General features: G+C 33.8%; 1 protein-coding gene across 1 annotated transcript; it reads left to right on the top strand.

The window, feature by feature from the left end:
• The first annotated feature begins 37,431 nt into the window (after window positions 1-37,431).
• On the top strand, window positions 37,432-40,606 carry LOC100915370 (ubiquitin-conjugating enzyme E2 G1). The gene has a single exon (XM_031955531.1). It carries the CDS (start codon window positions 37,866-37,868, stop codon window positions 38,376-38,378), a length of 513 nt encoding a protein of 170 aa, XP_031811391.1. The 5' UTR covers window positions 37,432-37,865; the 3' UTR covers window positions 38,379-40,606.
• Window positions 40,607-72,089: the final 31,483 nt, after the last annotated feature.

Raw genomic sequence — 72,089 nt, 5'->3', positions numbered from 1 at the left:
GCTATGAGCATTTTTGCACATGTGAGTCCTCTTCTCTCAACAACTTAATATTTTAGAAAAACAAATAATATATAATGGGGATAAAAAGAAAATTTCTCTGAGGAACTACTTCAGAAAGACTTTTTTTTTTAAATTATAGGCACAAAGGATATTTTTTATTCTGTGAAATAGTTCACAGCCTAATTCAGATAAGACTAAGCAAATCTGAATCATATGTGATTAATCAAGACACTTCAGTGGCCCAGACCTTTAGAGGAAAGAGGGAGGGAGAGAAGTAAGGTTGGGTGTGGGGAATTAGCAAAAAATGAAGGAAGAATTCTGAAGGAGATAGCGAGGGACCAAGGTGGGACTTGATGGAGATCAAACTTTTATGAGATTGAGCAGGGGGGATGGTTTTAGATATGCTAATCAAGATAGTTTCAAAAGCAGGCCTAACTCTATGTGTGACAATGGGAAATGGATGAGGGGATTAAAATTCTGACTATGGACTGGGACTGTGTAGTTTCTGTTATATATCATTCCCTTCTCTTTCAAATGTTAAAAAAAATCTTTTGAAAAGTGGGTGGAGGTCATCCCCATAAACAAGCAAATGCTCAGAAGATGAGCCACTCTGTAAAGAGCTGGACAGGCCAAAATGAGGTTTAATATCTTATAGTAACCTATGTTACCTTCAAGCAAAGGCTTTCACTCTGACTTTAAAAGAAATTTGATAAGGGAGGTGGGGCAGGGTTTCCAGAGGTTGCACCTGAGGTATGCCTGTAATCAAGTTGCCTACTTAAAAACCAAACATCCACTTAAATCTGAGATGTCAAATCTATGCCCTGTTTGCCTGGAAGACTAGGTCTGTTTGTAGATTATTTACAGTGATTCAGAATTTCTCTGCTAACACTCACCTGGCTGCACTGGAACTTATCATTACTTTCTCCAACAGATGGAACCCAGATCTTGTCTTCTGGAACTACTTCAAGCTGGGATTGGGCATAGAGTTGTCCAATCTCGCAGGTCTTTGTTCAAGAGATTAAGTCCTTTAGTAGGTGTTCAGAACTTGGTTGATGCCAGATGCAGTGGGTAGTGAATCTTTACTTTGAATGAGGATTGAGCAAACATTTAGAGAGACATATCCTGGTGCTTAGAAAAGACAAATCTAGCCAGGAGTTTGGGCAAAAAGGGAGCAGGAAAAAGATGATTAGAAATAGGACCCACACAAACAGAGTAGCAGAGATTCCCATGAAAAACATTGTTTTGGGGAGGTAAGGTAATATTTAACTTAAACGTATTTTATAAAAAGGGAGATCCTACCAGACTGTTTTTTAGTTCACAAAAAGACTTCAGCAACAATGTGTCTGAGGTTGTAATTGAATTCAGATCTTCCTCACTCTACTTTGCCCACCACCTGCAGAGAAATGTATCTAGAAATCAGCTGCATAGAAATGATAACTGAACCCATGGGAGCTGATGTGTTCATAGTGAGAAAAGTTAACGATAAAAGGATATAGGATGGAGCCTTTGGAGATATTCAGACATAGTGGCTGTAATATGGATAACAACCTAGCAATAACAAGAACAAAAACTGAGTTGGAGCAGTCAGGGGCACAGTCCTTTTAGTAGGGTGAAAAGTAAGACAGAGGGTATCACAAAAACCAAGAGAGCATTCAGTAGGAATAAGTGGTCATTGATGGCAAATACTACGGATCAGCCAAGAAGGAACAAGATAAGAATGAAGAAGAGAGCTCACTGGATTTGGTGAAGGTTGCTGTGCTACCAAATTACTTCATAAGATAGGAAATGGAAAAGGGTAAGAAAGCTCAGGATCAGATTCTGAAGAAGACTCCAAATATTTGGCTGATAAGGGATAGCAACTTCTTCTGCTATTCCATCATGTCCATCACTGTTTTCATCTTTCTGGGTGAAACTGTCAAGATTCCAAGTTCCTTGTATATGATGAAAAGTCATCTGACTACCCACTTCCACCCAGTGTTCTTTGTTGTAATCTGTCCCAGGACAATTGAGCCTCTTCCATCCCACTGTGATCTTGAATTATATCAGGGGCAATGACACTGTGTTTCTATATTTACTCAGCTTTTGGCTTTCCCTTCTGAGATTGCCAAGAAAAGGGACAATTAAATTCTTGTGTGGGGAATTTAATTTTTTTTTTTTAAATTATTGCTTTAACTGCTGGCTAAATAACTGTCATCACCATGCTTTGGATGCACAAGAATTTGATTGTTCATTGGCTTTCATCCTTAAACTGTCATTAAAGCTATTTTTGCTGTATCATTTTTAATGACATGGTGAAATTTTTTCCTAAGCAAAACTGCCACTTGAATAAAGTCTATCCTCTGTCTTTTCTACATGAAGATGATGCTGGACCCATGTGCTTGGAGGTGCTTTACCCCAAGTAGTAGTGATGGGTTTGTACTAAATCATTCACACCTTCTCATATAGCCAAGGAAATATATTTGTGAAACATCTGTCTGGGGCAAGGAGTACTTTTTATAGTTTATGATGTGATACTTTTCTGAATGTAGTTAATGTACAAGAATAGCTCATATATTTATTTTATTATCTATATAGACAACTTAAGAAACCCAACTCAGATTCAAAAGAATGGGCACTTAAATTCAAATCAACAAATACTTAACAGGGACAAAATATTGAACTATGTGCTAAGGGGAAAAAAGGTAAAAAAAAAAAAAAAAAAAAAAAAAAGTGAAATAGCCCTGGCTCTCAAGGAACTTACTTTCTACTGGGGAGATATAACATCTAGATTTTTCCTTAAATTTTAGTTCCACAATACCATCATTTCAAACTATAGATCACAAAGAAATCTCAAACTTTGTATGTCTGAAATAGAACTCATTATCTTCCCCTTCTTCCTCACCAAAAACCTCCTCCTTTCTCTATTTTCCTATTACTGATAAGAGCACTGTCATCTTGCAAATCAAGGATTATGCTTTACATCTAGTTGGCCTACAACTTTGATGTCTTCCTCATCTTCTGATTTGTGCTGACCCTACTGATGAATTTTGCTATCATTTTTTTCTAGTTCTATAAAATAATGTTTTGGTGCTACATATACAGTTGAGAGTTACCTGAATAAAGATGACAATTGAATTCATGAGAACTGTTAAGAGAGGGAACACAATAGAACTTAATACAGAACATTGAAGATATGCACAATTAATCAGTGAGAGTATGAATGTGACCTAGCAAAGAAATGGAAAAGGAATCAAATGACCAATATAGTGCAACACTCATGAAGATCCATTGCATCAAGGAAGCCCCTAAAGATATTGAACTTAACAGCCTAATATCTCTATGAGGGCTTATCTGAGTACCTTCAGGTATGGCATAGATAAAATATATAATGCTTTCTTCCAGTCCAGTGGCTCTCTTTTTTTTCCTTTTGCTATTGTAATTAGTGACTAAATAGATTCTAAATTTACTTGGTCATTGAGAATATTTGCTTTTAAAGGAAAGCATCAGTTTAAAGTCTTCATCAGTTTAAAGTCAAAAAGTAAATAAATAAATAAAATAAACTTTTTGTGGCTTGTACAACAGACAAATTATCTTGCTGGGATTGAAGCTCTTTAATTTGACTTCTCATAGAGTAATGTTGCGCAGCACATGACTGGATTGTATGGATCATAGAATATGAGACTATCAGTTATATACAATTACTTGGGCAAATACTTTCATACCCTGTGCCTCAGGTTCCCAACTCAAATATGAAGTGGTCCACTTTGAATATTAATGAATAGGATACACAGTAATGAAATAATTGAAAGAAAAGAGCTGAGCTTGGATATTTACTCTTTAAAATTGCTCATTAAATAAAATATTAATTAGATAAAACTCATACATTCTCCAAACTTCATTATTTTTTTGAAGATATTGCCATCCTTCCACTTTTATACATCTGCAACTTCTAAATGATCTTTTCTTCTTTTTTTCTTTTTGCTTACTGTCTCTGCCTAATCATTCATAAACTCCTATCAATTCTATCTCAACAATATATCTACACACAGATCCTTATTTCAGCCTTATCACTTCTCATTTAAATTATTATATAATTTTCTAATGACTCCCTCTGTTTTCAGATGTTTCCTCTTCCAGTGTATCTTCCACCCAGCTGCCAAAATGATACCACTAATGTAGTTCTAAGCATGCCGGTCCTTGCTAAAGAATCATCAAATGGTTCCCTATTTCTCTTTAGCTAAAATATATATACTCCCCAAGCTAGCCTTCAAGTCTGGCTCCAACCTTACTTTGCAGATTTCCATTGCATTATTCTTCATCATTTACTCTACATTCTAGCCAAACAACCCCACTTGCTCTTTCCTGAATTAATATTCCATCTATCTACCTCTGTGCTTTGGCACACACAATCCTGCATCTCACAAGTGCACTTCTCTCCCCCTTTTTCAAGATTCAACTCTTTCAGGATCAAGCTTTTCCTGATCCTCTTAGCTATTAATGCACACTTTCTCTTCAAATTATCTTGTGCTTACCTCTCTTTATAAATGTCCTTTCCCTCTTCACCCCCCAAAAAAGAAGATAAGCTTCCTGTGGAACATGTATTGCAATGAAGTTCAAAATGCACATGCATCTTAAAAATTAAAATGTACTATAAAACATTTCCTTTCACTTGTCTGCATTTTCAATGATTTGTAGATACAAAAAAAATTCATTTTCTTCATCAATATTATTTCTAAAATTGGATATATATCAGGCATAAGCAAAAAAAAAGTAGAAATATGTGTTCTTTTTCATCAAACATTCTAGTTAAATGACATATACCATATATGTATTAAAATTAAAGGATATATTATTAGACTTCAACAAAATATCTTACTTATTGATATATGTGTATATACAAGCATTCATATTTATACAAAATAACATGAAAATCTGCCAAAAATAACATATTTTTAAAAGAAACTGGTATCTTTCCTGCTAGCATCCTCCCCAAATGGGAACTAGTTTTCCAGGTCAATAAGTCCCTTAAATGTCATGCATTGCAATATATTTGGCAGATGACACTTGTCAAAAGGCTTTGTGATCAATTCAGATAAACATCTGACATGAGGATTGAAAGAATCTGAATCAAATTAATCCATACAATAAAGCCTCGATTTAACCCAATGACACAAGAAGGAACACCTTTCATGGAACAGTTCTTGCTATACCTATCACAATATTCCCTAGGCTTTCTTGGTCATTAAACCTGTATAGTTAGAAAACATATCTTCTTAGGAAAATATTAGTCAGGCTTGTAATTTGCCAATTGGGCAGAAAATTATACATCTAGAAATGGAGACTACTTTAGGAAAGGTTTACAATTTCATAACCAAGGGAATTTGGTGAGTTCAGAAAATTATCTAGATAATTCAAGAGAAAAAATGCTAAGCTGAAATGCATACATATATGAGCACTCACTCCCTGATCCCTAAGCCCCCACCCCCAAAAAAGAAAAAAATACTTTCAGGAGTGTGTGTGTGTGTGGGGGGGGGGGTGAAATTCCATAGATTTTCTCTCATATAGCATATCAGCAAACCTTCTCAAAACAAATGGAGGATTCTTAGAGTTATTTTGGTAACAGAGAGATCCAGTGTGGGGACCTTATTTACTGTGTGTTCTAGAAAAGCCAGATATACTGTTGGAATAAACAAGATATTGCCTGAATAATATGCAAAAGGGTTTTAGTTGGTAACTGGTAAATATATACAGCCTTCATTTGCTGAATCTACCAATCTGGTATACTAATGAATTTACATTTTTCTTTTACAGTGAATAACTAGAGAGGAGGCTTGTAGTTGTTGTTGTTGTTGTTGTTGTTTTACATATAAAGTACTCCCTAGGTTAGCTTCTCCCAGTCCTTCTGTGAACACATACAAAGTTAGACTTTTTTTTTGCATAGAAGACTTGTGATTTCATAAGACCTCCCTTGGGGGGGGGGGGGGTGGAAATCTCTCTTCTCCTCCCTCCCCCCCTTTATTTACTTAGTCTCTAAAATCCTGTACAAGAGCATATTTCAGTCAAAGTTAAACCATTAAAATCTACTGTCACTACAGGGAGAATAGGTCACTAGAAGAATGGGACAAAGGGAATGGGTAAATTTTGATGAGCATGAGAAATAAAGAAGCTAGGAGTATGAAATGATCAGGCTCATTTTAAAAACTTTTTACAGCTTTAAAAACTAATGGATTTTCAGGTAAAGGATTAGTTGAAGGGATATGATAAGCTTTTTAAAATTTCTAATCAATGGTAGTAGAAAGAAAAATAGGATCAGAAGACGTGGATTCTGAGCCCAGATCTACCACTAGCTCTTCATGTGAATGTGAAACAGTAATTTTAGATCTCATAATCTGTTTGTTCATCTTTAAAATGGGAATAATAAAAAGACTCAAATTGCAAAATATAATGTTTATGATGATTAAATAAACAACATTAGAAGATAAACAAGTATTTATATCTTACAAAATTGTAGACAAATAGAAAGCTTCATTATCTCAGTGGTACAATGGGATAAAACACCTTTCCTCTTACAATAAAGCACTGAAAGTATATTTTAAAAGTGATAACAAAGCAGTCAATATTTTGTATGTGTGGAGAAATTCTATAGTAAAGCAGGGTTAATAGTATTTCTACTACTCCCATAAGATTCTTTGTACCTTGGCACTTGAATTTATTAAATATTTCAGTGCCTGTAAAGCCTATCTTAACTTTTTAAATGCCTTTGTTTTCAACGTCCCATTTTTTTGTGCACAAATAAGATGTGGAATAATAATGAATTATCATTAATTACATCCAGATCACTCTCAATTAGTTTCTTACTCTCATCTGAGATTTCCTGGCTTTTTGTTTTGGATAACTTCTCCACATTTTCAGAATGTGTCTTTATTTCTGAGAAGTGGGATTTGATAATGCAGAAATTTTGGAACCAAAAAAAAAATATGCTATATAATTTTTTTAAAAAGTTTTTCAATGAAAGGATCCTCCAGAGAGAATTCGTGTTGCCTCTTGGTGGTCTTATCAAAGGTGTCTGAGAGAGTGGAGGTAGTGATAATGGAGCGAGGATAGAGCTGGTAGCTGGGGGTTCTTAGATGACAGGTTGTGGAATCCAGAACCCTGACACTTGTGAAGTACTCTGTCAGGGACATTAAGTATCCAAAAGTGATAAAGCTTCAATTTGCTAGTCCATTAGACTAATTACTGCAATAATTAAGTAACTACTTGATTAGAACTAATGGGTACCTAATTATCCAGGAGAAAAGTATCAGGTGGCAATTATCAGGTGGCAATTAATAGACTGGAGTTAATGTCTTAGCACTGTCTTTGTATGAATTCATAAGCAAGGTAAAGAAAACAAACAATAACTTATTAATATTTATTGGTGCCACAGTGTTTTTCAGCTTGTTTCATTTACACAGAACCAATTAGTGGAAAGACGGTTAGTGTTGCAGGATAAAAAGTGAATAAAGCAGGAGTTAGATTTTTAAAGGTACAGGATCTCATTAGCAATAATGACTGGCATTTAACCGGAATCAACCTGTGATTTTAGCTTTGTTGATGCAAATCTATTGATAAAGAAACTCCAAAAGAAAAAAAAAGCCAGTACTCCTGAATAAAATCCATGGGAAAATATTCCTATTTTGTTTGTTTTGTTTTGCTTTGTTTTTTAAGGCAATGACCTCTGAACATTTTCCTTCCTTACTTCTTCCCTCACCTTTTATCTCTTTTCTTCCTTCCCTCCTCTCCTTCCTTCCCTCCTTCCTTCCCTCCTTCCTTCCCTCCTTCCTTCCCTCCTTCCTTCCTTCCTTCCCTCCTTCCTTCCTTCCTTCCCTCCTTCCTTCCTCTCTCCTTCCCTCCCTCCTTCCCTCCTTCCTTCCCTCCTTCCCTCCTTCCTTCCTTCCTTCCCTCCTTCCTTCCTTCCTTCCTTCCTTCCTTCCTTCCTTCCTTCCTTCCCTCCTTCCTTCCCTCTTTCCTTCCTTCCCTCCTTCCTTCCTTCCTTCCCTCCTTCCTTCCCTCCTTCCCTCCTTCCTTCCCTCCTTCCTTCCTTCCTTCCCTTCCTTCCTTCCCTCCTTCCCTCCTTCCTTCCCTCCTTCCTTCCCTCCTTCCCTCCCTCCTTCCCTCCTTCCTTCCCTCCTTCCTTCCCTCCTTCCTTCCCTCCTTCCCTCCCTTCCCTCCCTCCTTCCCTCCCTCCTTCTCCTCCTTCCCCTCCCTTCTTCCCTCCTTCCTTCCCTCCTTCCTTCCCTCCTTCCTTCCTTCCTTCCCTCCTTCCTTCCTTCCTTCCCTCTTTCCTTCCCTCTCTCCTTCCCTCCCTCCTTCCTCCTTCCTTCCCTCCTTCCTTCCTTCCTTCCCTCTTTCCTTCCTCTCTCCTTCCCTCCCTCCTTCCCTCCTTCCTTCCCTCCTTCCTTCCTTCCTTCCTTCCCTCCTTCCTTCCCTCCTTCCTTCCCTCCTTCCCTCCTTCCTTCCCTCCTTCCTTCCCTCCTTCCTTCCCTCCTTCCCTCCTTCCTTCCCTCCTTCCCTCCTTCCCTCCCTCCTTCCCTCCCTCCTTCCCTCCTTCCCTCCCTTCTTCCCTCCTTCCTTCCCTCCTTCCCTCCCTTCTTCCCTCCTTCCTTCCCTCCTTCCCTCCCTCCTTCCCTCCTTCCTCCTCCTTCCCTCCTTCCTTCCCTCCTTCCTTCCTCCTTCCCTCCCTCCTTCCCTCCTTCCTTCCCTCCTTCCTTCCTTCCTTCCTTCCTTCCTTCCTTCCTTCCTTCCTTCCTTCCTTCCTTCTTTCCTTCCTTTTTTCTTTCCTTCCTTCCTTCCTTTTTCTCTCTCCATTCTATCATATTGGTTCCAGCTTTGTAACTATCCAGCTCTGTGATACATTACCAAATCCTCTTTTTACAGCTAAACACTACACAAAAGGAAGTGAAAAAAAAAAAAAAAAAAAAAGACTACCCAACCAAAAAAAGGAACTATTTCTGTAAACAGCTGTGTGTAAAATAGGTGCTAAATAAATGATTCCTGGATTCAAGTGTATAGGATGTAACAGTCTAAGATTTATCTTAGGATGGAAGTCTTTTTTTTTTTTTTTTAATCTATCCCATTACCATTAAACACTGCTTCAGCCCTGCTTCTGTTTTACATATAATATCTGCTATATGATCAAGGTGGTGGAACAAGATTCCATCTAAACATTTTTATCTATGGACAGAAATAAAAATACCTTATTGCTGAAAGCAATTCCAAATATGATAGCATTAGATGGAAAAATATCTGACAGAGTTTGAAACCCATCACTCAAGTGTAGGCAAAAAAAAGCAGATCAGCTGTTTATTTATTTATTGTTTGATTGGTGAAAACATATGCTGCATGTTTGTAAAGCTGCTGGGCACACACAGAAGAAGTAAAATGGCAGGATCATATGAGCATCAAATATCAACTCTTCCAGCAAACATTTAAAATCAATGACTTTTGATTTTCATAAGGCTTTTAAGTAATTAGACGGAGAAAACAAGAAATAAATGCATTTTTTTTCTTTTTTCCAATGTCCATGAAATGTGTGTACTAGAGACAAAAACTAAAATACTGAGCAAAGGTGGAGGATAAACTTTAATATGTTAATGTTTTAAGTTATATAATTAACCCTATCATATTATAACCCTTCATCTTCCTTTATTCTCTTGCCCTGCTGAGCATAAATAATTGAAATGGATTTTAATCACATTTTAGGGGGGAAAAACAATTTCCATGTTTTAGAATGTGTTCAATGATGAATGGAGATAAATCTAAAATTTATAGAAAGGGAAAATTTGCATAAACTGCAATAGCTAAATGTATAGCATATTAAGCAACAATTGTTGCAAAGGGCATGAAAAATTCAACTTTTTGTTTCATGAGTGGAACCTCAATTCTATCATGATTAAGATAATATATCACTTGTTCCTCTCTTATTAAAGGCATAATTGTTGTTCGAAGTAGAAGTGGCATTAACTCTAATCTAATTTTATATATGTACAAATGTGAAGAGAGGTGAATATGGAGACTGATGCTTTGAGTGATCCATAGGCATTTTATTAATGTTTGAATAATAACCGCCTGGAGGGCCTGTTATAAATTAAAGGGACGAATTGAGATATAAATTTTTATGAGGACTAGTTATACATTTCCATTATGTGTTTAAAAATGAAAGAATTACTGTGAACACTGCAGAACTCACATTTATTTGAGGTGATTTGGATGAGAGGGACTGTGCAATGAGGGAAGTGGCTTGGCAGCTCTAAGAAAGATGTATCTGTCCCTTTGAACAGATACATCATATGTCATGCATGAACTCTTCTACAGGAGACTTTCCTTTACCATGGAATCAGCGCGATTATTTATATGACAATAGCAAGCGATGATATATCAGCAAGTTTTAGGCTATTTAAGTAGGTTTCTTATTGTTAAATCATAGAAGATTTAGCCATTACCTTGCTGCTAATGTAATAAAGGAAGTCAGTGATCTTTGCAATGCAATTTACATTCCTTTCCCAGCTCCTGTGGCACTTCATATAGACATCAAAAGTAATCTATGAGCTTTTGTGGGTATCAATTTGATAATTCAACAAATATTTATTAAGCATTACTATAAGTTAAGACATTGGACTTGATGCTGGATATACAAAGAGATGTCCACTTAGAGCTACATGCTGGTGATTGGCAAGTGATTTTCTTTCTTCATGTCTATGGTATGATAGCAATACAGGATATTAGAGCTGCAAAAGACCCTAGATAAAATCTAGTGCTCCCCTACACTACCTCATTTCATATATGAGGAAACTGAGGACTAGAAAGAAGTGATTTTCGCAGTCACAAAATGAAAAGCAGAGCTGATCAAATGAAATCCATTTGATTCTCAGTCCATTTCCTTCCCCCTCCCTCCATGTTACTGTGAATGACATTCACCAGAATTGTCCTTAGCTTTGAAGATAAATATCTATCATGAATCAGTTTATTTGGGGAGAAATGTAGGAATGTTCTCTACTACAGCTTTAATCTAAACCCTCAGAGGAGATACAAAACAATCTTAAAATTATGATAATAATACTTTTTTGTCTTTTGATTTGGTTGCTTTATGATTTTACTTGTAGTCCTTAGGTGAGATAATCTCACATTTAGATTAATCCAGAAAAGTAGTAGATATGTTGTATTTTAAACTTGGATACATTTGGGTATTCTGGATGCTTTGAACAAAAAGACAATAGTTATTGTACTGTATATTGATTAGGATAGAAATTAGATTTATGATTTCATTGTTATAAGGAACTCTTAGATGAATGAATTTCTTCTATCAATGCAAGACATTGTGCCTTCTCTACAATTTGTAGTCTTCAAGAGTGGCCAAGGGCACTGAAAGGATGATTTGTTTAGGGTCTCACAATCAGTATGTCTTGAGGTGAGATTTGGATCCAGTTCTTCCTCATTGCAAGGTATTCTTCTAGATACTTAACTATGTTGTCCCTCATAAATAGGCTTCATTTATGGAGTAAAAGAAGCCCCATGTTATCATCAGTACTGTTTAGATGATGAGAATCACAAATAGAAAAGAAGGCTGAGAGGATTTCATGGCTCTTCAATTATTCTGAGATTCTAAATCTGTTTTGAGCCATGGACCCCTTGGCAGTTTGGTAAGTCCTACAAAACCTTTTTTGATAATGATATTTTAAGACCAGGAATAGTAATACATGCCTTTATCTGATGAGGATGAGGCTGGTGGGTGGCTTGAATTTTGGGATTCTGAATGACAGTAGTACAAAATCCAATTCAGTGTCCATTAAGGAACTTGGTACAGCAGAAGACCCCCAAACTGTTTAAATCAGGGTGAACTGGCCCAAGTGGGGAAAATAGGACAGTTTGATAATAGCTTCTGTGTTGAACCGAGCATTGGGAATAATGGTCACTTCACATTCAACCTGAGTGAGATAGTGAAATCTGATCCCTCCAAATAATAATAAAATTTAATAATAATAACAACAATGTTATAAATAGATAAAATACATGGTTAGAAAGAAAATAAATTATATTGAAAAACAGATATCAGAGCACTAAGAAACAAATAAATAAAGAAATTCATGAATACTAGGTTAAGAATCCCTTTATTATAAGGGAAAGATATTCCACTGTGTATCTTTAGAAAGTTGAAAATCCCTTTAATGGATTTAACTGGATTTTAAATATTATTTCTAATGTATGCTATTTCTTCATTAATATGCACATGATATTTTGTCTTTTCTTATCCTCACAGAAAACTAACTTGGGAAAATAAGAGAACTATTAATCTGGTAAGCAAAAAAGACCTTAAGTCTTTCTACTATTACATATCTCGTGTATCTCATGTTTAGCAGGTGAAAATAGGGAAAGAACAATTCTTTGTACACAATCCTATAATGGTTATGAAGGAGAATGTTCTATTAGCAGCAAAACTACATCTCTGATTTAAAAACAAAAACAAAATACAAGCGGAGAGTGTTTCAGAAAATAAAACGAATGGATTCTTATGCAGATTATTTTAGATTATGTCCCATCAAAGTGACAGTAGCAAATAGCAGTCCTGGTTTGGAAGAGAGCGGAAGGACCTTTAACAGTTTAATACTGCTGTACATATACTAGTAACAATGGACTGAAATGTGTGGGCCAAGGCCATAATTTCTGAAGTGTCAGCTCTTCATCAACATCACCACCTAGACACTATGGCACCACTCCATGACAAAAAGGTTTAAAGTTGCTTGTCATCCTTGCATGATGACTGGACTGTCGAAAGTACAGTATATCAGGAGCAGCACCCATTTACCAACCTTTGCAGACATCGATTGCTTTAGGATAGTCTCATAAACCAACTGTTCTGGCATCACAGCTGTGGAGGAGACTACCTCTGCATTCTAGCTGCCAAAGAAGTTAAAGTATTACACATGGTATTGAGTGAATTCTTTGGGACTGGGCGGGTAACCTCACTGTCAGCTGGTTAGCTTATCTAATTATTTTAGAGTGCTGGATTTGAGGTCAAGGGACTTAGATACAAAAACCAATTCACTTACTAGGGGATCCTCGGGAAACTGATTACTACATTTCATCCTCAGTTTCCTCAGTTTAAAAGAACAACACAATTTCTAAGGGTGCTTCTAGATCTAAAGACATTTCCTTAGGAATGACATGAACATCTTAAAAGAAAAACTGATTTCCTGGGTGCCTTGAAAAGTTGTGAGTTTTTCAAGGGCTAGAATTATTGCCCATTGAGATTTGAGTGAGTTTTTAATTTTTTTATCTTCCTCTCACCGGGATTTTATAGATGTCTAAGTTGACATGAGTAAAAAAAGTCCATGAGCAGAAAAGATATGATATAACCTCTAGAAATAAAAAATAATAAATAAAAGGAGTTGGAGTTCCCTTTGACTTGGGTCAGAAGTTCAGCTTGGTTCTAATTTTGGCTAAACCATTTGTCCATCCCTCGTGAATACCTTTAGCTCCCTAAGTCCCTGCACCATTCTGTTTGTGATCAGTTATAGCTTTCTCATTTCTTGATAACATTGGTTTTATTATGAAATGTCCTAGACCTGGCACAGAATTTCAAATATGGCTTGTCGCTTCTCTTATATACTAACTGAACAAATTCTCTGGGTTCTTTCTTATTCAGTCCTTATAGACAGACTGCCCTGGGTATGTGCTTTATTATTTAACTCTTCTTGCTGTGGCAGAGATATACAAGGATTTTCACATCATTTATTTGTTTGTTTGTTTGTTTGTGACTGTGTGACTATACGTGCTTTAAAAAAATTCAATCTAGACTTTTCTCCTCCTTTCTATAACAGCTCTATCTAAAACCATCAATAAATAAACAGGAAGAATGGGATAAATTATAAGGAAAGAGTCAGAAGAGAAAATGAATATAAAGTAAGAAAATGAATATTGAGTTGTGGATTTTTGATTTTTCTGTCTGTCAGAACCATTTAACAATCTCAAGGTAAAGACATCCAACAAAAATTATTTTGATCATGATTTAAAAGACCCTAAATTCAGAGAGTGGAACTTAAGAAAGTATAATTGTCTAGTTAACAAAATTATTTTAGGCATGGTGACTAAGGTTGAAGTTAAGTGCATAAATGGAAACCCAAAAAGAATGATTTGAGAGAATAAAAGGAGTTGTCCTTTACCTATGAAAATGATATAAAATTTAAAATACCCTTTAGTGTGTTTTTCCTGACAATAATATTTTTTTTTTGGTACAGGGACAAGATGGCTTTCTCATACAAAATGCTGATTTGAAAATCCTTCTCATGAAAAGGATTTTTACTGAGACAACTACCCTCTCTTGATGTCCTTTGCAAACGGGACATCATGAGGATGCCTGGGTCAGAGCTACCCCTTTAACTGTGAATATGATTCTTATTAGCTATTGAACTAACTGGCCTGGACAAATACAGTGAGAGGCTCCACTGCTATAATGCATTGAACAGAAGGCTTGTTGTTGTCTAAAAGAGGTAACGCACCTCCCTAAGCACCTAACTTACTACTAGGGAGTGAATTGGGCACTAGGGAAAATCAAGCTCACTATTTCTTAGGTGTCCTCCATTTAAGCTCAAGAGCATTTTTACTTGAATAGATCATTTAATCTCTTTGTACCACAGCATCCTCCCCTGTGAAATGGAGGTCATACTACTAGCATATTTCATAGAGTTATTGGGAAGACTATCGGGTTAGGCATTATAAAGCATTTTACAAATATGAAGTGCTTTATATAGACTAAATAATGCTTGAAAGTATGAAATGTTCTACACTTAGGAAAGTATTATTATTATGGCTTTTGTATTTCCCCGGGCATTTATCTTCCCCTCCTTTCTAGAGCCTTCTTTCACATAATCCTGTAGAGACATATAGTTCTTCTCCTTTACCAGTGTCTAGAGATCTAAAGACTCTCTATTGCACTAGAGAAAACCACTAGAAAGCTTACCTCTTTATCCCATTGCAAACTGTTTCAAACTATAGTATTTCTTCAGACATTAAAGTAGGCATCAAAATGATTGGCAGGAAAGTAGTGGATTGAAGTGAGAAGTGAGATAATGAAGCAGTACCAAAAATTACTTTGCAGTTTTCACTTCTGGGGCATTTTTGATTATTAGAAGGTCAAAAAATATAACTAGCAATTCTTTAACGTATAGCAAAAACTGATTGAGATGAGAGAGAAGTTGTAGAGGACTTTCTGACAGAGCAAGGTGAGAGGAGTTAGCATTAGACAGGACTGTCTGAACAGAATTGTAGTTACACCATCAGCGAGAGAGCCCACTTTTCTGAGCATTCAGCCTGAAGCATCTGTTGAAATTTAGATAAGGATTCAGACCCCAGGAAAAAGGAGCAATGGCTATGGAACTGGATAAGAGAGTATCATCATTCTTCACATTTCAGTCTGGCAGAGAATTATGAAGAACAGGAATCGAGGCCTTTGTACTACCTTGAAGATGAAGTATTCCCCTTCCAATGTTGATGACTTGGGACAGAACTCCATTGTTCCATTATAGTTACAATTTTACATAAAATAATATTATAAAAGAAATATGCTATATTTTTACAGAGTTCAATGTATTAAAAAAGAAGTATCACTAAGTGAAAGAATGCTAAATTTGTGAGTCAGAAGATCTAGATTCTAGTTATGGATTTTAGCTGTTAATTCTTTTCCTCTCATTTAGAACAAATCTTTTAACCTTTTTATACTTTTGTTTCCTCCTTTGTAAAATGAGAGAGAAATTAGATTATGTGATTTCTCAGACTCCTTCTAGAATTAAAGTTTTTTTTATAATTTTACCCCATTTACTCATATCTACATGCCTTTAAATATTAATCACCCAACCAAATACACCAAATATTAAACACAAATCAGAAAAATATCAACACTGCCAGAATTCACATTTCTAGCTCTCCATCTTCAACAGAAGGATTTATTTACAAAGTTGATTTTTAAAATATTTTTTGCCTATTTGAAAATACAAGGATAATAAATAAAAAGCAATTACTTTGCAATATATAATACTTGGGCTTATTTACCATCAATATATTTAAAGGCTTTTCTTTTTAATTTAAGGAATATTCAAGATAAAAAGACACAATTTGGTTATTGTTCAGATAACTAGAGCTGCACTAATCTGAATAAAATAAACAAAACAAACAAAAAAACAGTTGTAGTCAATAATTAAATTAAAGATGGGTTTGAGCCCTAAATGATCTGATTTGGCTTCTTTCATTGAATACTGGGTTCATATGACAATTTCTAAATTTTCAACACTGGCTAAAATAGTTAATTTTAGGACTTTTGGAGATTGCTAAATTTTTTGAAAATATTCTCACTAGATAGAAGTATACTTTTCTTACTGAAATAAGGACATTATTCTATAAATAAATAAGGTATTCAGTACTCAGTGCCTTAGTATACTCAGTACTTGGCATAGTACCTTATTTACTTATGAAGACTTGTCTTTAACTCTTTAAGTTTCTAATAAAGCTTATAAGTTGATCAAAAATCACTTTAGAAATGCTGTGTTGGGATCACTTTGAATGCTGTGTTGTCATGGAAAATATTAACTGAACTTGGGTTCCTCCTGTGTAAAATTCAAACATAATTCAGAAATTCCAATGCTTATATTTTCTCATGGTCACTAGTGGTTTGAAATCAGGATAGTTACTTAAAAGGAATGCATACTTAAGCTTTTAAAAAATTATGATAATAGCTTTTTATGTTTCCAAATATATGTAGAGATAGTTTTCAACATTCATCTTTACAAAATTTTGTGTTCCAAATTTTTTCTTCCCCAGCACCCCACCTTTACCTTCCCCTGGACAACAAACAATCCAATACAGATTAAACATGTGCAATTCTCCTAAACATATTTCCATAATCATCATGCTATGCAAGAAAAATCAGATCAAAGAGGGGGAAAAAACAAGCAAACAAACAACAAAAGCACATTTAAGCTTAAAGACAGAAGTATAAAGCTCTACCATGTATACATGTGCTAACTTTCCCCCTGCTCAGATATTAACTTTTATTTGGTCTATAATCTGTGACATAGAGGAACTATAGACAATTCCTTTTCTTTAAAAATATCCATTCAGTCCAACTTATAGCACAAGGGGAAAATTGCTCCATTTATACAGACTGATTTTGTTTTCCAAGTCTCTAATTCGAAACTGAGGAATGCAAGACTACATACATCAGGTGTTACTAGTGAAATAGCAGCAGCAGCAGCAGCAAATCATAGACATTTGTCATTCCTTAGAGCTGTCTGACAGTTCTGACAATTCATTAGGCTGGGCTGAAAAGAGGTTTAGAAAGCAAAGGAGGGATCACAGGTAGTAGAGTTGCTTTTGCATGATCCAGTAATGGTTGATTTGTATCATTTTTGGTGATGGATATACTGCTCAGATTAAACTCAGCAGGATTCTCTACCCCCTACCCCACTCAGTATCCCACCTGACTCAAAACACACACACACACACACACACACACACACACACACACGCCTTTATTTTTCCCTAATTTTTTCTTTCTATATTTTCACTAATGACCCCAAGGACATTAAAAATAGTCCATGACATCACCACAAAAGTCATCCCCTGATGTATATATTTCAAGTCATACAGATGAGGGAAATTCTCACTTCCAAGAATATCAGCTACTGTTGTACAGAGAGGTCAGTGGGATTCAAAAGGACTGAGATTACACCTTGTTTTTTAGTTTTCATGTGGATTCTTCAGAGAGAAGGAGAAGAGAAAGAAGGAAATGAAGAAAAGAAAGAAGGAAAAAAGCAGTTATTAAGCACCTTCTGAGTGCTGGTCAGTGTGCTAAATTACAAATATCACCACATTTGTTTCTCAAAACAATCCTGTGAGGTAGATGTTATTATTGTCTATTTTACAGTTGAGGAAAATTAGGGAAACAAAAATTAAGTGACTTTCCCAGAGTCATACACCTAGTAATGTCTGAGTTTGGATTTGAACCTGAATCTTTCTGACTTGGGTCCTATTGCTCTATCCATCATCTAGCCACCACTTATATGTCTTCTTCACTCTCTCAACTAAATATAAGCTTTTCACTCTTTATACTTATTTCCCCAGCACTTGACCTGACACAGTAGATGCTTAATAAATGTTTATTGATAGGGAAAACAAAGAAGGAAGGAAGAAAAGTTAGAAGGAAGGAAGGGTCTAGGATCACATATTTATGTTATATTCTGACAACTATACTGAGTGAGTGATAAATGTGAATATATCTCCATGTGAGGGGGATAGTACCATCTCGAAAACAATTCCAGATCTTTATACTGGTTCTTAATAATGATAATTGACAAGAAAGCTAATCAATTTAAACTGAAAGAGATATTAATAATCACCTGTTCTAATTCTCTTTATATTAAAGATGAGGAAATAGATCTAATGATATGAAGTCACAAAGACATATGAAGTCACAAAGACACACAAGTAGTAAATAGCAAAGCCAAGATATGAAATCAAGTTTTTGACTGGTGTTTTTTCTTTATGAAAGGATAAAGACAGGTTTGGGATCTTTGAAACTTGTTCAGGTTATTTGTTCAAGAAGAAAGGGAAAAGAAAGTACAGAGGATAAATAGTTTCTCTTGAAATACCTATTATAATCCTTTGGTCAAGGTCACTCAACATTTCAAGATATGTAGATAATAGTATCAACTTTATATGGTGTCCTTGCTCTTGAATTTTGTCCCTATGAGAGCAGTTGATTTAGCTACCTGCCTAACAAAATGGCTGCAGATTTATTTTGCAATAGAAATATAAGCTCTTTGACAGTTGGTTGTATATTTGTTCCTCTATAAAAAAAAAAAAATTAAGAATTAAATCTAGATATTTTCCTCACTCTCACTCTCACCTCTTGTTTCTGCCCGATTTCTTGATTTTGGGAGGAGCAGGGAAGCACCTGACAACAATCCTGATCATCAGGGACAATATGTGAATATTTTTTTATCTCCATATGAGGGGGATAAAGCCATCTTGAAATCAACTCCAGATCTTTCATTCTGATGACCATTATAACAGTAGTTGACCACAAACAAATTAAATTCAAATATGTATGAGTGACAGTTGCATATCTAATATTATACGGTACTCAGTATGGAAGACACAAATCAAATGGAGGCTACAATGCAAAGATATTATAATAAAGTAGGGATGGCATTGTTAGAAAGTACATGACAGTGTAATACAAACTGAATATGTAAGTATTGGGGGATAAGGAGAAAGAGAGATGAGGATAGGCTAGGATGAGTCCTGTAAGATCTCATGGCCGAGGTATATGTTGACCTAGAGAGGATTCTGACAATGAAAAAGTAAAGGAAAGAATTGAAACTTCGGAATTACCAGCCTTTTCTTTTTTCCTTAATTGATAATCAGCAATGTTCCTTTATCACATGTCACCTTCCTAAACTCAAGAGTTGTGTTCATTCATTTATTCACTGCATTCATTTATTCATTTATTTACTTATTTGTTTGTTTGCTTTAGTGAGGTTATGCATTAGAGTCCAGTTCCCAATATTTTCTCAGAAGAAAGAGCTTCTATATATTGAATGGGAAAGAATGTGTGAAGAATTTGTTTCAACTCTGCAAACAAACAGAAGAAAGAAAATCAATGAGAGCTGCACTTTGCACCCACCATCCAAGAGTGTGCCCCTTTAAAGTCAGTTTCACTGTGAGAAAAGATACCAACTATGGGAACATGTCATCTTGTTACCATCGTAATTGAAGTCATTCTGTCATGTATGACAATTCATCAGATATTCTGCCAGTCAGTATGTCATGACATAATGTGTAATGAGAGTACTCATAAGCCCAAAGGGAAAACCTCTTTATTTTTATGATTTTATATTTTTATGTTCCTTTTTCTTGTATCAGAATATAGGAAGTGGGATTTTTTTAAGGAACTCTGCAGGAAATTTTTACCAGCCCAATATGAAACTAATAAACATTTATCCAAGTAAACTTTTTATTTTTCAAAAATATTAACATGTATCCTATTAATTCTTGTTTTAAATTATCATCATGATATTGTCATTTATATCAACAGGTGTTCAATTCACTGGACAAATGAAAAGAATAAAGAGAAATGGAAGGAGTATATGAAAACTTGAACTAATGAAGAGAAAGGCTAATTAAAAATCTAGATGTTAAAATCGTTAAAGCTAAAATATGGAGACATGCAAAAGAGGAAGCCATTTTTGAGTCTTGTATCAAAAAAAAAAATTAAGCAATTTTCACAGATGGAAAAACTGTCATATTCTTACTATGTCATTTTCCCCCTGTGAAAAGTGAAAATTTTCAACATTTTTTTTCATTTTTGCCTCAGGCAATTTCCTGGATAGTCATGATCTTGCTCATTGAGATAGTATATTTTCTCAATATGATTCACCAGGAAAGCAAGAATTTATCTTCCTGTGAAAAATGGGTGAAATTTAACTCGACAAGCCAACCACTTCCAAAAAAAATTAGAAGCTAAAAGTAAAGAAATATCAGGTGGTGGGAAGTTTTCCTTTTTCATCACACACACATACACACACACACACACACACACACACATACAATATTCATATTCTTGCATAACACAAATTTTTGTATCTCCTATTTTGAGAGGAAAATCCTTTTGTTCTACTTAGTACTTTTTTTCTTTAATAAAAACAGATGTCAACTTGAAGATATGAAACCATTGCATAGTTTATTAAAAAAAAATTTGCTGATAGTTATGTTAAATATACAAAATAGGATTAACCCAGAATGACTTAGATTTAAAAGGATCTTTAAATAACCTCTTGAACTTTACTTACCCCCTTTAACCATCTCTCTGGAAAGAAAGGAAAGAAAAAAACATAAAAGTATTTTTTAAAAAAGCTTGACTATTTTATGTTGAATTATTCAAAGGTTCGAGTAATTGGAATTAAGTTCAAGTTTCATCTCTTCAAAATTGAACACTATTTGAAAATTAAAAAATCCAAATACATCAATCTGTTGTTTCTTCTTCAGGATGTCATCAGGCATGTCCATTGGCAAGCTGCATAAGCAATAGTGTCACAGCATAGGACAACCTAGAAGCTGACAGGTATTTCCAGGCACAGCACTGATGGGGTCAAATCCCCCTAAACCTGGCTTGTTTGCTGATCTTTTAATCGGATTCAACTTGACTGTGGCTATAACACAAAGCTTCCTGACAGTATGTGACAGCATGTGACAGCAAAATATTTTGATTTTTCACCATTTGATGAGATTTCAGATCTACTGCAACTCCATAAAAATCACCACATTGTTTTATGAGGGAAAATGAACATGCATACTATTAATGGTTTTGGATGTTGGAATTGTCTTTCTTAATTTTCAGCTTGAATTGAAAGCTGGAGAATAGATCTTGGGACTGAAGTGTAGCAAGCCATGAAGAACTTCAGTGACCCCAGAAGACAGTGCTAAAATATAGTAAAGCCAACTGGGCTAGATAGGGACCCTCAGGATAATACCTAAGGTTGCCAGGGGCACCAAAGGAATGTGTAATAATATCTTCTGTCTTCACCCATCCAAATTTCTTTTCAGTTGTTTTAGGGAAGCATTCATAGAGAAAGAAAAAAACAAAAACAAAAACAAAAAAACAAGAAATCACAAGAAATATTATCCACTTTTTTTCAATGACTGTATTTTAAAATTCTTTTCTAGTATCTTTAGAGTATGTATCTTAAAGAATGCTATTAACAAAGATAAGAGAAAGTTAATAGAGGAATGAAGAAAAACATTGAAACCATTTTTTAAAAAAGCAAACATATAAGAACCCCTAAAGTTTTCCACTGAGAGTTCTTTAGTGAGTCATTTATAAAATAAAACTTTAATACCTACATTAAACTGTGTTTTCCACTAAAAATTAGTTTAAAACCCCTTTGTTGTTGATATTCAAGATTGTTTGGAAACAAAACAGGATTATTACAGAAGTATTAGCTTTTGTACCAGAATTCATTCTTGCTCTAAGAGGTAAATATAACTTTTAGGTTTACATACTGAGACAAAATGCTATAGAGAGACACTATATGAAAATAAAATAATGTCAATTATTGGTGCATATCTGCCTAGAAAAAGAGAATTGAGTAAAATAATTAAGAAGTTATTTGATTCTCTGCTTATTCTCTATATCTATTTCTTTAGGTAGACTTGTTGAGATAAATAAGACTCTTTATATGGAATAAACATCTTAAATATCAATGCATCATTTTCCTTGGACACCAAAATTTCTCCTTCTTTGAGTATTAGCTTTCCTTTGTCTACACTGTATAAAAGAGGGAGTCCATGAATGGATTTCAGGGGAATCTATACACTCAAAAAGGAACATTCCCCGCCCCCCCCCCCCAACACACACACACATTCACTAACTTCTAACTGAAATTTAACTTTTCTTTCAATTATGATTTAAAAATAAAATATTCTGAGATCATAAACTTCATCAGACTGCCAAAAAAATCTAACATGCACACATACACACACCTACACACACACACACACACACACACACAAATAGAAAGTTTTAAGAATCTCTGATACATACAATAAGTAATCCTTTAAAACTTGGGGCAAGGGAAAACATATTATATGATTAAAAATTACAAAGGAGTATGTAGAATAAAATGACCAAGTTTTTAAAAATAGTTTAAATCTATTACCATGATCCCAGCAAAAAAGTTTACTGAGGCTTTAATCACCCCAAGTATTGTGACTTCAGGTTTATTTTTTACATCCTATGTGGTCTACTAATTGGCTACTGATCTATAACCTTGAAAACTAAAAGGTATTGTTGTTGTTGGGTTTTTTTTTTTTGGGGGGGGTGCAATTGTCGGCATGGTAAATATATAGTTTGCTAAAAGCCAGCAGTGAGTCCTATAAATATGAAATAATATTGTTGAAATTGAAGGAAAAGAAACAATGGAAAATAGCTACTGGCACTTTATATTTGTATAACATAATATACAGATTATTGTATATTATAATATATATATATATACACATATATATATTCATATGCTTGAAGAAGACATCAAGCCTAAAAAAATTATATTTGCAAAGAAGCAAACCATAGGGCACATGAGGGACATAGAAGCAGTGTTGTATTGAATCGAGAGCTATTGTATTGAAGGGGGGAAATGTGAGTTCTGTCCTTGGTTCCAGTAGTAATTTACAATGTGACTTTGGACAAATAGCTTGTCCTCTTTCTGTCTCCATAGTCTCCTCTATAATATGAGAAGAATAGACCTGGCCTTCTACCTGCCCAAAAGAGATGATGTGAGAATTAATTTGGTGTGAAATGTCTGAGCTGCTTGAAGGAAGTGTTAAGATATGAACATAATGAAAACAAATGTAAAGTTATTGTCCTAATGACTTATCTAGAGAGCCCATGAAGGCCTTATCCATTCAGCCAGTAGGGAGCTATTTTCCCCTTGTCTTCCTTAGTGGTGAGTTGCAGTCTTAAAAAGACATAACCTATTTTGAAGTTTCTGTAATACAGGCAAAAGAGATATAAAGTGCTGACCAATTGTCCAGTTAATTTGATCAGCATAGATAGCCAATCTGGTTTTCTAGGAACATTCTTTGCCTCCAAAACACTCAGATGATATTTAATAACAATTCCCTGCCTAGAGAGAAAAAACAACAAATGGATGAATATTGCTGATGGTCCAGTCTAAGATAATAGGATGGACAAACTAAAAAGCTAGCCACAAGTCGTACATCATAGACAAACCTTGAAGATGGACAGTGAGCTCAGCCCAGAATTGAATATGATGAGGAAAGTAGGCTGATTGTCTCTGTGTAATTAGACAGTGCCTTTAGTAGCTCTAAGTTTTTTTCTTAAAATGAAGACTTGTCTTCTTAACATAAATATTTTTTCTGGTGACTGTCTGGCTAAGAGTCATGGAATCTATAGTCAGCAAAGAATTAAAGTTCTATGTCATCCAAAGGATAATGGAAAAGGGGCATTGTAAGACCATGAGTAGGCTACCACATATTAACAGTGATTAATAGCCCAGGAAAATTAGCATAAAGGATGTGATCAGATGGATATAGATGAATAAAGAGTTAAGTATCTCCATAACATCAAGAGAGATCTTTAAAAAAGGGCACCAGCATTTGGGGTCTATCATTGTAGAGAATTTATGAGATGATATGGACACAAATCACATGAGATAGAAAAATATGAATGGATTGTAGAAGATATTTCCATACAATAGATCCATTAAAATGTTGAAGTAACAATTATATGGATAACTATCTCAAAATTTTACTTCATTTTAGCAATATATATATACTAATGTAAAGGGAGATAAATAATTGAGACCCCACCATCACTAACTAAAATAGTCCAGATCGTGTTTATATTTTATAAGTGTTTCCTTATACTCATATAGATTGTAATTCTACTATATGCCTTGGCTGTCCTCATATATAATATATCATATATGATGTATGACTATGGGAGGAAAAAAGGTAAGAAAACATATATAAATATATCTTTTCATATATATAAGTATATAGATACACATAATCACTTGCCTTTATGAATTTAAAGCTTAGAAAACAGGAAATCTAGGTAAATATAAAATAAAATTGTGTCATCATTTAATAAACATTTATCAACTATTTACTATATACTAAACTTGCAATTTCTAGGTAATACAACAATGAATAAAACATCTCCTGTCCTAAAGATCTCAGAGTTTAGTTGGGATAACACATAAATGCAAAAAAAGTAAATAAAAGTATAAGACCCAACATAATTCATAAGGATATGTGTTTAAAAATGAATGAACTTGTATAACCAACAAAAATAACAAATAATACAATAAAAATACAAGAAATAACTAACAGTTTAATATAACAACTCAAGTTTCAAATAGTATGCCTCTATGTCTTTGGATAAGACAATGAAAGAAACAAAACTTTAGGAAGGTATTCTCATAGATGGCAACAGTTAAAGTCAAAAGAGACCAGATAAAGAGAGGAGCATGAAGAAACTCTTGGAATGGTCCAATCATGAAGCAATAAAATCCTAAATAATACTGATGTCAGTAGAAATTAAAAAGAAGAGACAAAATAATAAGTATGTATATAGAAGTAGAATTAATTGTTTCAGAATGTGCTGGTTTTCCTACATTGGAGGAGGAATTTGTGTGGAGGCCATTTGTTTAAGATGTAGGGAATGTTCTTCTTCAGACACATATTAGACTCGATGACTTGATGACTACAAAGATTATAAAGAATACTAGGTTTGAAGCCAGAGGAGACCTGGTTTTGAGTTCTCTCTCTGAAATATACTAGTTATGTAATACCAAATAAGTCAATTAACTGCTTTTCTTCATTTATAAAAAGAAAAGAATGTCTTACCTTTCTCGCAGTATTAGGAATATGGAGTTTCATGAACCTTAAAAGTTCTGTCTAGGATAGAGTCAAAAGGACCTGAGCTCAAATCTGGTTTCAGACATTTATTAGCTAAGTGACCCTGATTGCCTTAAAAATTAGTTTTATCTCTATACAATTATATGGTTTTTTCAGCTCATACTTTGTAAAGAACAAACATGATTGGATGACTGAATAGGAACAAATGGTTGGAGAAAAGTAGGAGATTGAAAACTTAAAAGATGACTGACAGTATACAAGGGTGTTGGGATTGATAACTCATTAAGTTCCTTCCAACTTTCAATCTAGGATTCAATAAACAAAATTAATGGAATAATGATATTTTTACCAGAAATAGAAAAGTTGAGAAGAGAAAATGGTTTGGGGATAAAGGTTATGACTGGTTTTAACCATGTTGAGTTATACGTAAAGTAGAACATGTAAAAGAAAGTGCCCAAGAGCAAGTTAGAACTGTATAATTAGAAGTTAAAAGTGAAAAGTTTGAGAATATACATTTAGTAATAATTCAGATATAAATAACTACTGTAAAACTTGAGTAATAACCACATTTAGAAAGGGAAATGAGGAAAAGACATCATTAAGGGAAAAAAGGACAACCAGAATATCAAAGAAATTCAGATGATATTTAATAATGAGAATTAAGGGATGAAAGATACAAAATGCAAGAGGGATGGCTAATTGTTAAATGGTACAAAAAAAGGTCATGGAAAAGATCCTTGAATTCAGCAGGTCAATGGTGATCTCTGAGAGAGTAGGGTTAGTAGAATAGAATCAAATTATAGGACAGAATAAGGGATGCAAAAATAAAAGCTATTGTTGTAAGGCATTTATTTGTAGATATTGTAAAGGAAAGTAGTAGGTCAGTAATTACTATGTCCGCAACAATGTTCCATGAGTTTGTTTTCCTACACTGCCGTCCAACATTTATCTTTTGCCTTTTTTGTCATCTTTCCTTTGACAGGTAAAATGTAGAATCTGAGAATTGCTTTATTTTGTATTTCTCTGTGATTTGGAACATGGACTCATATGGTTATGGTAGGTAGCCTAGTTTTCTTCTCTTAAGAACTTGTTCCTATCCTTAAACCATTTATTAAGTAGGGACTAATTCTTATCCTTATAAATTTTAATCAATTTCCTAAATATCTTGGAAATGCAATTCTTATAAGAGAAACTTCTTACTGATATTTTTTCTAATTTTTCCCCATTTAATCTTAGTTTTATTGTATTTGTTTTTTTTTTTAACTTTTAAATTTGATTTAATTACAGTTATCCATTTTCTTTTCTATCCCTTGTTTGGTCATGTTCTTTCCTTCTATTGATAAATCTGATAGGCATTTTATTTTCATACTTTTAAAAACTTGCTTAAGTTTTTATCTTTTATATGCAAATTATTTATCTATTCGGAACTTATCTTACTATGAATTTTGAGATAGTAGTCTGCATCTAATTTCTTCCATATTTCAATCCAATTTTCCCAATTTTTGTCAAATAGTGAATCATTGTCCCAGGAGCTGGTATCTGAATTTATCAGATACTAGTGTACTAGATACATTTGCTTCTGTAGGTTGTATAGTTAATTTGTTCTATTATTTGATCTTTCTACTTTTAAAACAGTGCCAAATTATTTATTTTTCCTTTGTAATTAGATATCTACATTTGCTTCCACCTGAGGGCTTAAGAAGTTTTCTGAGATGAAACTTGATCTTCAATTTAAGCTCTTAAAGCATTGCCAAAAAGAAAGAGAATTCAACTAGAAATCAGGAGACTTGGATTCTAAATCCTGGAACTTCTACTTACTCATTGTAAGTCACATACACTTTCTGGGCTTCATATTATAATTCATAGAATGGAAATAATTATATTTGTCCCACCTATCCCGGATTTGGGGAATGTTGAAATCATGGGGCAGCACAATGTAGTGGAAAGATCACTAGATTTGGGGTCATATGGGATTTAAATTCATCTCTAATATTTTCTTGCTATGAGATCAAGGACAAATAATTTAACATCTCTGACTACCAGTTTCTTCATATGAAAAGTGCGAATAACATGTTTTGTAGTTCTATCTACAGAGAACAGTGGGAGTCAAATGAGATATTATATGTAAGATACTTAACTGTAAAACACGATGCAAATGTCAGCTTTTATTAATATATAACAGTACTTTGTGAAACACAAAGCTAGATATTATTACTATTTTTGCCAGTAGTATGCATGATATGCTTTTTATTAACACACTTATCAAGACATTGATTCATAATTTCCTAGACCATTTAACCAAATTCTTGGACCCTATCAGCTTAGATCTTTTATTTAGGTCCCTGATTCTTTTAACAATAATTTACTAGGTTGGATTCAAAGTTCCTGTCTGACTTCCTTGGTCACTAGCCTCTTACATACATGGACTGATTGTATTGACTGGCTCTTATCTATCAACTTTAGCAGTCACTGTTATAGGCTAACTTCATTTGCCTAGCTGCTAGTCCTATCTAGTCTATCCAGATTTAGTCAAGACTTTCCTTACTTGCCCTACCCTCTTATTAAATATCAATATGAAACATATAAAATATGTCAATCTCAATAAAAGATAATTAAAATATAAATGATTATATGCAGCAGATTTTACCAAATAAATATGTACTTAAAGTTCTGTAATGGTTAATCACTAGAATAAGAAGTTATAAGCTCTTTAGGAATTCAAGAAAAAAATTTAAACTGCTAGAAACTAAAAAAAAACTCATTCAGGTATGACTTTCTATATTTAAATATCCAGCAGTCATTTAATAGTTCTCCCTCCTCAAGCCTCTCCCTATGCCATTTCATTTTCCACACAACAGCTTTTTCAAAACTCAGATCTCTTCATTTTACTTACTCAATAAAAATATTTATAGCAGCTCTTTTAATGGTAGTGAAAAAATAGCAATTAAAGGATGCCCATCAATTAAGGAACAACTCAATAAATGATGGTATATGAATATTACAGAAACCTATGAACCTGTAAGAAATGAGGAAATAGATGATTTCAAAGAAAGACAGTAAGACTGATGTGAATTGATGTGGGAATGAAGTAAGCAGTACCAGAACAATTACACTAAATAGCAATATTACACAAATAGAGCAATTTTGTAAACTTTTATAAATTGAAGGATAGACTGACCAGAACCAGAACTATTTATGCAATGACAACACTCTAAATACAAATAATACAAAAGCTGTACATATCATAATCAAAAAAATGAACTTTTATAAGTCCAAAAGAATTCTTGATAAAACACTATCCTCCTTCTGACAAATGATAGATTTAGGTTATAGGATGAGACATTTCTATTTTTCAATATATAAACAATAAGGGAATTTGTTTTGCTTAACAATGTATATTTGTGACAAAGAATTTATTTTTATTTTCTCTCTCTCTCTCTCTCTCTCTCTCTCAAATGAAATGGGTGATCTGAGGAAAAGAAAATAAGTTTCATTTAAAAAAATTGAAAGTGAACTACAGGTGTGGAATGTAGCATTCACTTTCAGGTAAGGTCATTGTGCTGTTTGATTTACTTAAATTGTTTTATTTTGTTATAAGAAACTTTCTAAGGTTATGATTTATAAGCAATTATTCTACAAATCTAAATGCTCCAGTCTAGATGGGTAATAGATGGATATAACCATAAGAAATCTGGTTTTTACTTTCCATTTATTTCAGAGATTCTTCTAATTTTAAGAAAGACTTACTTATTTTAAAGAAAAAAAGAAAAAGAAAGTAAAAGAAACTAGAAAAGAACATCCACTAATTTTATGCAAGTTACACAGGATTTTCTGTTGTTGTTATAATTCTGTAAGCATCACACTCCTCTGGTAAAATGATATATGGGGCAATCGTCTTGTAGGGGCTGATGGGATGTAAATGAAACTAATTAAGGAAATGTCAAACATAATTAATAAAACAGGTTTAAGTTGCAAAAGCTCTGTCAGCTGAATGAATGGGGAAGAGCAGTGCTCTCCCATTGTTGGGTATGCATTTTTTTCTCCCCTTTCCTCTCCAGTCTTTATTTAGCACCGTTCAATTAGATCCTGGAAAGCTCCTATAAGAAGCTTGCTTTTCTACCTCACCTCCTCTTAGCCTGATCCCATGGAGAGGGAGGAATATAAATTTGCCTGTCGGCCTGCCGCCTGGAAAAAATTAATTGCCAACTCCTCATCTTTTCCAAGTACTACAGGACATTAACATAACCAATTTGCTTGAACTCCTCACTGGCTGCCTAATAGAGCATCTGACCAGCTGATAAGACCTGGGTGCTGCTGACGCTACCTTGTTATTATTAGCATTTTCATAATATCCAAATATTACAGCGGTGTGATTCACTGGCTCCATTTATTATTGATAAGAACAAAAAAAAAGGGGGTTTTGGAAATAACAAAAGGGGTGAGCGACCTATAATTATGGCAAGCAAATTAGGGTATACGCCAGAGTCAGTTACATTTGCCTAGGAGTAATGATGCCCAAGACCTTTTCCCTCCCCTGGGACTAGAAAAATAATGGATTCCCTTGCAGCTGCAGATGGGGTAGGAAAATGCTGTCATGCAGGACAATGTTTACATAAGTTAGGCCGAGCGTGTGGCTGTGAAGCCTGCCTGTAGTGCTTGAGTCAGATCCAATCATTTCAGGCACTGAAGCATAAGTCCCACAAAAAGAAATAGAAAAAGAAAAAGAGAGGAAGAAAGAGAAAGAAAGAGAGAAAAAGGAAGGAAGAAAGGAAGGAAAGAAAGAAGGAATGAAGGAAGGAAGGAAGGAGGGAAGGAAGGAAGGAAGGAAGGAAGGAAGGAAGAAACAGAGGGAGAGTGGAAGGGAGGGAAGGGAAGGGAGGAAGGAGAAAAGAAAGAAGAGAGGAAGGGAGAGAGGCAGGGAAGGAAGGAAGGAGGGAAGAAGAAAGGAAGGAAACGAGAGTGAGAGAGAGGAAAGAAGGAAGAAAGTGAACATTAACTTCAGGAAACAATAAAAGAGGACAGAAAAAAATCTCGTTTAACAGTTGGTAACTTTTGGTATATGGTATTTCAAGCCTCTCCATATCTTAGGCAAGTATGATACCCTTGGAAAAAGAGACTAATTAGCACTTAAATACAAGAGTTTAAAAAATTAAATAGGACTCCTATCAACACAGAGGCTTCTTTCTGCTACTCTGCAAAACAGATACACATGTAAACTTCCATTGGCATTCCTAGTAAATGCCTTTGAGTCAAATGACCATACAGAGAAAGAAAAAAAAAATTTCTAATTTCAGCTACAAATAACAACATATATAGAAAAATGTCTCATACCTTATAATCAAGCAGAATTTATATCAAGGATATTACATTAGGGAAACAATTAGAATAATTAATCAATAAAATAATAAAAATGCTAAAAACTACATAATCACATCCATATACACAGACAAAACTATTCATAAATTACAGAGTTCTCTTGTTGAGAGCAGTAGAAAATCATAGATGCAGAAAGGTTCTAATGTTATAATAAAAAGTATAGTTCTAGGGGCAGCTAGGTGGCACAGTAGATAGAGCACCAGCCCTGAAGTCAGGAGGATCTGAGTACAAATCTGGTCTCAGACACTTAACACTTCCTAGCTGTGTGACCCTGGCAAGTCACTTAACCCCAACTGCCTCAGGAAAAAAAAAAAAAAAAAAAAAAGTAGAGATCTAAAGCCAAGAGCTAGTGTCATTTGTGATAGAGAAACCCTGGAATTTTTCTCATTAAGTTCAGGGGTAAAGTAAGGATGCCCTCATTCTCTCAAATTAGTCCACCTAGTTCTAAAGATGGTAGGTCTACAAATAAGGCAAGAGAAAAAGTGAAATGAATAAATGTCAGTAAAGAAGAGGCAAAATTATGCCTACTTATAAATAACATGATGGTTAACTTAGAAAACCCTAGAGAATCACTAAAGAAGGTATTTGATACAATTAATAGTTTTGGTAAAGCAACAGAATACAAAATAAATATATAAAATTCATCAGAATTTTCATATATAAGAAAACTAAAAAAAAAAAAGGATTAAAGAGAAATTTATTCAAAATGTATTGTGTCTGTTCTAGCTCTCTGGAGGATCTTGGTACCAGTCCAAGACCTTTATCTTAGAAGAGGAGTGAAGAGGAGGGACTCACATGAATGATCAAACATAGAGTCTGTTTATTCCAAATTCTCTCAGTCTTATATACCTTAATACCTTTACATAATTATAGCACACTGTGCATATGCTAACTATAAACTGCTTTGTTATTGTGTGTAGATGACTCTTTGCCACTTGGTATCCCTCTGCTTTAATTACAACACAGGTTGTCACCACCTCCTAACTACTCAGGAAAGCTGAGAACCCTTAGAGGAGACAGGGAGCCAAACCAGACATTGTCAGCAGGTTCCCTCTATGCTGAAAAGTCTTATACCTTACTCAGAGTTCCCAAACTATCATAAAATAACTAATATTTGACTTACCAAGACATGCTTAGCACTTATGTAAATTTTAAAACAAATTATTACAGAAGTAAAGCAGGCAGTCCAAAAATTTTATACTTTGTGTAGGTTTTTCAGCCTTTCCATTGTATTGATCAACTATGCTAGGAATTTTTTCTCTCTCTCAAAAAGAGTATTTGCTGTATAAGTGACTTTCTGGGAGGGGAAGATGGAGGGATACTTGGGATAACTATGACAATATTTTCAAAGTAGACAATCAGAAAAAAATTAAAACCAAAGTATTAATCATTAAAAAGTATTGTTGCTGGCTAAAAAAAAAAAAAAATAGAAAAGTAGATCAATTTCCAATGGAGCAGTAATGAACTGAAACAGCTACACCCAGAGAAAGAACTCTTGGAGATGACTAAAAACCATTACATTAAATTCCCAATCCCCCATATTTTTGCCCACCTGCATTTTTGATTTCCTTCACAAGCTAATTGTACACTATTTCAGAGTCCGATTCTTTTTGTACAGCAAAATAATGGTTTGTACAGCAAAATATAGTTCATGTATACTTATTGTGTATCTAATTTATATTTTAATATATTTAACATCTACTGGTCATCCTGCCATCTGGGGGAGGGGGTGGGGGGTAAGAGGTGAAAAATTGGAACAAGAGGTTTGACAATTGTTAATGCTGTAAAGTTACCCATACATATAACCTGTAAATAAAAGGCTATTAAATAAAAAAAAGAAAAGAAAAAAGAAAAGAAAAGAAAAGTAGATCAATAGAATAGACTAGGCGAGCAATACCAGAAACAAGCCTCTTCAGAAGCTCAGTGTTCATAGAAGAGAAAGGGAGGAAGATTTTATTCAACAAGAACTCCTGGGAAAAGTAGAAAGCAATTTGGTAGAAGATAGGTTTGGTTAAGTGTCTTACACTATATGTTACAATTAGCTCTATGTTGTTGTGACAATGATAAAAAAAAAAAAGGTCATTTTTTTTTTAAAAAAAGTTGAGGTGAATGAAAGATTTTATTTTCTGCAGCTGTGATTTGGAGTAGAATTCACCACCAGGCAGGAGACAGAGGGAATCTTAAAAGATAAGAGACAATTTCAGTTATATAAAATTTCCTTGGGGGAACTCAGGAGGTAAGTGACTTATCCATGGTAAAACAATTAGTGGATTTCAGAGGCACAGTTTGATCCCTTTTTAGTTCACTGCAAGGCCAGTCCTGTATCCACTACTACTCATTCAATATTTTTTTTAATACTACATTTCAAATATTTTCTAATATTTCTCTCATTATCCAGGAGTGTAGGGATTATATAGGCAAAAGAAAAGAAAAACGCTGACTTTATCCACTAAATTTAATTGGCCTTTTTTCTCCTGTGTGATCAAGTAATTAAATAATGAATGGTCAGTTAGTGAAAATGTGCATGCATCTTGTGATACCTTTAATGCTGCCATTTGAGTTAAAAAAGGAAAATATCAGTATGTTACACATACATAGTCAATATGAGTGTACAAATTTCAAGGATACATAAACATACACACGTACATATAGTTTTGCTTTGTTTTGTTTTGGTATTAAGACATCACTCAGAGAAGCATCTTTCAATTTTCTGGTGCAAGGGAATACACCTGCTATAATGATTGCATCTCTGTGGTGGCAAAGAAGCCCCTAATGGGGATTGAGGAAGCTTAGGCTAGCACTAACTGCTTTCTATATTTTGCTAGAAACACCAACCATTTTCCAGTGGAGTTTTATGGGGCTGAATTGCAGTTTAATAAGAGGCTCATTTGAAACTGTTCTCCCCACCTACTGAATCACATCTTTGGTTTAAAAATAGTCTGATTGGAGTCCTGTGGAGGTGTTGTACTTTGTTAGCAACTCACTCTAATGGAAATGAATTGCACCCATTTTGAACCTCTTACCACACATTACTGTGTTAGTGTAAGCTGAATAATAGACTCACTTCTACCACTTGCTAAAGCTTGTTTAGTCCTTCTAGCTAATGGAAGAATGTCACTTTGCATCCTTGTTTCTTCTCCTTCTGTGCATGTATCACTACTAGTTATGAGAAAGAACTCAAAGATGAACTTATACCTTGCTTCTGGCCTGATATTTCAGAGATGTGTGTGTGTGTGTGTGTGTGTGTGTGTGTGTGTGTGTGTGGTGTGTGTTAATCAGTGAGTGTCTCTTGGTACTTGTTGATGGAATCTTATATTAATTATATCACAACTAAGAAATGGTTGGTTTTTTCTTTCTTTTCTGTTTAGCGTGCTATTTGCACAAAATCATTTTCATTTATTTCAGAATTGGAAGGAGCCCAAGAGTCACCTAATCTGACTCCCTTGAACCCCAGTGCACAAAATCCTTCCATAAAATCTCCGAAGTCATCATATAGCCTCTATTGAATATCTCCAGTAACATGGAATACATTATCTTATGATATATTCTTTCCTATTTTGGAACTTTTCTAATTATTAGTAAGTTCTTCTTTGTACTGAATTGAAATCTATCTTCCTGTATCTTCATCTATTCCTAGCTCTTCCCTCTGAACTTTTGTAGAACAAATCTAACCTTTTGTTCACAATAAACTTTTTAGGACTTGAAAACAGTCCTAAAGCATTTTGTGCCTCGATGCTCACAAGTGCAACACATTTTCTGAGTTCCACATATGACAAGATTTCATGTACTCTTACTATCTTTTTTTTGTCCCCACTCTAGATACATACCAAATGTCCTTCTAAAAATGTGATTCCCAGAAATGAACACAACATTTCAGATATACTCTGACCAGGGCAAAGCACAGTGGGATTATCAATTCCCTTTTTCTTGGAGGAGAAAACTGGAAGGGATTTAAGAAAATATTTAATCCAAACTCTTCATTTTATAGATGGGAAAAGCAAAGTCTGTAAAAACTAAGTGATCTACTCAGAATCACACAAAAGTGAATGTGGAATTGGATTGCAAAGGCAATTGTTCTTGTTTGATAGCTTAGGATAAGTGTGATCAGAGAGAAAGACAAGCAAATGCAGAGAGAGAGAGATAATAAGAGACAGAGAGATTGAGCATTTAAAAAAAGAATGCCAGAATTATTAATTGAAATTTATTAATTGAAACAGGGCTCTACATTCACATCAGCCCAGTCATTCCAAGCTCATACTAGATAGTTTTAAGTTAACACATAGCAGCAGAAGTGCCACTCAGTGGTACAAAACAAAGTATCACATAAGACAAATCTACAGAACACATTTGACTTCTTATATCATCTCCCATGTTTCAAGATGTGAATACATTCTCTTTAGTTACTGCCAATACACATGGCAGAAATACAAGGGTGAGGAGAGCGTGCAAAATCTAACTTTTTTTTTTTTTTTTATCACATATTGGCCTCCACTCTAATTAACCTACTCCCCTATCATTTTCCCCCTTTCATTTCTGTCATCTCCATTTCACAGTATCAACAGCCTAGTGAAAGAGAGGCCCAGACATATTATTCTACTTAGAAACTGAGTATCTCACTAGGGGTGACAAGCCTTTTTTTAGGTCATTTATCTAATTGCTCTTTGCAGATAAGAATTAATTAGCCTGATTATTTTTCTTCATTTTTGGATGGGTTTCCCACCTGAAGAGAAGAAATTCCTTAGTGTCAGTGATTAATTGCTCAGCCAGAAGCTTGGAGCCTCACATTTGTAATAAATGCAGACTGTCTCTTTAGGTCACATTAAAAACCAGGTAGGCTGTGGTAAAATGCACAGGCTAATAAAGCACTGGTCTAAATAGGATCAGCAGAATTTGATTTTGACTAAATATTTCAATTGATCAAAGGGAGTAAGAGCTTCAAAACGTTGAAAGTGAGGGTACCTATTTAGGTCCATGACTGTCTCTCTCTGATGGAATATTAGCATTTCACAATACTGCAAGGCTTTGTCTAAAATCATCTTGGATCTTAATCATCTGTAGTCGCAGTGCTTTCAGTATCTCTGTGAAAGAATACTTAGAGACACTGACAAATTTAGAGTCAAAATAATATTTTTTATTTGTTTTAGGATAGAAGAGAATGAGTTTAAATTATGCCTTTACTTCCAATTTAACATTTTTTTATATTCACAAGTAATTCAATTTAGATAATATCATGAAGTCATGTTAATTTATAACAAGTATGGCTATATTTAATTAAATAAGAATACATTAGATTCTTCTTACAGGCAACAAGGTGACACAGTGGTAGTGTGAGTGACCTGAAATTTAGAAGACCTAAGTTCAAACCTGGCCTCAAGTAATATATACCTGAGTAAGTCATGTAACTTCCACCTGTCTCTGTTTCCTCAGCTGTAAAATGAGGATAATAATGCATTCCAGAGTTGTTATGAGAATCAAATGAGATAATATTTTGAAAGTGTTTGAAAGGGTAGCTCACTAAATAAATGCTTATTCCTTTCTAACATGCAAAAGAACAGTCTACATTACCTTATGCTTTCATAAGGTTCTATAGGATGTGGAGAGGGATATTAAAACTGGAAGATATATTCAAGGGCTAATATGAAGTAACGGCAGCCTTGGTTAAAGCAGGTACTAGTAGGCTGATGGCACATGTATACAAATAACTGCAGTGGAACTCATAAAATTATTAAATATAACAGAAAGCCTAAAGTACTCAAAGTGATTCAAGAAAAAGAAGAATCACTTCTACTGTGAAAAAGAGGAAAGGCTTCATGTGGGTAGGAAATGACTTCTGCACTGAGCCTTGAAAAACGTAGAAAATGTTCATTGGAAGGGATGGCAGCTGGATATAGAAGTCTGTTTCATTAATAGAGGTGGGAGAGGGCAGGACAGATCTTTTTAAGAATGGATCCAATTTGTCTGGAGCCCTTAGTACAAAAAGATAAGTTGCAAAGGTAGGCTGGAACCGGATTGTGATGCCTATTGCAAAGCTGAAAAGTTTGTATTTCCTTAGTAGGCAGATGGGATTTACTGAAAGTTTTCAAATAAAAATTAGTCCTGTTTTCTAGAAAGATTAATTTGGCAGTGGTGTGATGAATGAAATAGAGTAAATAGAGACTAAATTCAGGAACATCAGCATGGAAACTACTGTAATAGTTCAGAAAGGAGGTGATAAAGACCTGAAATAGGACAATAGTATTTTGCATGGGAAGAGACAGATATAAAAGCTATTCTCAAAACTCAAATAGCTCTATGATCTCATTAATATCTGGTCATTCCCTCCAGTTTGAGATCATAAATCCATCCACGCCTAGCCAACCTGTGTCACTCAATTTGCCACAGGATATAATACCAAAGGATCATAAAACTAAAGTTGGGAACTTCAGAGGTCTTCCTGTCCAAGTCCATTATTTTACAGATGAGGAAACTGAGGTCAAATGAAATACTTTGAACAAAAGTCTCACAGGTATTCGACATCAAGAGCTGAATTTGAACGCAGATTCCCAGACTCTAGAGACAGTGTTCTGCCTTTTATATTTTTGAGTTCAGGGTTCTTCTCCAAATGGCCAATATACCCGCGACAATTATCTCCTTCCATAGTCTCGAAAAACCCAAGGTCGTCCAGGTCTCATGATGGTTAAATAAAGCAAGTTTTGCTGGAGATTTTCGAAGTGACTGGAGGAAGGAGCTTGGCAGGGACATTTCAAAGTCATGGAAACATCTCAGCTCCCCAAAACGTGGCAGGACCAGGTGAGGTGCGGTGCACGAGGATGGGGCGAGGCAGCGAAGGGCGGGGCGGACTGGGAGGGAGGCGGGGCGGAGCGTGCAGCCAGGTGAAGCAGGGCGAGTTCCATCACGCGGCAGCCTGGCGGCCTACCCGCCTCCCCTGACCTTCCTTCGGTCCAGGGCCTCAGTGCTCGGTGTCCCCGCTGGCTAGTCAGCGGGCCCCAGCCCCTGTCTTTCCGACCACTACGCCCTACTGCCCGCAGGCAGGCAGGAGGATGACGGAGCTGCAGTCAGCGTTGCTCCTGAGAAGACAGCTGACAGAGCTCAACAAAAACCCTGTAGAAGGCTTCTCCGCAGGATTAATAGACGGCAATGATCTCTACCGATGGGAGGTGCTCATCATTGGTCCTCCAGACACCCTTTACGAAGGTGGCGTTTTCAAAGCTCATCTCACTTTCCCCAAAGATTATCCACTGCGACCTCCAGAAATGAAATTCATCACCGAAATCTGGCACCCAAATGTTGACAAAAACGGGGACGTGTGCATTTCCATTCTTCACGAACCGGGAGAGGACAAATATGGCTATGAAAAACCCGAAGAACGCTGGCTGCCCATTCACACCGTGGAAACTATCATGATCAGTGTCATTTCTATGTTGGCAGATCCTAATGGAGACTCGCCAGCCAATGTGGACGCAGCCAAAGAATGGAGGGAAGACCGAAATGGAGAATTCAAAAGGAAAGTTGCCCGCTGTGTAAGAAGAAGCCAGGAAACTGCTTTTGAGTGACGTTTGCTTAGCCACCAGTAGCTTCGCTGTTCAAGGTCTCCAGTTGAGAAATACTATTCTCATCTATTTATTGCTGGACTATTGTAGCAACATGCCATACACTGGCAGAGACTTGGCTGCTGTGAAACGTGCCAGTTATCGATGCTTACAAGAGACTAAGAAATACCAACTTAAGGACGATTACATATTCTAATGAATTCTAATGAACTGCTTTAACCTTCATGAAGAATTGTTTTTTAAAAAAAATGTACATTGATACTGTTCATGTACATCCTGAATACATAATGTACCAAATGGTGCTTCTTGTAGTTAGGATAAAACTGTACATTCTAAAGATTTTAGCAGGTTTTCTTTCCCTTTCCCTATTGTTTCTATATCAGTTTAAAGAGACTCTTAAAGCATGTCAGATATAAACCAATTAGGATTAAAGTTGTCCATTTAATTTTCCTTTAAACCATTGACGCTTCATTAAAATCTTTCATTTACTAGAATTTTGTATTTTCTTTGTTTGGAAACATTCTTCTTCACTGTTACATCTTGCTCTGACAGAAAGTTTAATGATAGCTTGAAAGGGATAGTCATCAATAAGCTTCTTCCGTTTTTGTAATCCAAATGCATGGATCTTTTGGATTGTAGCAAGAGCTCTAGAACTCACTTTTTGCTGCTTCTAAAGTCATCTGGATGAAATTCACCCAAGTTTTTTTTTTTTCCCCTTGCTTGTATTTTGCCTTCCAACACTGAAGAACTGGCAGATGAAAGTGCTGAACAATTGTCAGTGATATTTTAAAGATTGTGGAGAACAGAAGAGGTACTATAGGACTGGAAAAGGGGACATGTCCAGATTTTCAAAAAAGGAAAGAGAATGGATTCTCCAAACTATAGGCCAATGAGCTTGACTTCAATTCCTGGCAAAATTCTAGAATGTATTATTAAAGAAATGGTTAGTGAACATCTCCCAGGATGTGATGGTCAAAAAGAACAAGCATGGCTTCATCAAGAACAGATTGTGCCAGACTAACCTTATGTCCTTTTTTGACAGTGCATTGACTGATGTATCAGAGGGAAAATGATAAATATTGTTTAACTATATTATAGTAAAGGGTTTGATAATATTTCTTGTGCTTTTATCATGGAAAGGATAGTGAGATATAGACTAAAAGACAGTATATTTAGATATATTTGAAACTGATTAAATTATGGGACTCAAAGAGGAACCATTAATGGTGTAATTCCAACTTGGAAGCAGGTCTCCAGGGGAGTACTTGGCTTTGTTTTTAACATTTTTATCACTGAATTAAATAAAAACCTAGGTTATATGCTTACAAAATTTGCAGATGGTACAAAACTAGATTGGCTAACATGCTAACAAGATCCAAAAATATCTCGACAGGGAGGAAAATTGAGATGAATTTAATAACATGAAATTTAATAAGGATGAATGTAAAGTTTTACATGCTTGGTTTCAGGAAATTGACTTCATAAGTATAAGATGGGGGAGGTGTTGCTAGCAAAAGATCTAAAGATTTTAGCAGGCAGTAATCTTAATATGCATTCAAAGTGTGATAATAGTCATAAAAAGCAAATATTATATTGGGTTGCATTAAAAGAGGAATAACTAATAGAAATTGGGATGTGATTGCTCTGATATATACTACCTTAGTCAGACCACATCTGGAGTAATATATTTGATATAGCACTTTAGAACATTAAAGAGTGGTTGGAGGAAAGCAACCAAAATGTTGAAGACCCTTGAGTTCATATCATATGAATATCAATTTTAAAAAAAATTAGAAATACTTAATGTGGAGAAGTAGAGAAGAGAAAGGTTAGGAGGAACATGATAGCTTTCTTTCAATATGGAAAAGCAGTTAAAGAGAACAGACCTGTTCTCTTTGACCTTAGAGTGGGTGATTACAAAGAGATTTGTTAGGGTTACTATAAGGAAACAACTTACAATCAATTAGAGCTCTCCCAAAATAGAATGGACCACCTCAAAAAGCAGTGGTTTTCTACTCACTGGATGCTTTGAAATGAAGGTTGGATGACCTACCTCTTGTTGGGGATACGATGGTTGGGAATTCTGTTTTTGTTTGTTTGATTGATTGACTTGGAATAGATGGTGCTAATATCCTTCCAACTGATTGATCAGTCCCAATTTATACTGTTCTTACATACACAAGGTCTTTATAATTCAAACCTTCAAACCAATAAATTCTGTTTATAATTAAAGATAGTTTTCTCCTAATTCCTTTTCTTGTATTACTTTCTTCATCTTTCCTTCTTTTCTTATCTGCAGCTTTCCTGATCTAATGGACAGGGAAAATGTGATAATTTAATGAAATTTGATTTTGAAATTATCTTAGGTAATGAATTCTTCTAAAGTAATACAGAGGTAAAATGCATATTTAGCAATAAACTGGAAATACTGGACCAGAGGTCAGGGGGGAAATGAAGCTGAAAATAAACATTTGTCATCTATTTGTACAGAAGTGATAAAGCCATGAGAATGAATTTCTCAGATAGAGAATGCTGAAAGAAAAGGTGTAGCTTTAAAGAATGGCCTTCCTTAAGGATCAGTCATAGGAAGCAGATTATAGGATTATAGGAGCAGAGGATTTGTGGTTAGAAAAAACATTAAAGATCATCGAATGAAACCATTCATTTTATTGATATATAAACTGAAGCCAAATAAGTGAATGACACCAAAAATATCTTTGAGAGGTAAGAGGTGATTTAGGAGACTGTAGGAATTCAAGGGAGGAGAAATTTTTAGAATTTATGGTCAAAATTATTAAGTATTATAGAAAAGTAAAGGAGGATAAAAATTGCTGGGAAAATTGGAAACTAATATGGCAGAAACTAGGCATTGATCCACACTTAACACCGTATGCCAAGATAAGGTCAAAATGGGTTCATGACCTAGGCATAAAGAATGAAATTATTAATAAATTAGAGGAACACAGGATAGTTTACCTCTCAGACCTGTGGAAGGGGAAGGTCTTTATGACCAAAGAAGAACTAGAGATCATTACTGATCACAAAATAGAAAATTAAGATTATACCAAACTGAAAAGTTTTTGTACAAACAAAACTAATGCAGACAAGATTAGAAGGGAAGCAATAAACTGGGAAAATATTTTTACAGTCAAAGGTTCTGATAAAGGCCTCATTTCTAAAATATATAAAGAATTAACTCTAATTTATAAAAAATCAAACCATTCTCCAATTGAAAAATGGTCAAAGGATATGAACAGACAATTCTCAGATGAAGAAATTGAAACTATTTTTAGTCATATGAAAAGATGCTCCAAGTCATTATTAATCAGAGAAATGCAAATTAAGACAACTCTAAGATACCACTACACACCTGTCAGATTGGCTAAGATGACAGGAAAAAATAATGATGATTGTTGGAGGGGATGTGGGAAAACTGGGACATTGATGCATTGTTGGTGGAGTTGTGAACGAATCCAACCATTCTGGAGAGTAGTTTGGAACTATGCTCAAAAAGTTATCAAACTGTGCATACCCTTTGATCCAGCAGTGTTACTACTGGGATTATATCCCAAAGAGATTATAAAGAAGGGAAAGGGACCTGTATGTGCACGAATGTTTGTGGCAGCCCTTTTTGTAGTGGCTAGAAACTGGAAACTGAATGGATGTCCATCAGTTGGAGAAAGGCTGAATAAATTGTGGTATATGAATGTTATGGAATATTACTGTTCTGTAAGAAATGACCAACAGGATGATTTCAGAAAGGCCTGTAGTGACTTACACGAACTGATGCTGAGTGAAATGAGCAGGACCAGGAGATCATTATATACGTCAACAACAATACTATATGATGACCAGATCTGATGGACCTGGCCATCCTCAGCAACAAGATCAACCAAATCATTTCCAGTGGAGCAGTAATGAAATGAACCAGCTATGCCCAGAGAAAGAACTCTGGGAGATGATTAAAAACCATTACATTGAATTCCCAATCCCTATATTTATGCCCACCTGCATTTTTGATTTCCTTCACAAGCTAATTGTACACTATTTCAGAGTCTGATTCTTTTTGTACAGCAAAATAATGGTTTGGTCATGTATACTTATTGTGTATCTAATTTATATTTTAATGTACTCAACATCTACTGGTCATCCTGCCATCTGGGGGAGGGGGTGGGGGGTAAGAGGTGAAAAAATGGAACAAGAGGTTTGGCAATTGTTAATGATGTAAAGTTACCCATGCATATATCTTGTAAATAAAAGGCTATTAAATTAAAAAAAAAAAAAAGAAAAGAAAAGTAAAGGAGGATAATATGAGAACAGGAAATATAATAGTCATTGATGAGAGTGATGAAAGTGTTATTAGAATGGTAGAGTTAGAAACCAGATTTCTGGAGCTAAAGTTGCATTTAGTTGTGAAGAAGTCAAGGCAGGAGGAATAGATTATTTTTTCTATGATAATGTCAGACATGGGAGAGTTATAGGATGATAATCTGAAGGAAGATTTAAGGTCAATGGAATTTATAAAAAAAAAATTAGGATAAGGACAAATGTGAATGTAAATAATAGGAAGAAACAATTGAGGGAGACTTGGGGTAGAAACAGATATAGAAGATATCTTCTCAGAGTTACAATCTCTTTGGTGTTAAATGCTGTGTTCTTTTTAAATTATCCTTCTTGAATTTTGTGTGACATTTGACACTGTTGACTTTCCTATGCCCCAACATATTGTTTTTTCTTTTCATGGTTTTCAACACCATCCTTCCAATCTCCCATGTTCACCTCCTTAAAATCATATTTAAGTCCTTTCTCTCCCTTATCCTATATATCCAGGAAGTTAGTAAGTCTTTTTAGTTCTGCCTCCACAACATTTCCCACATTCATCCAATCATTGAGCCACTTCCATATTTTAGACCAATGGTATACTGGTAAATGTTTAATGGTTGGCTCTCTGAAAAAAACAAGTACATACAAAACATACTTTTAATTTTAATCTTCATTATTAACATTTTCTAAGTATAGACATGCAACAAAACAAATCAACAAATCCCTGGTTTGTAGCATTTGCCAGTTTCCAACATGTAAATGCTCATATATTTGCTCCATTTAATTGCTAAAATGCTTCACCTAAAGCATATTATCATGTAGCTCCCCTGCTGAATAAACTCCAGTTACTCCCTATCCCCCTAAGGAAAAATACATAATCCTGTGTTGGGTATTTAAAACTCATCACAGTCTGGTTCCTCTCTACTACTTAAGGTTTATTGCACATTTCCACCTTCCTACAGTTCTTCAATCACATCTTCGTTCTCTGTGTCATTTCATAGGACTTATCCTGTACCTGGAATGCACTCACTCTGTCCTCATTTTTGCCACACAGAATCCCTGGCTTAATTCAAAGTTCAGTGCAACCATCATTAATAACTAATTTATTTTCCTAGTCCTTCTAGCTGCTAGCTCCTCCTTCCCACTCCATTATACTATATTTAGAATGAAGCTTACTGAAAACAAGAACTCTCCTTTTTTTCCCCTTTCTATCATCAACAGCTAGCTGAGTGCCTAGGCAAGAAAAGGTCTTTTTTTTGGGGGTGGGGGGAGGGGTATCCATGGCACTTAACATAATACCTTGGAAATTGTGAAACTTAATGAACAAAAATGATCATAATTATGGCTAGTTTGTTAAATACTTTGTATATTTGATCTCATATGAGACTCACAACTATGTAAAGTGGGTATTATTATTATTATAGATTCACACAGCTAAGAAGTGTCTGAGTCAGTATTTGAACTACATTTTTTCTAACTCTATCCATTATCCCAATAAAAAAAGGGTGCTAAAGGAGACTTGAGAAATGGGAGATAATATACATGAAGACTTCTCTTATCTTTATATACTAGAGAATAAGAGGAAAGAAAAAGAGGAGTCTCAATTTTTTAAGTCTTGGAAAGGATTAGTGTAGGAGTTCATTTGAGAAAGCTTTAATTTTCTCAATAAATTCTCTGGAGAGGAAAAGAGGAGACTCAAGTTTTTAGGTCTTGGAAAGGATTAGTGAATGAATTCATTGGAGATAGCTTTAATTTTCTCAATACATTCTCTGGTTGTTGACCAACTAAAGTAAATGGAAGAGGAAATATTTTGTAGCTTGAAGATTGAGGAGCAAGTTCGAAACAGCCTGAAAATGAAAAAGAAAAGTTTATCAAAGTAGTGGTGACCTAATTTATGTTGGATACATTTCTGGTGCATTTAACCAGCACATTTTCTTGTCTTGATTAGTAGAAATATGAAAGGGAGATTAATAGAACAGAAACTTTGGATGATAGAGATATTGAGAGATTCAAGCCTGGAGGAAAGTTGCATTACTGAAATGTGTTGTTATTATTCAGTTGTTTCATCCATGTACTACTACTTGTGACTCCATTTGGGGTTTTCTTGGCAAAGATACTGCAGTGGTTTACCTTTTCCTCCTTCAGCTCATTTTATAGATGAAGAAACTGAGGCAAACAGGTATAAGGTTCTTATCCAGAATCACACTGCTATAAAAATGAATCTTGCTAACTCCAGGTCCAGCACTCTATTCATTGTGTGACAGGTAGATAAATACAAAAAGTAGCATTGTGAAGACTGAGAAATGTAGTTCCAACAAGAATGATGGCCTGGGAAAGAAGGAATTGATTAAGGATATAGGAGTTATGATAGGATTCAAGGCTAATTTCAGGAAAAGAAATTATGTAAGAAACTGATTGAAAAAAGGTAAAAGATGTGGATTTGAACTGGAAAATCTTAGCAGTTGAATAGTTTTAAGTGATTCTGAAGTGTAGAGGGCCGCAGATAGTGGGGGAACTCTGGATGAAGTATAAGACCCTTCAGCTCAGAGGAAACCTTCTAACAATATCTGGTTTGGCTCCCCATTTTTTCCTTTGGTGTTCTCACCTCCCTTTGGTGCTCTCACCTTTCCTGAAAAGTCAGGGCGGGCATGACAACCTATGTCATATTTGAAACAAGGATACTTACAACAAGGTGGAATTAATGAGATGATGGTTATCTAGTTTACATATACTTAGTAGTTCTCTAGTTCACACATATTCAGTATGCTGTAATGATGTAATTGTAACAGGGTATATAAGAACTGGTGAAGGCAGTCTGACAGAAGTCAGACTATCAGACTCTCAGACTGCTGGAGGAGACTGGGTCAGACTGAGGCTGGTTCAAACTATGACAGACACAGACTGTATAAGAGACAATAAAGACTTTGGACTCTATTCTTGTCCATTCTCGTGATGTCTATCCTGCTGAGACCAAGGCCCTTCTGGAGGACCTCCAGAAAGTTATCCCAAACATACACTGAAGTCTAAGGTATGACCCTAGTCAGTGGCAGAGAATATGCTATAAGTCTAGATTTAAAATTAGAAATCATGATTCAAAACTTTATTTTACAATGAGGGAGCTATGGTCTACCATGTTAAATGAAGTGTTCAGGGTCATATTTATTTTTAGGAGCAGAATCAATATTTGAACTCAGACCCTCTGACTCTCACTGTAATTTTGAAGAGCTTTAGAAACTGATAGACCAAGGTGTTAGAAGGATCATCAGTATGGATCTAGATGTTGCCCAGAATAATGACAATAGTTATTGAAACAAATATAATTTGTACAGAAAAAATGAAACAATCACATTTGTATAAAAGAAGAGTCACTACTAGAGGGACAAATTGAAATTGTGCAACACTGAAGATGGGGAGACTAGCTAAACATCTATTGTAACAGATTGAGAAGTATAGTGAAACTAGAGAGAAAAGAAATGAGTAGAAATATGTTGTATAAGACTCAATGGAAATTTTAGAAATTATAAATTTCATGAAGGTAAAGATTATGTTTTATTTATTTTTGTATCCTCTAAATTCTCATTAGCTATCTGTACAAAACTATGCTTTCAATAAATATTTGTTGAACAAAACGAAAGGTTATTTGTTTTCAATTCACATGCTTTTATAATGATTTCTTGGAAATTTTGTACATTTGAAAACAAACTTTAAATTACCTCATGTGGTTTAGTAATCGTATTTGTCAGAGCCTTGACTTTTAAAGAACAAGTTTAATTGATTCTAATTTTTGCATTACAGTTACTTGTAAAAATAGCCTCTGGTGCAATACCAAATAATAATAATAATAATATTACAGTAATCATGCCAGAAATGCATATTGCAGTCCAGAAGAATTACTAGAATTACTAGAAAGCAGTTTGTTAGAAATTGTGCTTAGACCAATATTTTATATAAAAGAATGAGCTTTAAATGCATAAATGATCAGCTATAAAAGCCACATCTTTTAAAAATAGCCACATTATAAAAATAAAATAAAAGAGGACAAATGGGAATACCCTTTATATCTCTTAATTGGGGGAAATTTTTTAAATAAAATTTTATTGCTGTCTTTTATTTTTACATCACCTACATTTCTCATCTCAGAGAGTCATCCTGTATAAGAAAGGATTTTTAAAAAGAAGAAAAGACTAAACGTAATTAAAGCATTCAAAAAGTCTTATATTAACATTTTTTATCCATATACTTCCCCAACACCACAATTCTACAAAGAATGGTAATAAATGCGTTCACATATTTGTTCTTTGTAGCCAAGTTTAGTCATTATAATTTTACTGTGGTTTTTATTGGTTTTAACTTTTTAAAAATTACTTTGTTGTAATCATTGTGAATATTGTTTTCCTGATTTGACTTACTTTACATCAGTACGTGTCTTTCCTTGCTTCTCAATATTCATCATAAACATTGTTAAAGAACAGTAATATTTGATTACATTCATGTGCCACAATGTTTTTGTCATTTCTAATCAATGTCCATTTACTGTTTCCAGTTATTTGCTACCAGAAAAGGGGCTATTAGATATATTTTGGTGAACTTAGGTCATTTTCTTTAAATATTAATCATTTTGTCCATATCATCATGCTATTTGAGCCAAAAGGCATGACATTTTACTTGTGATTCAACATAAGTCTAAATTTCCTTCAAAAATAGTTGTATTAATTCGTCCCTCCTCCAAAAAAAATTTGGCATTTCTGTCCTCCTCTAAATTTTACCCCTCCAATTTTAAATATTTACATATTTCGTCATTGTTGCTAATTTATTGGGTATGAGGTAAAACCTTTAGTTATTCTGATTTGCATTTTTTCTTATTATTAGTAATCAGGCATTGTCTTTCACTTTGTTAATACTTTGTAATTTTTCTTTTGAGAATTATTTGTTCTTAATCTTTGATCCTCATATATATGTGTGTGTGTGTATATACATTTGTGTGTGTTCATAGCCTATGTCTTAGATATCACAGCCTTATCAGAGATATTTAGTGTAAAGCTATATTTCTCAGTTGATCAATTATCTTCTTATCCAAGTTACCTTAATTTTGTCCAAATAAAAGCTTTTCAATTTTATAGAATCAAAATTATATTTTTGTAATCACTTGTAATCACTTTTAGTCCTTAGTTGATTAATAATTTACCCTCTACTCATTTACCCTCTACACAGGCTATGAATAGTGCCTGATTTGCTTCTCTTCTACTTTTGTTTATGATAATCTCCTTAATATTCCATTTGTATATTTAATTTGAATTTATTATAGTACATAGTGTAAGTTGTTGTTCTTTCTATTAGATTGCTTTCTAGTTTTTTTCAATAATTCTTGTCAAATAATTTATGTTTTAGAGTATTTGAGTAACAGTTATATTTACTAATTTGATATAACACTAAATCTATAAATTTACCGTAATTGTATTATCATTGTAATTATGTTGGTAAGGATCAGTCATGAGCACTGAATGTCCAATGCAATTATATTAGTTATTTATTTCCTCAAAGAACACTTTGAAATTGTTATCTATACAGATACTGAGTGTATTTTGGTGGATTGAATCTCAGATATTTATGCATTTTTTTATTTATTTTATAAAGGAATTTCCACTCTATTTTTCACCCCAAATTTTATTATTTATTATAGGAATTTTTGTGGAATTATTTTATAAATGCTACTTTACTGACACTACTATCAGTCAACATTTTCACTGATTCCCTCATATTTAAACTATTATGTAATCAGCAAATTTAGATAAGTTTTTTATCTGTGTTTATTCCTTTAATTTATCTCTTTTGTCTTATTGTTACTGGTAGTATTTTTTGAATTATTTCAAAGAACAGTAGGGTAAATGGAATTACCTTGTTTTACTCACATTTATTGAGAAAAAATTTAGTGTTTCTCTAGTGGGAAAAACTTTTTACTCTATTAAAAAAGATATTTCTATGATTATGCCTTCTAGTATTTTGTTTTGTTTTCTTTTAAACATAAATGATTGATGTATTTTTTAAACAGCTCCCTCTTTTCACAACATTTATAAATATATTATCATGTAGTTTTGGATGATTTTGCTTTTAATATGATTATGTTAATTTTTCCTAATTCTGAAGCATCACTTTATCCTTAGTAGAAATCCAACCTGATCATAATGAATGAGTTGATTTTTTTTTTTTTTGATACATTGCTGGTCTTTTTTGTCAATATTTTGTTTAAAATCTTTGAATCAGTATTGATTAATGATATTGATTTATTATTACTTCTTTCTCATAAGAGAAGTTGGGAAGAAAACAAAAAGAAAGTTTTGTTACAAATTATGAGAATATTTTGTGTTACATAAATATTAACTACCCTTCAAATGTTTGATAAAATTCTGCAAATCCCAAACCAGGAAAATGTCAGTCAGCTTTTTTATAAGCAATGAATCCTCCACTTTATAAGAGCACGTTTTCTTCTATTCTTTCCCATTTGGTAGTTTCTTCATATCTGGTTAAATTTTCTTTTCTGAATTTTAAATTATAAGCTTTGATATTTGGAGTCCTGATAATTTTGATATTTAATAATTTTGTAGATGATCCTCTATTTCTTTTGAATTTATAGTTTTGTTCTCATATAACTATGCATAGTACATTCTAATAATTATTTTTATTTCTTCTCTGTTCTTTACTTTTTAAATTTTTAAAAGTTTTATTCATTAGATTTTTGTATGTTTTTAAACAGGTTGGCCAAAAGGTTATCAATTTTGTTGGTCTTTTCAAAGAAACACTTTCAGTTTGTTTTAATTCCTAATTTTTTTTATTTCTAATTTATTTTTCCTCTAATGTTCAAGATTTCATTTTTTGCTCTCATTTTGGGTTTATTCATTTATATTCAGTTCATTAATGCTCTCTTCTGTTTTAATTCATTTTTAAGGAATTTAATTTTCCCTCTGACATCTCTTTTAGCTGAAAAAAAGAAACATTGGTATGTTCTTTCATCATAATAATTTTTACTTACACAATTATTAATTATTTCTATGATTTCTACTTTGAACCATTTATTTTCAGGATTTTAAAATTAAACTTGAATTTATATCTTTGTTTTGTATGGGATGGGTGCTAGATTCCCTTTCCCAAATTAATTAGTCAAATTCATCTTAAGGTACAAAGAGGAAGCATTTCTTAAGTCCCTGCAGGTAGAGGCCCAGACACACACCTGGGAGTCATCCCAGCTCCTGCTATGTGCTCCATAACTTCCAACTTGTCAGCGGATTTAAATAGCAAAAGATCCAAGCCTTTTCATTGGATAGACTCAAAGGATGTAACCATCCTTGACCAATGGTCACCAATGTTGTCTGCTTCCCACAGGTCACATCACTTCCTGAATGACTCCCTGCAACCCAGGGTTCAAGACCTGATCTTCCTACTTTGGGAATAGGGATCATGTGACAGTCTCAAACTGAGAAAACTTCATCCAATCAGTCCCATTCAATCTTTTTTGTACTTTTCATATTAATTATTTTATTGCTAATGATATAAAATTTATAAATGTTGAATTAATAATTGTTATTATTTGTATTTTGCATTTTTTGTATAATTTCTCTGTGCTTAAGTATGTGGTCTTCTTTTTCATGAGAATCTAGATTACATGTACATATTTTTAAATTTCCAATAATAAAATGCTATATTGTTTTTAGCTGTAAGCTCTTCAACAGATTGTTCAATTCTTTATTTTTTGTTTTCTATTTAATTAGATTTGTCCAAACTTGAGACTATCTCCTACAATTATTTTTTTAATATCTTCAATATGTATACATATATATGTGTGTATATATATATATATATATATATATGTTTATTATTGATAACATTAAAAAATGCTAAAAGCCATGGGAAAAAATACATAGCTTTGTTTCACTCCATTGGTGACCAGGAAAGCTGAGAACATTGTCCATTATCCAGAAATCAGGCAAGTATGCTTCAGTGAAATTGATTAACTTTTCTGGGCAACTAAATTTTGACATAATTTTCCATGAGTGTTTGTTATTGACAGAGGCCACATCTACAAATGTCCTATACAGATCTCCTTTCTGCTCCTGAAATTTCCTCTGGAGTTGTCAGGCAATAAACACTACAGCAGAAATCCCATGGCTTTTTTGAAGTCACATTGACTTTCAGGTAGATGACTATCTTCAAGATGAAGGGTCAGCCTATAAAGGAGTATTCAGGCAAGAATCTTGCCAGTAATGACTAAGAGAGAGATCCCTCTGTAATTGTCACAGAAAAATATATTTCCTTTATCTTTATAGAGATGAACAATGGAAATATCCTTGAACTCCTGGCAGATAACCTCCTTTGGTCATAGAAACAGGAAAATATCAGTCAGCTTTTGTATGAGCAAGGAATCCCTCCTCTTTTAATTCACAGCTGGAATAGAATTAGTGTTAGGTGCTTTGTCACATAAAAGAAAGCTAATGGCATAGAAAATGTCTTTAGGTTATCAAGGTCAGCCATGGCATTGAAAATAAATTCTTCAATTTACAAAGGATATAAGTCAAGACTAAAGTGAAGGGAAGGTTAATGCATGATTTTTCATTTGCAGATGAATATGTATTCAATATAGCTTTTGAAGCTAAGATGCAATAAAGTATGGATTGATTATGTGCTGCTTGTGTTAATTTTGACTTAACAATTACTACCAAGAAAACACAGTTGCTCCATTAGTCACACTATCCATATGTGGAACCACTGATTAGAGGAAATTAAGAAGTTTTGAAGTTAGGACAAATTCATTTATCTTGGCAGCATACTTTCCAGGTATGTGTGCTTTGAAAATGAAATTGATATATGCATTCTCAGGGCTAGCCAATTGTTTGGGAGGCTCTGAAGGAAAGTATAGGAAAGAAAGATATTGGACTGACTACCAAACTGAAGATCTACAGAGCCATTGTTGCATGCCTGTGAAACCTGGTCAAGTATCTGATATATTATCCTGTCAAATGATATTCAGAATCTTCCTAAAACAATTCAAATGGAAGTGATTTGGTTTCCTGATATCAAACAATAAACTGAATTATTTCCATTTGTCTTAGGAAGATTCTGAAGATCACTTGGCAGGATAAGATACCAGACACTAAGGTCCTTTCTCTAACTAAACTACTAAGCATTCAAACTCTATTGTAAATAGCACAACTCCATTGGGCTGGAGTTGTTCCAACACATTGTTCAAATGCCAAACATATGCTTTGCAAAAAGATTATTTTATGGAGAATTTCCAGGGATCAGGATCATGATGGTCAAAAGAGTGATACAAAGTGAGCAAATTTGTATTATCTGATTTGTGAATTGTACCCTTATTCATCTTTCAATTTCTCTATATTCTCCATGAACTTAAAAGCTTCTGAAGTATTGTTTGAGTTCTTTTTAAATAATTTAAATTTTACTTTTACATTTCTTTTTCAATTATTCCTTTTTATCTGCTCTCCTTACCCTTAGAACTAATGATCTGTGATAAAGATATTGTTGTATAGAAGCAGTTCTATGTGGTAAAAATTACCTTACATCCCAAATCATGTTTCTATCACTTGCTCATCACATGATCATTTCCTTCTTGGTGGCCATACCACCCTGAAGTTTTCATCTTGGGATCTCTTTCAGAAGGTTCGATGAATTCTTTAAATTTCTATTTTACCCTCTAGTTCTGGAACATCAGAACGGTTTTCCTTAATAATTTCTTGAAAGATAATGACCATGATCTTTTTTGATAATAGCTTTCAATGTTGACCATTTGCTCTCCTGGATCTATTTTCCAAGTCAGTTGTTTTTCCAATGAGATATTTCACTTTTTAAATATGTTTTTTTCACTCTCTTAGATTTGTTTTATTGCATCTTCATTTCTCATGAAGCCATTAACTTTTCTTTGGTCAATTCTAATTTTTAAGAAATTGTTTTCCTTAGTGAGATTTTGTACTTCCTTTCCCATTTAGTGAATTTTGCTTTTTAAGGTATTCTTCTCCTCATTAGCTTTTTAAATTTCCTTTGGCATTCTTCTAATTTCTCTTTCCAATTTTTCCTCTACCTCTCTTATTGATTTTCAAAATCCCTTTTGAGGTCTTCCATGGCCTAATACCAATTCTTATTTTTCTTAGAGTCTTTGGATGTAGGAGCTTTGATTTTGTTATCCTCTTTTGCATAATCTTTAATCTTCCTTGTCACCTTAGTAAACTTTCTTATGGTCAGATATTTTTTCTGTTTTTTTTTTATTCATTTCCCCAGCTTATTATATGGTTTTAAACTCTTTATTAAAGTAGATCTCTGTTTTCAGGGTGGAGAGTTCAATGTCCAAAACTTCAAGGATTTCATATAGCTATTTTCAGAGATCCTTCTATTCACCTGTACTGTGAGCCAGCATTGCTATCTAGATCTAAGTATGGGGAGAAAAAAAAAAAAGCCCCAACATAGTGCCAGCAAAGAAGCTCTTACAATCTCCCTCTGATTAGTTGTCTGCCCCCCATACATGCATCTGTGAGCTGAAATCTCGGGAAGTCTTAGCCAAGTTGCAAAAGAAAACAGACTAAAAAAGCAAGAAAAAAATGTTAAAAAGGTAAATAATAATAATTATTATTTTTAAAAAGTGTTGATCTATATTCCAACACTATCAGTTCTTTCATAAATCCTTTGACATCTTAGATTATTGAATTATTAGAAATAACTAAGTCATTCACAATTGATCATCATACAGTATTGCTGTTATGTGTGTAATGTTCTGGTTCTACTGAACTTCACTAAGTTCATAGAAGTCTTTCCAGGTTTTTCTGAAAGCATCCAGCTTATCATTTCTCATAGCACAATACTATTATGTTACATGAACATGAACATGACATTACATGAACAACTTGTTCAGTCCTTCCTCAATTGAAGGGCATCACCTCAATTTCAAAATCTTTGTCATCACAAAAGAGCTTTTTTTGGTATTATTTTTGTACATATAAGTTCTTTTTCTTTTCCTTTTTCTTTGATCTCCTTAGAATATAGATCTAGTAGTAGTATTGCTGGGTTAAAGAGTATGCACAGTTTTATAGAACTTTGAGCATAGTTCTTAATTGTTCTACAAAATGATTGGATCAGTTACCACCAATTCCACCAATATCCTACGTTCCCTCCAACATTTGTCTTTTTTATTTATTTTTTGTATATTAGCCAATCTAATAGATGTGAGATAGTATATCAGAGTTGTTTAAATTTGCATTTCTCTAATCAATAATGATTTAGAGCATTTTTACATGACTATAAATAATTTTGATTTCCTCTTTTGAAAACTGCCTGTTCTTATCTTTTGCCCATTTATCAATTGAAATATGACATACTCATAAATTTGTAAAAAAAGAAAAATCTTGTTTCCTTCTAATATTGATATCACTGATTTGTTTGTTCAAATTCTTTTTAATTTAATTTAATCAAATTTATCTGTTTCATATCCCATAATTCTCTTTCTTGTTTAGTCATAAATACTTCCATCATCTATAGATCTGACAGATAAGATATTCCAAGCTTCTCTAATTTGCTTATGATATCACCTTTTATGTCTAAATCATGTATGTATTTTGACTTTACTTTGGTACACAGTGTGAGGTGCTGTACAAATTGCCTTTATTAGTACAATATTGAATGTTGAACAGTGATAATAATAGCCATCCTTCCTTCATCCCTAATTGTATTGGAAAAAGTTCTAGTTTATCCTCATTATATATAATGCCTTCTTATGATTTAAGATAGACACTGCTTAACATTCTAAGGAAAATTCCATTTATTCCTGTCTTCTTGGTGTTTCTAACAGGAAGGAGTGTTACATTTTGTCAAAAATTTTGTCTTCATCTATTTGTATCATCATATAATGTTTATTGCTTTTATTATAAATATGGTCAATTAGGCTGAGAGTTTTCATAATATTGAATTTGCTCTGTCTTCCTGGCATAAGTTATACCTTGTCATAATGTATGGTTTTTGTGATATATTGCTGTAATCTTCTTGTTCATATTTTATTTTAAAATTTTGCATCAATATTTATTAGGGAAATTAGTCTATGATTTCCTCTCTGTGTTTTTGCTTTTCCTGGTTTAAGTCTAAGCCCCATATCTGCCTCATAAGAGGAATTTAGTGGGACCTCTTTTATTGTTCAGTCATTTTTTTATTGGTTTCTGACTCTGTGAAACCATTTAGAGTTTTCTTGGGAAAGATAGTGGTGTGGTTTGTCATTTCCTTCTCTAATTCACTTTACAGAAGAAGAAATTGAGGCAAATAGAGCCAAGTGACTTTCCTAGAGTTACAGAGCTAGTATCTGTTTAATTGGAGTCTTAATATTTTTCTTTTTTTTTTAATTGCTGAATTCATTGATCTACTTCCTATTTTATTTATGAAGGTGCTTACAAATATGCAATTCCCTCCAAATACTGATTTGACTAAATCCCATAAATTTTGGTATGCTATAGTTCTTATAACTCTTAATCCAATGCCTTCTCCCTCCATTGCACTATACACCAAAATAAGTCCAAAAGGACCATTCTTTGACATCAAAAGATACCATTCCTTTCTTCCTCCCTGATTTTGACTTGAAAAGAAATAACAGTTAAGGAGAAAAAAAAGTCAAGGGATAGGATTACTCAAATCCACATTTTTAGATTATAGAAAAATATTATTAAGTGTATATGTACCAAATTATATATCATCTAGATTATTAAAAGAAATCCTAAACATAATTATGGGGGACTTTTGCCAAGATACTATTATGAGACATCCTGTTTTCCAGAAATAAGCCTCAGCAAACAAGCTCTCCCCGAAGCTTGGCATAACAACAATCCTTTGCACTCTATCTCTGGATACAGCTAAATCACAAAAGTGATGGTCCCTGAGCTCAGGCAAACAGCTATAGCCTGCTATGAATGGACATTTTGTCACTAGACAACCTTGCCTCTCTGTTGCTGTTAAGCTGTGCTAGTGTTCCTAAACTACACTGCTTGACTTTGTGCCTAGCCACAAATATATAAATTAAGGTTTAGCCACACTGCCTTGGACTCCTCACTGAGGGTGAGGGGTGGGGTGAAGCAGATGGTATATGTGTCTAGTTTCCCTCATTTGGAAGTCATTTCTCTCACTATAAATAATAAACTTCTGTCTTAGTTTCTGCACAGTTGTTCTTGCCTGCTCTGTCTGTTCAGCTGATCTCTGAAGGCCAAGAGGTTCTGTCTAGTTGGCACTACTGTTTCTCCATTGGAATCATATCTGTCCCACAAAAAGAAAACAAAAAAATATATAACTAAAATGATTATTGGAAAAAAATAGATTTGACCAACCCATGGTGATTGTTGAGTAGGAATAATATTCTCAGCATCCTACAGTACCTTTATAAAAAATAATTATGATGTGCTTGGCTATATATAATCATGATTATTTAAAAGACAGACACAATTCTTTATAAAATAAGAAATATTCATCAGTATTTTGAATTGTTATTAGATTTTTCTTTTATTATATATAGTGACTGTAAGAATAGGGTCACTTAGTACCTATTCCCTTCCTCAACCTGGTCCTATCAGGAGTGACTGGATCAGCTTGAGTATAAAATCTACAATCTTGAGCAAATTGATTAGCTTCACTGGGTTTCAATTTCCTTCTTTAAAATGAAAATTTGGAGTAGATGAAGTTTGATGTTCTTCCAGCTATACATTTTTTGAACTCCTTTAAATAGAATTATGGAGGAGAAGAAAAATAAGCATTTATATAACTCCTACAATGTGCTAGGTACTGTTCTAAGCACATCACAGATATCTCATTTGATCCTCACTGAAACTCACAAAGTAAGTGCAGTTTTATTTTTATAGTTTAGGTAACTGAAGCAGAGATTAAGTAACTTGTTCAGAGTCACTCAGTTAGTAATTTCCTAAGGTTAGATTTGAACTCAAGTCTTCCTGACTCTCTGCCTAATCTATGGAGTCATTTAACTGCCTTTTAAAGAATTTTATGCATTAAATTTTCTTTACCATTTGAATATCAGTAGTTTTTCTTTTCTGGCCACCTGTCTATAATTTCAGAATCATACTGTAAGGTTGAATGTCTTTGTTTTGTCTTTGTTTATTTCCATTTTTAAAAAAGAAATGATAAAATTAGCCAACAAGCTGTCTAACATAAATTTTCTGAACTGTATTCTCTTTTACATGAGCTGTTGAAAGGTAATTATTGGCAAGGTTGACATCATTTACAATTTACTTCAGTATATTTGCAGTTGCCACATCTCTCAGGAGAACAAATTGTTCTTCCATGATTATTCAAAATGGATATTTGTTCCATCTTCCCCTCCCCCTTTTTGATTTAATTTGATAATTTATTCAGGAAGCAATAGTCAGTGACTGAATTGAAAATATAGGCAAATCTGTTCTGTGTCTGAAGAAGATAAGAATTATTTGACATTTAGAGATAAAAATATCAGGGTCCTTTAGTTATACAAAATTTATGTACAAGTCAGGCATGTGTAACTATTTTAAGTCAAGTGCACCTTTCTGTAAGGCTATGAAAAGAATAGATCCTACACTTTCTGTGTTACCTTAGGGGCATAATGAAAAGCATTCTATATGTTATCCAATCTTGGTTTATATTCCAGTTCTGCAATTTACTGGCTTGTGATGCTAACAAAATTTCTCTGGGCCTTTGATTTTATCATATTAGACTGGATATTCCCTAATATCCCCTTCCAGTCAAACTCTGTGCTCTTATTTCCTCCTCAAGTTAAGGAGGGGTTTTAGAAATCACTGAAAAGTGCACAACTGTCCAAAAAGTAAAAGAAGAAATGTAAAACCAAGAGCAGCACGTCATTCAGAGAGAAACAAAGAAAAATTCTAGTTCTAGATGGGATCTGTCTCTGCATCTGAATTTCACAAAAGAATCAAATTGTTCTGCTAAAATGTTTTGAAGATATATTCAAATGTTTCCTAGATGCCTGCAACAAATTTCTTCTGGATATAAGTTCTCCTTAGCAAAGATGAAGCATAAAAATTAAGATGATCTATATGTGAGATCCTTCCTTCTCTTAGCTCAAAGATGCCACTTGACTGACTCAAGTTACAATCTATCCTTATATTCAGTACAGATATCAGAAATTCCATGGATGAGGATAACAAATGTGATTAACCTCTCATATATAGTCTTGAAAACCTGGTGACAAAAGAGATCAATGGCATGAAAGCATAAGAAGCAAAAACATTATACAATATTGTATAATTGTACATTGTACAATTGTACAAAACATTGTATAATATAAAGAATATGAATTGGGAATCACAACTTCTGAGCTTAGATTTGGGCTCTATGCTTTTTTCTATATAACCTTTAACTGTTCAATTTAAGAACTCTGGCCCTGTTTCTTTATCCATAAAATGAAGGACTTATGCTTGATGATGTCTGTTCTCCTCATTTTGTATCCTATGATATCAAGATCCCAAGAAAATCTTCTTGGCATTGATTTAACTCCTATCTAGATATATGGGACATTTTTTTTCACTTGAGAGAAGAATAGTTTAATTTCTTAATTAAGATACCCTGGCAATCTGTTAAGAGGAATCTTCATTAAAAGAAAGGAAACACTATTAGAAATACAATAGGCAAATTAGTACATAGAATGCTTTTCTTATTCTCAAGATAATTTCTAGAAATCCCTGAAGACAGACAAATCCAGATATTACTGATAGAAAATGAATTGGATAAATGCCAGCTTTTGAAAATTACCTTTCCCTCCTATTTTTAATATTCTTTAAATTCTTCTGATTAAATTATAGAACAGGATTCAATTAGATGATAATATAATCTATTGTTAATCTCCCTTTAAAGAAGGGATGTTCTTATTCTACTGCTGGGAAATTGCAATGGACATTGAGAAAAAACTTGCTATTCATTTCTGTGTACAAAGACCATCACCTTCATCTTGAAAAGATAAAAATGAATTTTAATGTCCTTTCCCCCTGCAAAATACTGCCATAAAAAGAAAGTTTCTGGATGGTTCAAGATTCTTTTAATATCAGGAGAACATGACCTGGCCAAAACCCATCATAATCTCAAATACTCTTCTAGTGGGGAGACCTACCCAACAACTCTGACCTACCTGATAGAGAAAGCTTTTGAAGGTCAGATATTTGGTTGGTGTCCTTCATTCTCAAAGATGATCAAAATGGTATTCATTATGTTAGGGTCAAGATACAATGTATCCAACTGTGATCTATCAGACCAAAATTAACTAGGAAGACTCTATGACAAGTTCCACACATAAAGTCCACATGAACATTTGGAGTGGACATATATCCCCAAATTTACATACTCAGATCTCTTGAGCTACTGCAATTCTGCTTTGCTCATAGAGTATAGCACTATATTTGATGTGAACAATATGTCAGGGTTTTCCATGTCTCATGATGAATTCCTTCTGAGAGACTTTGTATCACTTCTGACTTCTAGCAAGTACTTGCTTTGTCTAAGTTTCCATACAGGTCTTTTAGATAAACATACTTTTGGCATTTGGACAATGAGGTCAGCCCACCAGAGTTGCGCTCTCTACCATAGTCTTTGAATGCTTGGCAGTTCAGCTTAGAAAAGAACCTAAGTGTTTGGTACCTTATCATGCCAGATGATCTTCAGAATCTTCCTAAGACAACTCAAATGGAAACAATTCAGTTTCCTTGTGTGATAGTACAATGAGGTCAGAATAAGGTTCTGTAAACCTTCAATCTGGTAAGCGATCTAATACCTCTCCTCTCCCACTCTTTCCTTCAAAGCCTCCTGAGTACTGGGCTAACTCTGGCAATGGATGTATCAACCTCATCATCTATGTGTACATCCCTGGAAAATGTATTGCCAAAATAAGTGAACTTATGCACAACACTGAAAATTTCTCTATTTTTTGTAACCAGTGGTTCTATGTATGGATAGCATGGTGCTGGCTAGTGAAGAATCTCTTGTTTTCTTGGTGTTAATTGCTAGGTCAAAATTAGCACAAGCAGCAGAGAATTGATCCATGCTTTGTTGCATCTCAGTCTTAGAGGTTGTACTGAGTGCACAATCATCTGCAAACAAAAATTATGCGCCAAATATCCCTCCATTTTAGTCTAAGCTTGTAGTTTTTTTTTCAAATTAATTTACCTAATATCAGTGTAGTAGCTCATCTTAATGTAGTTTTCAGCTTCATTAAAGGGAAGAAAGGAAGGAAGGGAGTAGGAAAAGAAGGAGGAAGGGATGTGTTCAGAGTAGCAATTTCTAGTTCCAAATGATGTGTTTGGGATTTAGCACCAAATGATGACATTGATGTAGGCACTAAATATTGGATCATGTGAAGAATGAACAATGGCCATTCTCTTTGGCAATAGATAGATTTATTTATGATAAGAGGTTACAGACAAAATGAAAAGTAAAATAAACATATTGATAAAATAGTGATAAATATGAAATAGAGTTGGGAGAGCATATAGTTGGCACCAAAGTGGTTTTTAAAAATTAACAATGGAAAAGACAAGTTCCCTACTAGAACTTGGAATTAACTAGGAGAAAGAGTATATCCATGAACTGAAAGAATGGTCTTAACTGGCAGGCTAAATTAACAGAGGAGTTTAATGCCCTAAAAGAATTAGTTAGCTATAAAAGGAAGAAAGACACCAAGAGGCTTGAGAGGTTGAGGGGAATGAGAGGAAAGACACCATAAGGCATGGGGAAAGGGTAAGGAGAAAGACTTCACGAGACAAAATACTTTGGAGGACTTAACCTAAAAGCAGTTTACCAAAGGTATGAGCCATGGACAGATTTGTAGGGAAAATTTAACCCCAGGGTTAAATGACATAACATGGATTTTTGACTGGATACTGTAAGATGGGGCTACCATGACATCCACATAGGATGGGACTATAAGGCTGAACTGATCCCCATTAGTGCCCTTCCCTGCTTGCCTCAGGGAGTAATCTTATTAAGAACTTCAGTCTTTTCTGCTAACCCTACCTAGTTAGGAAGGAAGGAAGGAAAAAAGGAAAGAAGGAAGGAAGGGAAGAAAGGGAGGGAGGAAAGAAGGAAGGGAGGGAAGGAGAGAGGGAAGGAGGGAGGGAGAGAGGGAAGGAAAAGAGGGAGGGAGGGAAGGAAGGAAGGAAGGGAAGGAGGAAGGACGAGAAGGAGGAAGGAAGAAAGGAAGGAAGGAAAGAAAGAAGGAAGGAAAGAAAGAAGGAAGGTAGGAAAGAAGGAAGGTAGGAAGGAAGGAAGGAAGGAAGGAAGGAAGGAAGGAAGGAAGGAAGGAAGGAAGGAAAGAAGGAAGGAAAGAAAGAATCTTGTGATCTTTAGAACACTGAATAAATGATAAGAATTTTATTACTTTTGACTAAATTCATTCAGAATTAGCAATAGAAAATAATTTGGCAGTTTTAAGGGAAAATGGGCCTGAACCTGTGATTAAAAAAAAAAAAAAAATAGCAGTAAGGATTTCTGCATCAATTATTAAATTAGCATCTTTCAACACAACTATGTGCCAGGCACTGAACCTTGCACTGATGAGCAAACTCCATTCACAATATAATTGGGCAACTTTTGCAATTTACAGTTTTATAGAGTTGCAGTTTAAACAATTAACTAAAAACCTCATAGAAAAGCAAAATAAGTTATAGGCAGGACTTGAATTCAAGTCTTCCTCTGTGACATCAGTTTTCACTAAACTAATCTGCCTCTTTAAAAAAATAATTACAGTAATTACTCTATTTTAAAACAACAATCACCTAAAACAATGTTGTTAACTAGTTAAAATTACTGACATTTTTAGATAACTTGTTTAATCACATTGTTTTTTTTTTAATTCAAATTTAGATTTTGTTTTTAAAAAAAATTTCCTCCCTAAATTTCTACTTAATCTAAAATTTGTAAAGTATCGTGACAAACCAGCTTAAGTGTAAAGAAATAGCTGTTCCTCTTGTCTTTTTTTTCTTGTCAATCATTTAAAACTCAATGGAATGTGTTATGAGAATAAGTTAAGATAGTATGAAAGCTTTAGCTCAGCAGCATTTATTCAGAAGTTTGGAAATTATCATTTTGTCAAATAGGCTCAGTTGGATGTATTATTTTAGTCTTTTCTTTGTCAGTGATTTCTCTTCCCTTCTTACCTTGCTCTCCTAATTTGCTTATGGTATCATCCTTTATACCCAAATCATGTACCCATTTTGACCTTATTTTGATATGGAGTGTGAGACTATGCCGAGTTTGGGGACATATTATTTTCCAGTTTTCTCAGCATTTTTTGTCAAATAATAAGTTCTTATCCCAGAAGCTGGAGTTGGGGGGGAAAGGGAGATTTGCAAATACTAGATTAGTATATGCATTGATTATTGTGTAGGCTATACTCTATTTCTTATCCAGTACCAAATGATTTTCATGATTGCTGCTTTATAATATAGTTTTAGGTCTGGTATTGCCAAGTCACTATCCTTTATATTTTTTTTTTTCATTAACTCTCTTGAGATTCTTGATCTTTTGTTCTTCCAGATGAATTTTGATATTATTTTTTTGAGTTCTATAAAATAATGTTTTGGCAGTTTGATTGGTATGACATTGAACAAGTAGACCAACTTAGGCAGAATTGTCATTTTTATCATATTAGCTCAGCCTATTTTTCCAATTGTTTAGATCTGGTTTTATTCATTTAAGAAATGTTTTGTAATTGTTTTCATATAATTCCTGGGTTTGTCTTGCAATATTTTCTCTTTCTACTCAGGCTCGAAGTGTATAAGGTGCCACTATGTCTTTGCCTCTTTGTATTTATTTTTTTCTATTTCTAGGTTAATTAGTCTAGGAGATAAAACTGAGTAGACTATAATATGAGTTTTGAAAAATGGTGAGCCTCCAAAAACCCAAGAATTATTTTGTACCATACTTTACTGGGAGCTTTTCTCATGAAGAGATCAGCATCATGAGAAGTACATTAAACCTTAAAGAAAGTGCAACGCCTAAATCACATAATGCACCTGAAGAATCAGGCTTACCAAACATTACTGTTAGTTGGCAACATGCAGAAGAACTTCTAGCAATATTCCCTTACACATTTCTCCAATGAGTATATGTTATGTTATTCCTCCTGTGATATTCTTAAATGGTCATATGATATTATAATCTCTTCTCCTTCACACTCTTCTCCATTGCTCCTTGTGTAACCTATTATCTTTAGTTCTTAAGATAATTTGATATTCTATCAGTTGTAGTCACAGAAAATTACCAGAGTAATATTGATCCTAAAAAGTTAAGCATTTGTTTCAGGGAGAAGGTTGTTGTCATTAAAAGACCTGGTGAATGAGAGCTAGAATTTTCCTAAAGGCACATGCCCAGATATTATACGTGACAGAAAGAAGGATGAAATAGGGGAGTATCATTGAGTAATGGTAAGAGTAACATAGCCCCATGATTGGTTATCATAAGGAGTAATATGAACCATAATCCCATCCTCCACTTTTTTGTCAGATATCTTAGAGATCATACTTTGAAGATCCTTATCCTAAAATATTGTCTTAAACTTAATACCCATCTTCCTGGGGACAGAGATGAGGGATTTGCAGGTCAAAATGTTTGCTAGGCTCTTTTGTTCTCTTATCATGGGAATTATTTTATATTTCTTCATCTTAGGAAATGGTGATGATCCTTGTCTATTCTTTTATCCACTTCCTTCTTTGCATGTATTTCAATAGCATCTTTCAAGAACATAGATTGGAGTTGCCAAAATCCTGCTTTATATCATTCTATTTTAATTCTTTCTTATTGAGGATCATGCCCAAGTATGAAGGAGCAGGTCAATTCTCAAAAGCCCCCACAGGTGAATCACAACACACTTTAAGGAATTGCAAATTAGCCTTTACTGACATAGATGTTACTTGTGAATTGGGAATGAAATAAATTGGAGGCAAGAGGGAAGAGGAGAGAGGTCAGAGAATGGAACTGCCTCTCAGTCTCCTTATATTATTATCATCCTCTCACATGAAGGGATCTATTCTACTGGGAATTAGATCCCCAGCAGCCACTAGCAGGTTGCTCCCTTAACACTTTCTGATTTTTATTTTTGCTCAGATATATTTGTTTCCTCTATAAATAACTGATTAAAATGCTGATAACTGGTTTTTTCCTATTTGTTAGAATATACTCATTTTTAAAATGACATTTAGTACTTGTGGCATGCAATACCTTTTCAATTCTCTTTTTAAACAAAATACTCTTTACGTGTGTGTCTTCTCTGTTATCAATAATCCTATGACATATCTCATTTATTATTCAAAAAATTTTTTTCAAACATTTTTCACTGCCCTTTCTTATGTTCACTTTTGCACTGATGTTATCAAGTAAAAAAATACATATGAATTAAATTTGGAAGGTATTACCAAATCCTTCATAGAATTTCTACCTCATTCTTTGTAAAAGATATTGATGAAAAAAATCACAGTTATGTTCATGGTATTCTTTTGCAAATGTTCATCATTATCACTATAAAACAAAAAAGTATCTCACTGAAGGTTTCTTGTTGCTTTTGGATGTATTGTAAAAACAAACATCTTACTTTTCCTCTGCAAGAAGAACTTATGTGCCATCATTCTATTTAGATGCAATTTCTTTTTGTCTTCTAGTTTCATTTTTAGAATTCTGTCATCCTGTCACTTGTTGAACAAGAATGTTATATTTATAGTACCAAAAATTAAGATAATTGAAAGTTAAGATAATGGATAGTCTAAAACCTTTGTGATTCTTAATATCCTTTCCTACAACTCTGCTTGTATCAATGATGGTGCAAAAAGTGGCAGCATAGGACTGAATGCCATTTTATATTTTCCTTTATTTCCTGCTTGATATGACCAAATAAGTAATCTTCAAGTGACAAACTATCTCTTTTCCTTAGAAAATGTTCACAGTTTATGGATGGCAAGGTAAAACCTTTCCAGAATGGTAGAGCCCAAAGCTTGCATACTGATGACATTATATTTAAGGTCTGCAAAAATTTCCATGCCACAATGAGATATTAGAATAGAACTTATTAAGTAATACTAGCATCTTGGAATTTGTGGAAGATTACTTAGAGATTTCTAACTGCTTACTTTTAAAGTTTATTAGAAGAAAGTCTCAACCCTTTTAGGATCACCCTTAGTCTCTGTTAGCTAAGAAAGTCAAATCATGGTTCCTGTATTCTAACTCAAAGAATTTGTTATGTCTGCATGCTGAGAGAATTTTAAATTAGGAAATTTCTCCTTTAACTTTTAACATCAAAAGAAAACATATCAGGGATTTGAAATGTATTGTTTTAGAAAGTGTGTTTATTGCATCATGAACGATGAAAAATCTCTTCAAAATGCCATAATAATTCAGAAGACAATGTTGCCAAAAAAAGTGCATGAAAAATACATATTTCCAGTTACAACATGTGGTTGAATAGTAGCCCTTTCAATTAGTCCACCAGGATGTATAATTTGTGCTGGCATTATAGATAAACAATTATCTAGATTTAATCATAGAGGAGATTTGGCTGGATGATACTGGGGAAACTGAAAAATAATCACTATATGATAATGTTCTCACTCCCACAAAATTCCATCTTTTTATCATTAATATTTTCCCAGTGATGCTGTATGACTGCTAGTCATGAAATATCACAGTCTCTAAAGACTCAAAGTTGCAAACCCTTCAAAGGGTAAATGAGAGAAGCACTGTAAGTTTAAAAAGGTGATAGCATGTTAATATATATATATATATATATAATATTTATATTCTTATATAGCAAAAGTAATATTCAAAATTTCAACCAAAAAGCAAATGACTGGAATGGCAAAATGGTCTCATCATCCAATGAGAGCAAGAGATAATTAATGAATAGACAACATTTTCCACTAGTTTCTATACAATATCAAGGTATGAAGAGGAATACTGTGAGAAGGATTTACAACAGAATATTGATATAAGTCACACAGAATAAGAAGTTCTTGACAGGTTGTAGCCTATAGCATTGCAAAGAGTATCTATCTCAGTTATGACACAGGCGTGTCTTGTTATGCACTACAATAAAAGCTTACATTAATAGCAAAGGAAGAATTATCAGGTAAATTAACTTTAGAAAAGCTTAGCTTTAAGTGGAATGAGTAGAACCAAGAGAATATTGTACATAACAAAAAGATTATATGATGATCTACTGTGATGGACTTGGCTCTTTACAACAATGAGGTGATTCAAAGCACTTCCAATAAACTTGTGATGAAAAGAGTCATCTACATCCAGAGGGAAAACTATTGAGACTGAATGTAGATCAAAGCACAGTATTTTTGTCTTTCTGTTGTTGTTGTTGATTGTTTCCTTGGTTTTTTTTCTTCTTTCTCATGTTTTTTCCTCTTTGATCTGAATTTTCTTGCACAACATGACAAATATGGAAATATGTTTAGAAAAATTGCACATGTGTAATTTATATCAACTTGCTTGCTGTCTAGAGAAGGGGGAGGAGAGAGAGGAGAAGAAAAATCTGGAAAGGTAAATGTTGAAAACTATCTTTGCATGTATTTGGAAATACAAAAAGCTACTAAAAAAAAAAGAAAAGGGCTTTTAGATCTTAAAAAAAAACTTTCTTTGAAAACTATTTGCAATCTATTAATAACAAACAGTTATTATGAAAGATAGTATGGTGGACTTGCTAAAATTTATAAGAATTTAGAATCAAACAATTTTATCATTTCTATTAACTTTCCCAAGACCTATTCAAATCAATAAACATTTGTTATATATTTGAACTACACAATATGCTAGGCTAAGCACTGAAGATACAAAGACAAAAATGAATCAATCCCAGAAATATTAAAGATTTTAATATTACATTGACATTACGTGATATGATTTATGTTATATATATATATATATATATATATATATTTACATACATATAATATTTTATGTTCTTGTCTCAGTGGAGCTCTTGATTAGGTTTCCAAAGTAGTTTAAGAGTTAAGAAGTAATTATATAGTCAGATTTAATCTAAAATAATTAGAATCATCCAGAAGTATATACTGTTGACTTTTGGATGTCTCATGATCTAGGCTGAATAAATTGATAACAACTATTAATAACTTCTTGAGGGATATTAATCCATAATAGCAAGTAGGGATCTCTTTTGTTGACTTAGTTGATATCTACAGAATCCACCTACACAGTTCTTACTAGATGCTCTGAGGCTTTAGGGAAATGGGATGTTAATTAATGACATATTTATTGGAAATTTAAGGACTTTTCTCCCCCAAAGTAGACAAGGGGGCAATACATTCCATTGAAAACACTTTGTATGCTCCTTTTAGATTATAATAAGAGGGGGCCATTTTTGATGTGAGATTTTATAGTGAAGTAAACTAGAGAGGCTGGAAAATAGATGCAGTGGAGAGGTAGTTGATTGTTTTGTGATCTCTATGAGAATTTCCTCCCTCTCAAGAGTTATTCTACTATTAGCCTTTAATTTACATTGTATAAATCATATTGTCTATTAGGCTAGTCCTATACCTTCATGGTTAGGGAAAATTGAGAAATGAGCATAATACAGCAGAAAGGGAAGGAGTATCTCACCAAGTGGGGAGCAAAGGTCTGGGTGTCAGGTGACCCTGAGTACTTCACAGACAGCTGTCCCAAGGCACATGTATCAAATTGCTGACCAATCAACTTTGGGCAGGAATCCATTGCAGGTTACCCATGGGAAACACAAACTATAGACAAAATCAACAATGCTTCAGATGGTAGTGATGGTTGAAAATTAGAACACCAGTTCAGCATCATCAATATAAGAAGGAATAGTAGTAAAAGGCATGAGTGTATTACATTCAGGGAGAAGTTGGAAAGCACTCAGGAGATTCTGCTTTATCAATGGGTTTAGCTGGGATTAAAGGGAATGTATTAGTATACTATGAATTGTAGGAATAGTGGTGAACCCCAGGGGACTGGGAAACTATACCAGAATGTAAAGATTACTCCATGGAATTTTATTATTATTACTTTTTTTTAAGGTAATGTTCTCTGTTAATATTTTGTTATTCTATATAATTTTCACAGTGAGCAAAGCCCTTTACAGACAAAAACCATATTTCTGATGTTCTTAGGAGAGGCATAATTCCTAATCCATGAAGATTTTCAAAAGAGAAGCTCCCAAGAATAAACCCACATGTTCTCAGAGTTAATGTCCGGACCTAAAGTTTACATTAAAATGGAAAGGATGGCCTCAATTCCTCTATGAATTTAAGTGGGACTAGAGATACATTATTAGAACATATATACATATGACAACTTCTTGTTTGGGTCCTTTGGTGAGAAAATCATCATCATTCAAGTTATGCTTTAACATTATCTCTATATGACCTCATATTTATTGTAAACTCTAATTATCGCTTTAAAATTATTGCAATATTCTCCTTACCAAACCCTTCCTTCTGTTTTGTCATTCTAATCACATCTTACTGCTGCTAATGAAAATATTCTATTTCTTACACCACATCAACCCTTTCATCTAAAAGTTCTGAAATGATGTCCCACATTAAAATATGAATCAGTGTCCAAATCTTGACACAACATTTGAAAGTTTTACAATTGAGCATTTTGGATCGCCTTACTTCCTTCATCATACATATATTGACCTTTTCTATGCAAAGCATTCGGGCACGCTTACTTCATCTTCATGTATATGCTGCATTTGTTCCATGTAGCCTTCTTCAAAAGAGGAAGAATATTCCAGGAGTGAGGAACAGCTGGTACATAGGAATAAAGATGGAATATGAAGTGCAGAAATTAGAAGTATAGTTGGAACCTAGAGTGTATGGAAAGTAGTAATATGCAAGACCAGAAAGTATGTGAAAAAAGGAGGGAGTTAGATCTCAAATAATATTACAGAGTAGTTATCATCAAAACAATTTAGTTCTGAATAAGAAATAAAGTGATGGATCAATAGAATAGGTTAAGTAAAAAATATACAGAAGAAAATTAACACAATAGCTTTATATTTGGTGAACCCAAAGATCTCAGCTACTGGGGTAAGAACTCAATATTTGACAGAAATTGCTGGGAAAAATGACAAGTAGTCTGGCAGAAACTAGAGACAGACCAGGATCACCAAATACCAAGATAAGCTCAAAATAGGTATGTGATTTAGACATAAGGGATGATATCACAAGCAAATTAGTGGAACAGGAAAGAAATTACCTGCCAGATCTTTGGATAGAGAAAGACTTCATAACTTCAAAACAAAAGAGACAGAGACACAGAGAGAGAAAAGCAGAGAGACAGAGAGAGAGAGAGAGAGAAAGAGAGAGAGAGAGAGAGAGAGAGAGAGAGAGAGAGAGAGAGAGAGAGAGAGAGAGAGAGAGAGAGAGAGAGGCAGAAAGAGAAGGAGAAAGGGAGAGAGAGGAGAGAGTCTGGGGCAGAGCTAGAGGTTCAGATAAAAATAAATCATATTGATTACATAAAATTAAGAAGTTTTCATACAAAACTATTCTAGTCAAAATTAGGAGAAAAGAAGAAAACAGAGAAAAAATATAGGAAGTTTTTCAGATAAATGTTTCATTTCTCAAATATATAAAGAACTGAGCCACATTTATCATAAGAATCATTCCCCAATTTACAAGTGATCAAAAAAATATAAATAGGTAGCTTTTAGAAAAAGAATCAAAGCTATCAGTGGTCATATTTTTTAAAATGCCCTAAATCATTAATGGTTAGAGCAATGCAAATTAAAACAAGCCTGAGATACCACTTCACATTAGATTGTTTAACATGACAGAAAAGGAAAATGATAAATGATGGAGGGGATGTGGAAAGATAGGTATACTAATGCATGGGACAATGAACTAGTCTTAGTTCTAGAGAACAAATTTAAGATTATATCCAAAGTACTACAAAATTGCACATAGCTTTTGTCCTACTAACACTGCTAGTAGGCCTATATTCCAAGGAGATCAGATTAAAAAGAAAAAGAGTCCTATGTACAAAAATATTTATAGCAGGTCTTTGAGTGGTGGCATGTAATCAGAAACTGAGGGACTGCCCATCAATTGGGGAATGGCTGAAAAACTTATGTTATTCATACTATTGTGCTGTAAGAAATGAAGAAGGGAATGTTTTAAAAAAAACCACTCTAAAAAGACTCTTATGAACTAATGCAAAGTGAGGTGAGCAGAACCAGAACAATCTACATGGTTAACATTAATGCTATAAAAATAATCAGTGGCAAAAGATTTAATAACTCTGATCAATACAATGATTCACCATAATCCCAAAGGACTCATGATTTTAAATGCTATCCACCACCAGATTAAAAATTTATGAATTTAGAGTGCAGGCAGAAACATTTTTTTTCCTTTTTATTTTTCTTATTTCCCCTCTCTTCCTCCACCAAGAACATGGGTAATTTGAAAGTGAAAATGACAACATAATTAAAAAAAAAAAATGCACACACAAAAAAAGAAAGACTAGAAATATGAAAATAAGCCAAGTTGTGAAGCACTCTAAATGCTAATTAGAGAAGTTATGGTTGATCTACAAAGTAATAGGGAGTCATAAGAGTTTGCCAAGTAGGGAGAGATGACAGTGTTAGACCTGTGTTTAGGAAAGTAATTTTAGCAATGGATAAAAGATGGACTGGAGTTTGGGTGGGGTGGGGGAGTATTTGAGGCAGGGAGAATGCAATAGTCTAGTTAAGAGGAGCTGAGAGCCAAACTATAGTCATAGGTTAGTAGAGAAGAGGGCACATAAATAAGAGATATTGTGGGGAAAGAAAATCTGTTTACCCTTAATTATTCAATTCAAAGAATATTAATTAAGTACCTATTATGAACTACTATGCTAGGTACTAGAGAGAGATGAAAAATTGTATAGTTCCTATTGACAAGACACTTTAAATCTATTCAGAATTAGTTTGAGGAAGAGATAGAATAAAATATACACAGATAAGTATGATTGGAGGCAAAATAAAATTGAGAGGGAAAAGAACCTCAAAATATTAGCACAATGTCAAATAATCTCAGTTAGAACATTACCTGTATGGATCAAGATTGCTTTTGATGTGATTATTATTGGGAATGAATTGGTATTATTTATTGGAAAAATATGTTAAGTGTATAAGAATTAAAGTGGACATGATTATTTTACATCATTGCTTTACTAAGACTTGGGTTGTGTAAGAAAAAAGAATAATGTCAAAAAGAAATTACAACTTCAAATTATTAAAGAATGTTAAATAAATTATTCTGCAGTAATTCTGCCAGTAATTAGATTAAACCCATAGTAAAATATTATACACTATTCTGGGGACAGTAACTGGGATCTTTTGATTTATCAAAGACTATGTTTTTGTGTTCCTTTATTTTTATATGTTGTGTATCACTTATCAAATTCTCTTTTTGTTATGCAGTACCAAATCATTTAAATGATTACTATTTTGTAATATAGTTTGAGATGAGGGTGCTTATAGGTACCCATTCTTCTCACTCCTTTTCATTATTATCCTTTACATTTTTTGACTTTTTGTTTTTTAATATATATGTTGTTAATTAGTAAAGTACTGAACAAGTAAATTAATTTGTATTTTGTCATAATTTAATATATTGATTCTGCCTAACTATGAACTACCAGTAATTCTCCAATTGTTTAGATCCATCTTTATATCTGCAAAGAGGTTTTTTTTTTTAAGTTTTTCTTATTAATTATGGATAAACCTTAGTACAAAACCCTCCCAAATATTTGAATGCTTTTACAGTGTTTTTAATGGAATTTCTCTTTCTTGTTCTTTTGTGCTTTGTGGGTAATATACAAAAATACTGATGATTTATGTGGATTTAATTTATAGCCTTAAACTTTCCTGAAGTTGTCAGTCATTTCAATTACTTTCAGCAGTCTTGGTTCACTAAGTACATCATCATATTATCTGAAAAAAATTCATCTCTCTTTCCCTATATTTATTCTCTACATTTGATTTTCTTTTCATTGCTTTGGCTATCAACTCTAGTACAACTTTCATAGTAGTAATGATACTAATAATCTTTGTTCCCTCCTTCCCCATCTTATTGAAAAAGCCTCTAACTTTCCTCCACTTCATGTAATGATTTGGGATTTAGCTAGGCATATGGGCCATATTAAAGAAAGATACACTGATTTCTATGATTTCTAGAGTTATTTATACAAGTACTTTTTGGAATTTATCAAAAATCCTTTTTAGTGCACCAATTGTTATCATGTTTTATTATTTAAATTAATATTGCTTAATATATTTGAAATCTTTCTTGTGTTGAACCAATTCTCTTTTCCTGAAATAAACTCAAGCTAATCATATTGTATACTTTCTAA

This window comes from Sarcophilus harrisii, chromosome 2 (genome assembly GCF_902635505.1).
Source record: "Sarcophilus harrisii chromosome 2, mSarHar1.11, whole genome shotgun sequence".
Classification (NCBI taxonomy): Eukaryota; Metazoa; Chordata; class Mammalia; order Dasyuromorphia; family Dasyuridae; genus Sarcophilus; species Sarcophilus harrisii.
The sequence above is the reverse complement of the archived record's forward strand: the minus strand, read 5'-3'. Positions and strand labels throughout refer to the sequence as shown.

Coding starts and splice junctions, on each gene's coding strand:
- LOC100915370 (XM_031955531.1), top strand. CDS start 37,866: ATGACGGAGCTGCAGTCAGCGTTGCTCCTGAGAAGACAGCTGACAGAG.